Source organism: Stomoxys calcitrans, chromosome 5 (genome assembly GCF_963082655.1).
Source record: "Stomoxys calcitrans chromosome 5, idStoCalc2.1, whole genome shotgun sequence".
In the NCBI taxonomy this organism is placed as follows: domain Eukaryota; kingdom Metazoa; phylum Arthropoda; class Insecta; order Diptera; family Muscidae; genus Stomoxys; species Stomoxys calcitrans.
In genome coordinates, this window is record NC_081556.1 from 112,007,269 (window position 1) to 112,079,357 (window position 72,089).

Below are 72,089 nucleotides of genomic sequence, written 5' to 3' on the forward strand. Positions count from 1 at the left end.
AGAAAAAAACCTTTTTGTAACCGACAGACACGTCCTAATTCACAGATGAAGCGATGATGACTCTTTTCACAGCCGTGGTCATAAATATTTCACCTGTGCTGGCTGATTGTCTGTTGCTTGTTGTTCGGTATAGAGATGAAGGCAAGTTTGGCAGCAGCGGCAGCAAAATACGAAGACGAGACCCTCATTGCCTTTAGTCATCAACAGCAATGCCGCACCTTCGGCTACTAGCCCCCACCATCCTCTTGTTCACGCACTCGCCATAACAGTTCCAGCCGTTGATACAAATTTTGAATTTCGCACATGTTTTGGATAACATTTCTCGATTTATGCCGCAACAACAAAACAGAACCTAGAGTAAATGAAGTGTCTAGAGGCGGTTGATTGTTAAGGCAAACTTTGGTAACTCTGTGCTATCTAGCGCGCCCATCATGTGTCTTCCCTTGGATGAATGAGACAGAGAGATGGACAGACAGGCGAGGGCGGGTGGTTGAAGTTGTTGGCCAATATAGAGGAACAAGTGTAAACTGAGTACCTACTCAGCACATGGAGACGTTCGTAGGTACGTACATACAGCTAGACGGACATACACCTGTGTCTTGCCACTACCTGGTGTTGTTGTTGTGGTGATGGTTGCTTTTGCTTCTATTTAACGATCATAAGCACAAATCTGTGCTTTTTCCTCATATTTTGCCAGTTGTCGTTTATCTTTTTCTTCTGCTTCAACTCATTTTTTGTAGCTTGGTGTGTGGCGTTTTGAATTTGAGGTTCTTCATTTGCTTGAGTATCAGTTGGATTTGTTTTTGGGCCCCATTGGAGTGCGTTCAGTATAAAATGTGAAATCCGCCAACAGAATGGCATCAGTACCACATTGTCAACTCGCATTTCAAGTGCAATTAAATAAATCGCCTTTTTGCCATTACGTTACATCGAAGCTAACCTAGACCCCGAACCCCGAAAAAATAAGAGCAGATTAAACGGATTATACGGATTTGTGTGTGTTTCTATAGCATAAAACCAAAAGGATATAAACAATTTATTAATTTCGAAAATAAATTGAGTTTTTATACAAAAAAAAAATCTAAACAAAATGTTCAGAATCACCATCGTTGCTTTGGCTGCCCTATTGTTTGCCTTTGTCTTGGCCCGTCCAGCTCAAGATCAACAGGCCGAAATTGCAACCACCTCTACCACACCTGCCACTATCATCAAACAAGTCGATGTTAATAATCCTGATGGCAGTTTCAACAGCAGGTATGTAAATATGAGGGATCTTAAAAAAAAAGTTAGTGTTCGATTGGAATAAAATAAAGAATTCTCGAAAACGAAAAGACTGAAATTTATAATTTTTTAAAATTCGGAAAACAACGCCATTAAATTAAAATTATAGGCATTTACCCGTTTAGTAACCCGGGTTTTCGGTTTTCAATCTCAGTGTAATTTTTTTAAATAATTTTTTTTATGGATTAATTACCCTGTTTGAAAATTTATATAAATTTATATAAATATTAAAAAATTGCAAGTGCAAATTTGCCCACAAATATTCCATTAAGGAACATGAAGGATACTTCTCTCATATCAATAAGTGCAGCAGGATTCAAGTTTTTACCTCAATGTTAATCAACCTCCGTTAGGACTGGAATTTATTTTCTGAATTCTCGCCAGGATTTCAGCCGAGGCTTCATAGGCGGATATCCTTTCCGATCCAACTTTTGGATAAATGATAACAGACTCCCTGTTTAGTGCTACAGGAACTTTCAATTATACAGTTTAAATCGAAAACTGTTTTGTTTTCGTGGCGAAATAGGCAAAATATCATAAATTCATTGATCTAAAATGTTACTCCGAAAATGCCATAACTCACCCAAATCTTCGAATTTCGAAAATGTAAAGGCATTCCGCATTTAGGGAGATCACGAGGAATCTGTTTCTATAGAAAATTTCTTAAAAATCGAACTTTTTATTTTTTGCGAAAATTTTTCGCAAGGTTATAGCCCATTGAAAATTTCGATTTTCGAAAATCCAAAAATTTTTCGGATTTGCATTCCGCAATGCAGTTCATGCCTCAATTATACAGTTTAAATCGAAAACTGTTTTGTTTTCGTGGCGAAATAGGCAAAATATCATAAATTTATTGATCTAAAATTTTACTCCGAAAATGCCATAACTCGCCCAAATCTTCGAATTTCGAAAATGTAAAGGCATTCCGCATTTAGGGAGATCACGAGGAATCTGTTTCAATTGAAAATTTCTTAAAAATCTAACTTTTTATTTTTTGCGAAAAATTTTCGCAAGGGTATAGCCCATTGAAAATTTCGATTTTCGAAAATCCAAAAATTTTTCGGATTTGCTTTCCGCAATGCAGTTCATGCCTCAATTATACAGTTTAAATCGAAAACTGTTTTGTTTTCATGGCGAAATAGGCAAAATATCATAAATTCATTGATCTAAAATTTTACTCCGAAAATGCCATAACTCGCCCAAATCTTCGAATTTCGAAAATGTAAAGGCATTCCGCATTTAGGGAGATCACGAAGAATCTGTTTCAATTGAAAATTTCTTAAAAATCAAACTTTTTATTTTTTGCGAAAAATTGTCGCAAGGGTATAGCCCATTGAAAATTTCGATTTTCGAAAATCCAAAAATTTTTCGGATTTGCATTCCGCAATGCAGTTCATGCCACAATTATACAGTTTAAATCGAAAACTGTTTTTTTTTTCGTGGTGAAATAGGCAAAATATCATAAATTCATTGATCTAAAATTTTACTCCGAAAATGCCATAACTCGCCCAAATCTTCGAATTTCGAAAATGTAAAGGCATTCCGCATTTAGGGAGGTCACGAGGAATCTGTTTCTATTAAAAATTTCTAAACAATCGAACTTTTTATTTTTTGCGAAAGTTTTTCGCAAGGGTATAGCCCATTGAAAATTTCGATTTTCGAAAATCCAAAAATTTTTCGGATTTGCATTCCGTAATGCACCTCATGCCTCAATTGTACAGTTTAAATCGAAAACTGTTTTGTTTTCGTGGCGAAATAGGAAAAATATCATCAATTCATTGATCTAAAATTTTACTCCGAAAATGCCATATTTCGCCCAAATATTCAAATTTCGAAAATGTAAAGGCATTCCGCATTTAGGGAGATCACGAGGAATCTGTTTCTATTGAAAGTTTCTTAAAAGTCGAACTTTTTTTCGAAAAATTTTCGCAAGGGTATAGCCCATTGAAAATTTCGATTTTCGAAAATCCAAAAATTTTTCGGATTTGCATTCCGCAATGCAGTTCATGTCTCAATTATACAGTTTAAATCGAAAACTGTTTTGTTTTCATGGCAAAATAGGCAAAATATCATAAATTCATCGATCCAAAATTTTACTCCGAAAATACCACAACTTGCGAAAAACTTCGAATTTCGAAAATGAAAAGGCATTCCGCATTAAGGGAGATCACGAGGAATCTGTTTCTATTGAAAATTTCTTAAAAATCGAACTTCTTATTTTTTGCGAAAATTTTTCGCAAGGGTATAGCCCATTGAAAATTTCGATTTTCGAAAATCCAAAAATATTTCGGATTTGCATTCCGCAAGCACTTCATGCCTGAATTATTCCGTTTAAATCGAAAACTGTTTTGTTTTCGTGGCGAAATAGGCAAAATATCATAAATTCATTGGTCTAAAATTTTACTCCGAAAATGCCATAACTCGCCCAAATGTTCGAATTTCGAAAATGTAAAGGAATTCCGCATTTAGGGAGATCACGAGGAATCTGTTTCTATTAAAAATTTCTAAAAAATCTAACTTTTTATTTTTTGCGAAAAATTGTCGCAAGGGTATAGCCCATTGAAAATTTCGATTTTCGAAAATCCAAAAATTTTTCGGATTTGCATTCCGCAAGCACTTCATGCCTGAATTATTCCGTTTAAATCGAAAACTGTTTTGTTTTCGTGGCGAAATAGGCAAAATATCATCAATTCATCGACCCAAAATTTTACTCCGAAAATACCACAACTTTCGAATAACTTCGAATTTCGAAAATGAAAAGGCATTCCGCATTTAGGGAGATCACGAGGAATCTGTTTCTATTAAAAATTTCTTAGAAATCGAACTTTTTATTTTTTGCGAAAAATTTTCGCAAGGGTATAGCCCATTGAAAATTTCGATTTTCGAAAATCCAAAAATTTTTCGGATTTGCTTTCCGCAATGCAGTTCATGCCTCAATTATACAGTTTAAATCGAAAACTGTTTTGTGTTCTCGGCGAAATAGGCAAAATATCATAAATTCATTGATCTAAAATTTTACTCCGAAAATGCCATAACTCGCCCAAATCTTCGAATTTCGAAAATGTAAAGGCATTCCGCATTTAGGGAGATCACGAGGAATCTGTTTCTATAGAAAATTTCTTAAAAATCGAACTTTTTATTTTTTGCGAAAAATTTTCACAAGGGTATAGCCCATTGAAAATTTCGATTTTCGAAAATCCAAAAATTTTTCGGATTTGCTTTCCGCAATGCAGTTCATGCCTCAATTATACAGTTTAAATCGGAAACTGTTTTGTTTTCGTGGCGAAATAGGCAAAATATCATAAATTCATTGATCTAAAATTTTACTCCGAAAATGCCATAACTCGCCCAAATCTTCGAATTTCGAAAATATAAAGGCATTCCGCATTTAGGGAGATCACGAGGAATCTGTTTCAATTGAAAATTTCTTAAAAATCGAACTTTTTATTTTTTGCGAAAAATTTTCGCAAGGGTATAGCCCACTGAAAATTTCGATTTTCGAAAATCCAAAAATTTTTCGGATTTGCTTTCCGCAATGCAGTTCATGCCTCAATTATACAGTTTAAATCGAAAACTGTTTTGTTTTCGTGGCGAAATAGGCAAAATATCATAAATTCATTGATCTAAAATTTTACTCCGAAAATGCCATAACTCGCCCAAATCTTCGAATTTCGAAAATGTAAAGGCATTCCGCATTTAGGGAGATCACGAGGAATCTGTTTCAATTGAAAATTTCTTAAAAATCGAACTTTTTATTTTTTGCGAAAAATTTTCGCAAGGGTATAGCCCATTGAAAATTTCGATTTTCGAAAATCCAAAAATTTTTCGGATTTGCTTTCCGCAATGCAGTTCATGCCTCAATTATACAGTTTAAATCGAAAACTGTTTTGTTTTCGTGGCGAAATAGGCAAAATATCATAAATTCATTGATCTAAAATTTTACTCCGAAAATGCCATAACTCGCCCAAATCTTCGAATTTCGAAAATGTAAAGGCATTCCGCATTTAGGGAGATCACGAGGAATCTGTTTCAATTGAAAATTTCTTAAAAATCGAACTTTTTATTTTTTGCGAAAAATTTTCGCAAGGGTATAGCCCATTGAAAATTTCGATTTTCGAAAATCCAAAAATTTTTCGGATTTGCTTTCCGCAATGCAGTTCATGCCTCAATTATACAGTTTAAATCGAAAACTGTTTTGTTTTCGTGGCGAAATAGGCAAAATATCATAAATTCATTGATCAAAAATTTTACTCCGAAAATGCCATAACTCGCCCAAATCTTCGAATTTCGAAAATGTAAAGGCATTCCGCATTTAGGGAGATCACGAGGAATCTGTTTCAATTGAAAATTTCTTAAAAATCGAACTTTTTATTTTTTGCGAAAAATTTTCGCAAGGGTATAGCCCATTGAAAATTTCGATTTTCGAAAATCCAAAAATTTTTCGGATTTGCTTTCCGCAATGCAGTTCATGCCTCAATTATACAGTTTAAATCGAAAACTGTTTTGTTTTCGTGGCGAAATAGGCAAAATATCATAAATTCATTGATCTAAAATTTTACTCCGAAAATGCCATAACTCGCCCAAATCTTCGAATTTCGAAAATGTAAAGGCATTCCGCATTTAGGGAGATCACGAGGAATCTGTTTCAATTGAAAATTTCTTAAAAATCTAACTTTTTATTTTTTGCGAAAAAATTTCGCAAGGGTATAGCCCATTGAAAATTTCGATTTTCGAAAATCCAAAAAATTTTCGGATTTGCTTTCCGCAATGCAGTTTATGGCTCAATCATACAGTTTAAATCGAAGACTGTTTTATTTTCGTGGCGAAATAGGCAAAATATCATAAATTCATTGATCTAAAATTTTACTCCGAAAATGCCATAACTCGCCCAAATCTTCGAATTTCGAAAATGTAAAGGCATTCCGCATTTAGGGAGATCACGAGGAATCTGTTTCTATAGAAAATTTCTTAAAAATCGAACTTTTTATTTTTTGCGAAAATTTTTCGCAAGGGTATAGCCCATTGAAAATTTCGATTTTCGAAAATCCAAAAATTTTTCGGATTTGCTTTCCGCAATGCAGTTCATGCCTCAATTATACAGTTTAAATCGAAAACTGTTTTGTTTTCGTGGCGAAATAGGCAAAATATCATAAATTCATTGATCTAAAATTTTACTCCGAAAATGCCATAACTCGCCCAAATCTTCGAATTTCGAAAATGTAAAGGCATTCCGCATTTAGGGAGATCACGAGGAATCTGTTTCAATTGAAAATTTCTTAAAAATCGAACTTTTTATTTTTTGCGAAAAATTTTCGCAAGGGTATAGCCCATTGAAAATTTCGATTTTCGAAAATCCAAAAATTTTTCGGATTTGCTTTCCGCAATGCAGTTCATGCCTCAATTATACAGTTTAAATCGAAAACTGTTTTGTTTTCGTGGCGAAATAGGCAAAATATCATAAATTCATTGATCTAAAATTTTACTCCGAAAATGCCATAACTCGCCCAAATCTTCGAATTTCGAAAATGTAAAGGCATTCCGCATTTAGGGAGATCACGAGGAATCTGTTTCAATTGAAAATTTCTTAAAAATCGAACTTTTTATTTTTTGCGAAAAATTTTCGCAAGGGTATAGCCCATTGAAAATTTCGATTTTCGAAAATCCAAAAATTTTTCGGATTTGCTTTCCGCAATGCAGTTTATGGCTCAATTATACAGTTTAAATCGAAGACTGTTTTGTTTTCGTGGCGAAATAGGCAAAATATCATAAATTCATTGATCTAAAATTTTACTCCGAAAATGCCATAACTCGCCCAAATCTTCGAATTTCGAAAATGTAAAGGCATTCCGCATTTAGGGAGATCACGAGGAATCTGTTTCAATTGAAAATTTCTTAAAAATCGAACTTTTTATTTTTTGCGAAAAATTTTCGCAAGGGTATAGCCCATTGAAAATTTCGATTTTCGAAAATCCAAAAATTTTTCGGATTTGCTTTCCGCAATGCAGTTCATGCCTCAATTATACAGTTTAAATCGAAAACTGTTTTGTTTTCGTGGCGAAATAGGCAAAATATCATAAATTCATTGATCAAAAATTTTACTCCGAAAATGCCATAACTCGCCCAAATCTTCGAATTTCGAAAATGTAAAGGCATTCCGCATTTAGGGAGATCACGAGGAATCTGTTTCAATTGAAAATTTCTTAAAAATCGAACTTTTTATTTTTTGCGAAAAATTTTCGCAAGGGTATAGCCCATTGAAAATTTCGATTTTCGAAAATCCAAAAATTTTTCGGATTTGCTTTCCGCAATGCAGTTCATGCCTCAATTATACAGTTTAAATCGAAAACTGTTTTGTTTTCGTGGCGAAATAGGCAAAATATCATAAATTCATTGATCTAAAATTTTACTCCGAAAATGCCATAACTCGCCCAAATCTTCGAATTTCGAAAATGTAAAGGCATTCCGCATTTAGGGAGATCACGAGGAATCTGTTTCAATTGAAAATTTCTTAAAAATCTAACTTTTTATTTTTTGCGAAAAAATTTCGCAAGGGTATAGCCCATTGAAAATTTCGATTTTCGAAAATCCAAAAAATTTTCGGATTTGCTTTCCGCAATGCAGTTTATGGCTCAATCATACAGTTTAAATCGAAGACTGTTTTATTTTCGTGGCGAAATAGGCAAAATATCATAAATTCATTGATCTAAAATTTTACTCCGAAAATGCCATAACTCGCCCAAATCTTCGAATTTCGAAAATGTAAAGGCATTCCGCATTTAGGGAGATCACGAGGAATCTGTTTCTATAGAAAATTTCTTAAAAATCGAACTTTTTATTTTTTGCGAAAATTTTTCGCAAGGGTATAGCCCATTGAAAATTTCGATTTTCGAAAATCCAAAAATTTTTCGGATTTGCTTTCCGCAATGCAGTTCATGCCTCAATTATACAGTTTAAATCGAAAACTGTTTTGTTTTCGTGGCGAAATAGGCAAAATATCATAAATTCATTGATCTAAAATTTTACTCCGAAAATGCCATAACTCGCCCAAATCTTCGAATTTCGAAAATGTAAAGGCATTCCGCATTTAGGGAGATCACGAGGAATCTGTTTCAATTGAAAATTTCTTAAAAATCGAACTTTTTATTTTTTGCGAAAAATTTTCGCAAGGGTATAGCCCATTGAAAATTTCGATTTTCGAAAATCCAAAAATTTTTCGGATTTGCTTTCCGCAATGCAGTTCATGCCTCAATTATACAGTTTAAATCGAAAACTGTTTTGTTTTCGTGGCGAAATAGGCAAAATATCATAAATTCATTGATCTAAAATTTTACTCCGAAAATGCCATAACTCGCCCAAATCTTCGAATTTCGAAAATGTAAAGGCATTCCGCATTTAGGGAGATCACGAGGAATCTGTTTCAATTGAAAATTTCTTAAAAATCGAACTTTTTATTTTTTGCGAAAAATTTTCGCAAGGGTATAGCCCATTGAAAATTTCGATTTTCGAAAATCCAAAAATTTTTCGGATTTGCTTTCCGCAATGCAGTTCATGCCTCAATTATACAGTTTAAATCGAAAACTGTTTTGTTTTCGTGGCGAAATAGGCAAAATATCATAAATTCATTGATCTAAAATTTTACTCCGAAAATGCCATAACTCGCCCAAATCTTCGAATTTCGAAAATGTAAAGGCATTCCGCATTTAGGGAGATCACGAGGAATCTGTTTCTATAGAAAATTTCTTAAAAATCGAACTTTTTATTTTTTGCGAAAAATTTTCACAAGGGTATAGCCCATTGAAAATTTCGATTTTCGAAAATCCAAAAATTTTTCGGATTTGCTTTCCGCAATGCAGTTCATGCCTCAATTATACAGTTTAAATCGAAAACTGTTTTGTGTTCTCGGCGAAATAGGCAAAATATCATAAATTCATTGATCTAAAATTTTACTCCGAAAATGCCATAACTCGCCCAAATCTTCGAATTTCGAAAATGTAAAGGCATTCCGCATTTAGGGAGATCACGAGGAATCTGTTTCTATAGAAAATTTCTTAAAAATCGAACTTTTTATTTTTTGCGAAAATTTTTCGCAAGGGTATAGCCCATTGAAAATTTCGATTTTCGAAAATCCAAAAATTTTTCGGATTTGCTTTCCGCAATGCAGTTCATGCCTCAATTATACAGTTTAAATCGGAAACTGTTTTGTTTTCGTGGCGAAATAGGCAAAATATCATAAATTCATTGATCTAAAATTTTACTCCGAAAATGCCATAACTCGCCCAAATCTTCGAATTTCGAAAATGTAAAGGCATTCCGCATTTAGGGAGATCACGAGGAATCTGTTTCAATTGAAAATTTCTTAAAAATCGAACTTTTTATTTTTTGCGAAAAATTTTCGCAAGGGTATAGCCCACTGAAAATTTCGATTTTCGAAAATCCAAAAATTTTTCGGATTTGCTTTCCGCAATGCAGTTCATGCCTCAATTATACAGTTTAAATCGAAAACTGTTTTGTGTTCTCGGCGAAATAGGCAAAATATCATAAATTCATTGATCTAAAATTTTACTCCGAAAATGCCATAACTCGCCCAAATCTTCGAATTTCGAAAATGTAAAGGCATTCCGCATTTAGGGAGATCACGAGGAATCTGTTTCAATTGAAAATTTCTTAAAAATCGAACTTTTTATTTTTTGCGAAAAATTTTCGCAAGGGTATAGCCCATTGAAAATTTCGATTTTCGAAAATCCAAAAATTTTTCGGATTTGCTTTCCGCAATGCAGTTCATGCCTCAATTATACAGTTTAAATCGAAAACTGTTTTGTTTTCGTGGCGAAATAGGCAAAATATCATAAATTCATTGATCTAAAATTTTACTCCGAAAATGCCATAACTCGCCCAAATCTTCGAATTTCGAAAATGTAAAGGCATTCCGCATTTAGGGAGATCACGAGGAATCTGTTTCAATTGAAAATTTCTTAAAAATCGAACTTTTTATTTTTTGCGAAAAATTTTCGCAAGGGTATAGCCCATTGAAAATTTCGATTTTCGAAAATCCAAAAATTTTTCGGATTTGCTTTCCGCAATGCAGTTCATGCCTCAATTATACAGTTTAAATCGAAAACTGTTTTGTTTTCGTGGCGAAATAGGCAAAATATCATAAATTCATTGATCTAAAATTTTACTCCGAAAATGCCATAACTCGCCCAAATCTTCGAATTTCGAAAATGTAAAGGCATTCCGCATTTAGGGTGATCACGATGAATCTGTTTCAATTGAAAATTTCTTAAAAGTCGAACTTTTTATTTTTTGCTAAAATTTTCGCAAGGGTATAGCCCATTGAAAATTTCGATTTTCGAAAATCCAAAAATTTTTCGGATTTGCTTTCCGCAATGCAGTTCATGCCTCAATTATACAGTTTAAATCGAAAACTGTTTTGTTTTCGTGGCGAAATAGGCAAAATATCATAAATTCATTGATCTAAAATTTTACTCCGAAAATGCCATAACTCGCCCAAATCTTCGAATTTCGAAAATGTAAAGGCATTCCGCATTTAGGGAGATCACGAGGAATCTGTTTCAATTGAAAATTTCTTAAAAATCAAACTTTTTATTTTTTGCGAAAAAATTTCGCAAGGGTATAGCCCATTGAAAATTTCGATTTTCGAAAATCCAAAAATTTTTCGGATTTGCATTCCGCAATGCAGTTTATGGCTCAATCATACAGTTAAAATCGAAAACTGGTTTGTTTTCGTGGCGAAATAGGCAAAATATCATAAATTCATTGATCTAAAATTTTACTCCGAAAATGCCATAACTCGCCCAAATCTTCGAATTTCGAAAATGTAAAGGCATTCCGCATTTAGGGAGATCACGAGGAATCTGTTTCTATAGAAAATTTCTTAAAAATCTAACTTTTTATTTTTTGCGAAAATTTTTCGCAAGGGTATAGCCCATTGAAAATTTCGATTTTCGAAAATCCAAAAATTTTTCGGATTTGCATTCCGCAATGCAGTTTATGGCTCAATCATACAGTTTAAATCGAAAACTGTTTTATTTTCGTGGCGAAATAGGCAAAATATCATAAATTCATTGATCTAAAATGTTACTCCGAAAATGCCATAACTCGCCCAAATCTTCGAATTTCGAAAATGTAAAGGCATTCCGCATTTAGGGAGATCACGAGGAATCTGTTTCAATTGAAAATTTCTTAAAAATCGAACTTTTTATTTTGTGCGAAAAATTTTCGCAAGGGTATAGCCCATTGAAAATTTCGATTTTCGAAAATCCAAAAATTTTTCGGATTTGCTTTCCGCAATGCAGTTCATGCCTCAATTATACAGTTTAAATCGAAAACTGTTTTGTTTTCGTGGCGAAATAGGCAAAATATCATAAATTCATTGATCTAAAATTTTACTCCGAAAATGCCATAACTCGCCCAAATCTTCGAATTTCGAAAATGTAAAGGCATTCCGCAATTAGGGAGATCACGAGGAATCTGTTTCAATTGAAAATTTCTTAAAAATCAAACTTTTTATTTTTTGCGAAAAATTTTCGCAAGGGTATAGCCCATTGAAAATTTCGATTTTCGAAAATCCAAAAATTTTTCGGATTTGCATTCCGCAATGCAGTTTATGGCTCAATCATACAGTTTAAATCGAAAACTGTTTTATTTTCGTGGCGAAATAGGCAAAATATCATAAATTCATTGATCTAAAATGTTACTCCGAAAATGCCATAACTCGCCCAAATCTTCGAATTTCGAAAATGTAAAGGCATTCCGCATTTAGGGAGATCACGAGGAATCTGTTTCAATTGAAAATTTCTTAAAAATCGAACTTTTTATTTTTTGCGAAAAATTTTCGCAAGGGTATAGCCCATTGAAAATTTCGATTTTCGAAAATCCAAAAATTTTTCGGATTTACTTTCCGCAATGCAGTTCATGCCTCAATTATACAGTTTAAATCGAAAACTGTTTTGTTTTCGTGGCGAAATAGGCAAAATATCATAAATTCATTGATCTAAAATTTTACTCTGAAAATGCCATAACTCGCCCAAATCTTCGAATTTCGAAAATGTAAAGGCATTCCGCATTTAGGGAGATCACGAGGAATCTGTTTCTATAGAAAATTTCTTAAAAATCGAACTTTTTATTTTTTGCGAAAATTTTTCGCAAGGGTATAGCCCATTGAAAATTTCGATTTTCGAAAATCCAAAAATTTTTCGGATTTGCTTTCCGCAATGCAGTTCATGCCTCAATTATACAGTTTAAATCGAAAACTGTTTTGTTTTCGTGGCGAAATAGGCAAAATATCATAAATTCATTGATCTAAAATTTTACTCCGAAAATGCCATAACTCGCCCAAATCTTCGAATTTCGAAAATGTAAAGGCATTCCGCATTTAGGGAGATCACGAGGAATCTGTTTCAATTGAAAATTTCTTAAAAATCGAACTTTTTATTTTTTGCGAAAAATTTTCGCAAGGGTATAGCCCATTGAAAATTTCGATTTTCGAAAATCCAAAAATTTTTCGGAATTGCTTTCCGCAATGCAGTTCATGCCTCAATTATACAGTTTAAATCGAAAACTGTTTTGTTTTCGTGGCGAAATAGGCAAAATATCATAAATTCATTGATCTAAAATTTTACTCTGAAAATGCCATAACTCGCCCAAATCTTCGAATTTCGAAAATGTAAAGGCATTCCGCATTTAGGGAGATCACGAGGAATCTGTTTCTATAGAAAATTTCTTAAAAATCTAACTTTTTATTTTTTGCGAAAATTTTTCGCAAGGGTATAGCCCATTGAAAATTTCGATTTTCGAAAATCCAAAAATTTTTCGGATTTGCTTTCCGCAATGCAGTTCATGCCTCAATTATACAGTTTAAATCGAAAACTGTTTTGTTTTCGTGGCGAAATAGGCAAAATATCATAAATTCATTGATCTAAAATTTTACTCCGAAAATGCCATAACTCGCCCAAATCTTCGAATTTCGAAAATGTAAAGGCATTCCGCATTTAGGGAGATCACGAGGAATCTGTTTCTATAGAAAATTTCTTAAAAATCTAACTTTTTATTTTTTGCGAAAAATTTTCGCAAGGGTTGAAAATTTCGATTTTCGAAAATCCAAAAATTTTTCGGATTTGCTTTCCGCAATGCAGTTCATGCCTCAATTATACAGTTAAAATCGAAAACTGGTTTGTTTTCGTGGCGAAATAGGCAAAATATCATAAATTCATTGATCTAAAATTTTACTCTGAAAATGCCATAACTCGCCCAAATCTTCGAATTTCGAAAATGTAAAGGCATTCCGCATTTAGGGAGATCACGAGGAATCTGTTTCAATTGAAAATTTCTTAAAAATCAAACTTTTTATTTTTTGCGAAAAAATTTCGCAAGGGTATAGCCCATTGAAAATTTCGATTTTCGAAAATCCAAAAATTTTTCGGATTTGCATTCCGCAATGCAGTTTATGGCTCAATCATACAGTTAAAATCGAAAACTGGTTTGTTTTCGTGGCGAAATAGGCAAAATATCATAAATTCATTGATCTAAAATTTTACTCCGAAAATGCCATAACTCGCCCAAATCTTCGAATTTCGAAAATGTAAAGGCATTCCGCATTTAGGGAGATCACGAGGAATCTGTTTCTATAGAAAATTTCTTAAAAATCTAACTTTTTATTTTTTGCGAAAATTTTTCGCAAGGGTATAGCCCATTGAAAATTTCGATTTTCGAAAATCCAAAAATTTTTCGGATTTGCATTCCGCAATGCAGTTTATGGCTCAATCATACAGTTTAAATCGAAAACTGTTTTATTTTCGTGGCGAAATAGGCAAAATATCATAAATTCATTGATCTAAAATGTTACTCCGAAAATGCCATAACTCGCCCAAATCTTCGAATTTCGAAAATGTAAAGGCATTCCGCATTTAGGGAGATCACGAGGAATCTGTTTCAATTGAAAATTTCTTAAAAATCGAACTTTTTATTTTGTGCGAAAAATTTTCGCAAGGGTATAGCCCATTGAAAATTTCGATTTTCGAAAATCCAAAAATTTTTCGGATTTGCTTTCCGCAATGCAGTTCATGCCTCAATTATACAGTTTAAATCGAAAACTGTTTTGTTTTCGTGGCGAAATAGGCAAAATATCATAAATTCATTGATCTAAAATTTTACTCCGAAAATGCCATAACTCGCCCAAATCTTCGAATTTCGAAAATGTAAAGGCATTCCGCAATTAGGGAGATCACGAGGAATCTGTTTCAATTGAAAATTTCTTAAAAATCAAACTTTTTATTTTTTGCGAAAAATTTTCGCAAGGGTATAGCCCATTGAAAATTTCGATTTTCGAAAATCCAAAAATTTTTCGGATTTGCATTCCGCAATGCAGTTTATGGCTCAATCATACAGTTTAAATCGAAAACTGTTTTATTTTCGTGGCGAAATAGGCAAAATATCATAAATTCATTGATCTAAAATGTTACTCCGAAAATGCCATAACTCGCCCAAATCTTCGAATTTCGAAAATGTAAAGGCATTCCGCATTTAGGGAGATCACGAGGAATCTGTTTCAATTGAAAATTTCTTAAAAATCGAACTTTTTATTTTTTGCGAAAAATTTTCGCAAGGGTATAGCCCATTGAAAATTTCGATTTTCGAAAATCCAAAAATTTTTCGGATTTACTTTCCGCAATGCAGTTCATGCCTCAATTATACAGTTTAAATCGAAAACTGTTTTGTTTTCGTGGCGAAATAGGCAAAATATCATAAATTCATTGATCTAAAATTTTACTCTGAAAATGCCATAACTCGCCCAAATCTTCGAATTTCGAAAATGTAAAGGCATTCCGCATTTAGGGAGATCACGAGGAATCTGTTTCTATAGAAAATTTCTTAAAAATCGAACTTTTTATTTTTTGCGAAAATTTTTCGCAAGGGTATAGCCCATTGAAAATTTCGATTTTCGAAAATCCAAAAATTTTTCGGATTTGCTTTCCGCAATGCAGTTCATGCCTCAATTATACAGTTTAAATCGAAAACTGTTTTGTTTTCGTGGCGAAATAGGCAAAATATCATAAATTCATTGATCTAAAATTTTACTCCGAAAATGCCATAACTCGCCCAAATCTTCGAATTTCGAAAATGTAAAGGCATTCCGCATTTAGGGAGATCACGAGGAATCTGTTTCAATTGAAAATTTCTTAAAAATCGAACTTTTTATTTTTTGCGAAAAATTTTCGCAAGGGTATAGCCCATTGAAAATTTCGATTTTCGAAAATCCAAAAATTTTTCGGAATTGCTTTCCGCAATGCAGTTCATGCCTCAATTATACAGTTTAAATCGAAAACTGTTTTGTTTTCGTGGCGAAATAGGCAAAATATCATAAATTCATTGATCTAAAATTTTACTCTGAAAATGCCATAACTCGCCCAAATCTTCGAATTTCGAAAATGTAAAGGCATTCCGCATTTAGGGAGATCACGAGGAATCTGTTTCTATAGAAAATTTCTTAAAAATCGAACTTTTTATTTTTTGCGAAAATTTTTCGCAAGGGTATAGCCCATTGAAAATTTCGATTTTCGAAAATCCAAAAATTTTTCGGATTTGCTTTCCGCAATGCAGTTCATGCCTCAATTATACAGTTTAAATCGAAAACTGTTTTGTTTTCGTGGCGAAATAGGCAAAATATCATAAATTCATTGATCTAAAATTTTACTCCGAAAATGCCATAACTCGCCCAAATCTTCGAATTTCGAAAATGTAAAGGCATTCCGCATTTAGGGAGATCACGAGGAATCTGTTTCTATAGAAAATTTCTTAAAAATCTAACTTTTTATTTTTTGCGAAAAATTTTCGCAAGGGTTGAAAATTTCGATTTTCGAAAATCCAAAAATTTTTCGGATTTGCTTTCCGCAATGCAGTTCATGCCTCAATTATACAGTTAAAATCGAAAACTGGTTTGTTTTCGTGGCGAAATAGGCAAAATATCATAAATTCATTGATCTAAAATTTTACTCTGAAAATGCCATAACTCGCCCAAATCTTCGAATTTCGAAAATGTAAAGGCATTCCGCATTTAGGGAGATCACGAGGAATCTGTTTCTATAGAAAATTTCTTAAAAATCTAACTTTTTATTTTTTGCGAAAATTTTTCGCAAGGGTATAGCCCATTGAAAATTTCGATTTTCGAAAATCCAAAAATTTTTCGGATTTGCTTTCCGCAATGCAGTTCATGCCTCAATTATACAGTTTAAATCGAAAACTGTTTTGTTTTCGTGGCGAAATAGGCCACATATCATAAATTCATTGATCTAAAATTTTACTCCGAAAATGCCATAACTCGGCCAAATCTTCGAATTTCGAAAGTGTAAAGACATTCCGCATTTAGAGAGTTCACGAGGAATCTGTTTCTATTAAAAATTTCTTAAAAATCGAACTTTTTATTTTGTGCGAAAAATTTTCGCAAGGTTATAGCCCATTGAAAATTTCGATTTTCGAAAATCCAAAAATTTTTCGGATTTGCATTCCGCAATGCAGTTCATGCCTCAATTATACAGTTTAAATCGAAAACTATTTTGTTTTCGTGGCGAAATAGGCGAAATAGGCAAAATATCATAAATTGATTGATATAAAATTTTACTCCGAAAATGCCATAACTCGCCCAAATCTTCGAATTTCAAAAATGTAAAGGCATTCCGCATTTAAGGAGTTCACGAAGAATCTGTTTCTATAGAAAATTTCTTAAAAATCGAACTTTTTATTTTTTACGAAAAATTTTCGAAAAAATTTTGATTTTCGAAAATCCAAAAAGTTTTCGGATTTGCTTTCCGCAATGCAGTTCATGCCTCAATTATACAGTTTAAATCGAAAACTGTTTTGTTTTCGTGGCGAAATAGGCAAAATATCATAAATTCATTGATCTAAAATTTTACTCCGAAAATGCCATAACTCGCCCAAATCTTCGAATTTCGAAAATGTAAAGGCATTCCGCATTTAGGGAGATCACGAGGAATCTGTTTCAATTGAAAATTTCTTAAAAATCGAACTTTTAATTTTTTGCGAAAATTTTTCGCAAGGTTATAGCCCATTGAAAATTTCGATTTTCGAAAATCCAAAAATTTTTCGGATTTGCTTTCCGCAATGCAGTTCATGCCTCAAATATAAAGTTTAAATCGAAAACTGTTTTGTTTTCGTGGCGAAAAAGGCAAAATATCATAAATTCATTGATCTAAAATTTTACTCCGAAAATGCCATAACTCGCCCAAATCTTCGAATTTCGGAAATATAAAGGCATTCCGCATTTAGGGAGATCACGAGGAATCTGTTTCAATTGAAATTTCTTAAAAATCTAACTTTTTATTTTTGCGAAAAATTTTCGCAAGGGTATAGCCCATTGAAAATTTCGATTTTCGAAAATCCAAAAATTTTTCGGATTTGCTTTCCGCAATGCAGTTCATGCCTCAATTATACAGTTTAAATCGAAAACTGTTTTGTGTTCTCGGCGAAATAGGCAAAATATCATAAATTCATTGATCTAAAATTTTACTCCGAAAATGCCATAACTCGCCCAAATCTTCGAATTTCGAAAATGTAAAGGCATTCCGCATTTAGGGAGATCACGAGGAATCTGTTTCAATTGAAAATTTCTTAAAAATCTAACTTTTTATTTTTTGCGAAAAATTTTCGCAAGGGTATAGCCCATTGAAAATTTCGATTTTCGAAAATCCAAAAATTTTTCGGATTTGCTTTCCGCAATGCAGTTCATGCCTCAATTATACAGTTTAAATCGAAAACTGTTTTGTTTTCGTGGCGAAATAGGCAAAATATCATAAATTCATTGATCTAAAATGTTACTCCGAAAATGCCATAACTCGCTCAAATCTTCGAATTTCGAAAATGTAAAGGCATTCCGCATTTAGGGAGATCACGAGGAATCTGTTTCAATTGAAAATTTCTTAAAAATCGAACTTTTAATTTTTTGCGAAAATTTTTCGCAAGGTTATAGCCCATTGAAAATTTCGATTTTCGAAAATCCAAAAATTTTTCGGATTTGCTTTCCGCAATGCAGTTCATGCCTCAATTATACAGTTTAAATCGAAAACTGTTTTGTTTTCGTGGCGAAAAAGGCAAAATATCATAAATTCATTGATCTAAAATTTTACTCCGAAAATGCCATAACTCGCCCAAATCTTCGAATTTCGGAAATATAAAGGCATTCCGCATTTAGGGAGATCACGAGGAATCTGTTTCAATTGAAAATTTCTTAAAAATCGAACTTTTTATTTTTTGCGAAAATTTTTCGCAAGGGTATAGCCCATTGAAAATTTCGATTTTCGAAAATCCAAAAATTTTTCGGATTTGCTTTCCGCAATGCAGTTCATGCCTCAATTATACAGTTTAAATCGAAAACTGTTTTGTGTTCTCGGCGAAATAGGCAAAATATCATAAATTCATTGATCTAAAATTTTACTCCGAAAATGCCATAACTCGCCCAAATCTTCGAATTTCGAAAATGTAAAGGCATTCCGCATTTAGGGAGATCACGAGGAATCTGTTTCAATTGAAAATTTCTTAAAAGTCGAACTTTTTATTTTTTGCGAAAATTTTCGCAAGGGTATAGCCCATTGAAAATTTCGATTTTCGAAAATCCAAAAATTTTTCGGATTTGCTTTCCGCAATGCAGTTCATGCCTCAATTATACAGTTTAAATCGAAAACTGTTTTGTTTTCGTGGCGAAATAGGCAAAATATCATAAATTCATTGATCTAAAATTTTACTCCGAAAATGCCATAACTCGCCCAAATCTTCGAATTTCGAAAATGTAAAGGCATTCCGCATTTAGAGAGATCACGAGAAATCTGTTTCAATTGAAAATTTCTTAAAAATCGAACTTTTAATTTTTTGCGAAAAATTTTCGCAAGGGTATAGCCCATTGAAAATTTCGATTTTCGAATATCCAAAAATTTTTCGGATTTGCTTTCCGCAATGCAGTTCATGCCTCAATTATACAGTTTAAATCGAAAACTGTTTTGTTTTAGTGGCGAAATAGGCAAAATATCATAAATTCATTGATCTAAAATTTTACTCTGAAAATGCCATAACTCGCCCAAATCTTCGAATTTCGAAAATGTAAAGGCATTCCGCATTTAGGGAGATCACGAGAAATCTGTTTCAATTGAAAATTTCTTAAAAATCTAACTTTTTATTTTTTGCGAAAAATTTTCGCAAGGGTATAGCCCATTGAAAATTTCGATTTTCGAAAATCCAAAAATTTTTCGGATTTGCTTTCCGCAATGCAGTTCATGCCTCAATTATACAGTTTAAATCGAAAACTGTTTTGTTTTCGTGGCGAAATAGGCAAAATATCATAAATTCATTGATCTAAAATTTTACTCCGAAAATGCCATAACTCGCCCAAATCTTCGAATTTCGAAAATGTAAAGGCATTCCGCATTTAGGGAGATCACGAGAAATCTGTTTCAATTGAAAATTTCTTAAAAATCGAACATTTTATTTTTTGCGAAAAATGTTCGTAAGGTAGCCCATTGAAAATTTCGATTTTCGAAAATCCAAAAATTTTTCGGATTTGCATTCCGCAATGCAGTTCATGCCTCAATTATACAGTTTAAATCGAAAACTGTTTTATTTTCGTGGCGAAATAGGCAAAATATCATAAATTCATTGATCTAAAATGTTACTCCGAAAATGCCATAACTCGCCCAAATCTTCGAATTTCGAAAATGTAAAGGCATTCCGCATTTAGGGAGATCACGAGGAATCTGTTTCAATTGAAAATTTCTTAAAAATCGAACTTTTTATTTTTTGCGAAAAATTTTCGCAAGGGTATAGCCCATTGAAAATTTCGATTTTCGAAAATCCAAAAATTTTTCGGATTTGCTTTCCGCAATGCAGTTCATGCCTCAATTATACAGTTTAAATCGAAAACTGTTTTGTTTTCGTGGCGAAATAGCCAAAATATCATAAATTCATTGATCTAAAATTTTACTCCGAAAATGCCATAACTCGCCCAAATCTTCGAATTTCGAAAATGTAAAGGCATTCCGCATTTAGGGAGATCACGAGGAATCTGTTTCAATTGAAAATTTTTTAAAAATCGAACTTTTTATTTTTTGCGAAAAATTTTCACAAGGGTATAGCCCATTGAAAATTTCGATTTTCGAAAATCCAAAAATTTTTCGGATTTACATTCCGCAATGCACTCCATGCCTCAATTATACAGTTTAAATCGAAAACTGTTTTGTTTTCGTGGCGAAATAGGCAAAATATCATAAATTCATTGATCTAAAATTTTACTCCGAAAATGCCATAACTCGCCTAAATCTTTGAATTTTGAAAATGTAAAGGCATTCCGCATTTAGGGAGATCACGAGGAATCTGTTTCAATTGAAAATTTCTTAAAAATCGAACTTTTTATTTTTTGCGAAAATTTTTCGCAAGGGTATAGCCCATTGAAAATTTCGATTTTCGAAAATCCAAAAATTTTTCGGATTTGCTTTCCGCAATGCAGTTTATGCCTCAATTATACAGTTTAAATCGAAAACTGTTTTGTTTTCGTGGCGAAATAGGTAAAATATAAATTTATTGATTCAAAATTTAACTCCGAAAATGCCACAACTTGCCCAAACCTTCGAATTTCGAAAATGTAAGGTCCTTCCGCATTTAGAGAGATCACGAGGAATCTGTTTCTATTGAAAATTTCTTAAAAATCGAACTTTTTATTTGTTGCGAAAAATTTTCGCAAGGGTATAGCCCATTGAAAATTTCGATTTTCGAAAATCCAAAAATTTTTCGGATTTGCATTCCGCAATGCAGTTCATGCCTCATTTTTACAGTTTAAATCGAAAATTGCTTTGTTTTTTTCCGTATTTTTTTTAGCTTCCTGTCGTTCATGTGAACTTTTATCTTTATACGATGGATTTTTATACAAAATATTTCTTGACAAAAAATATATCTGTCTTTATCTTAAAAATTTTGTTAAAAATTTTGAAACTGTTTTAATAATCCTGCCATTTTTTCATACCAAATACCTTTCTCCCTTCTCATTTCAGTTATGAAACCTCAAATGGCATCAAAGTGGAAAATATTGGCTACATGAAGAAAATTCTTGTTCCCCGCACTGAAACCGAAGATGGCCAAGTCATCGATGAGCATGAGGAAATGATTTTGGTGCAAACCGGCTCATACAGTTACATGGATCCCGAGGGCAATATCATCACCCTGCGCTATGTGGCCGATGAGAATGGTTTCCAACCACAAGGCGATCATTTGCCTCTGGCCCCACAATAGAAAAGTTCAACTAGCCAAGAGTCATTATCTTAAGTTTAGTAATTAAGTCTTAAGATTTAGTTTTTAGACTTTATTTTAAGATGGCAGCACACACTCGAATGCTATTCGGATCTTGTATAATGTTTTAAATTCCTTCTAAGTGTCATGTACTCATAAATACGTAAATAAATATTAAAATTAAGAGAAAAATAAATAAAACGAAACCAGAAAAAATATGAACCCTCAAAGCGTTTCTCATTTATTCAATGGCTGGCCTATTGATAATAAGCACTTGTGTGACTAAGGTCATTGGGCAAACATGATCTGATGAGTGTGCACTGCAATGCCTGATTTGCACGCATGCGTATGAAATCGCAACACAGGCAGACGTCACCCATCCCAACTTATCTCATCACGCGTATATTTTTTTCTTTTATTGTTGCCGTTGTTATTGCCTTTGAATTCAAGTATGAGCTGCTTATCAAGTGCAGACAGCTCCAGTGGTAGTCGGGTTTCGGCATGTGTCATTGATACAAGTGTCGTATTTAGCAACAACACAATAGTCCAGTCAGTTGTACAACTACAAGATGAATTATGGTTGTGCAGCAACAAAACGGTGCTTTGAGCAGTATAAGTGTCCAATATGTCGAGAACAAAACAATTCTGCCAGTACTTAATTATAGCAGAGTTAATTTTTCGCAAAGAAATTATGAAATTTTTTACAAAAATGGTATCTCTTATTATACCCGCCATCATAGGATAGGGGGTATATTCATTTAGTCATTCCGTTTACAATACATCGAAATATTCATTTCCGACCCTACAAAGTATAGATATTTCGGATTGTCGTAAAATTCTAAGGCGCCCGTCTGTTATAATCACTCAAAAAATGAGATATTGAGTTGAAATTTGTAGAGATGGGTTTCTACCGGGTAAATGCTCAACGCTTGGGTATTTATTGGGTAAATACCCAATAAATACCTTTTTTGGGTATTTATAATTTTGTCGATATCTTGGACATACAAATATTTTCCAAAGAATTTTTGATAATTTCACATTCTTTGTATATAAACCTGATCTTGTGATCTCATAAAATCGAATTTTAGTTATACATAGCCGCTATATAGACCGATCTCCAGACTCAAAGTCTTAAGGGAATAAATTGGTAATTTTCATCCGATTTCGATGAAATTTGGAACAGTGAGTTCTGGTAAACCCCCAGTCATTCCTGTTGAATGTGGTCCAGATCGGACCATATTTGGATATAGCTGCCATATAAACCGATCTCCCGATATGAAGTATTGAGTATTGAGCATATAAATGGAGCATGTTTGATCCGATTTTGATGAAATTTGAAACAGTGCGTTTTGGTAACCCTCTTAACCTTTTAGTTGAATATCAAAACTCGCTGTTTCAAATTTCATCAAAATCGAATGAAAAATGCTCCATTTATTAGCTCAATACTCCATATCGGGAGATCGGTTTATATGGCAGCTTTATCCAAATATGGTCCGATCTGGACGATATGCAACAAAAAGGTTAAGGGGGGTATCAGAACTCGCTGTGCCAAATTTTATTGAAATAGGACGAAAAATGCTCCTTTTATAGGCTCATTACTCTATATCGGGAGATCTGAATCACACTTCACAGAAATGGGTAGGGGTCTACCAGAACTAACTGTGTCAAATTTCATCGAAATCGGATGAAAAATGACCAATTTATTGCCTTAAGACTTTAAGTCTGGAGATCGGTCTATATAGCGGCTATAAATAACTAAAATCCGATTTTGAGATCAGAAGATCAAGTTTATATACAAAGAATACGAAATCATCAAAAATTGTTTGGGAAATATTTATATACCCAAGATATTTGCAAAATCATAAATACCCAGCTTTTGGGTATTAATGGGTAAATACCCAGGTATTTACCCAATTTACTGGGTAACCGGGTAAATTGCAAATTGCAAATTTTGCCCATGAACATTCCACTAAGGAACAGGGGCAAACTTCTCACATATCAATGAGTGCAGTCCGATTTAAGTTTAAACTCAATGATAAGGGGCCTCCTTTTTATAGCCGAGTCCGAACGGCGTGCCGCAGTGCGACACCTCTTTGGAGAGAAGTTTTACATGGCATAGTACCTCACAAACGCATTAAAGGGGAAAACCACCGCTGGAAATTTTTTCCGATGGTCTCGCCAAGATTCGAACCCAGGCGTTCAGCGTCATAGACGGACAGCTAACCCCTGCACTACGGCGGCCTCCGGGTAAATACCTTTTGGGTATTTACCCATCGCCCATCTCTAGAAATTTGGCACAGATACGTCTTTTTTCTGTAAGCAGATTTTGAACGGGCCAAATCGGACCATATTTGGATATAGCTGCTATGTAGACCGATCTGCTGATAAATGGTCTAAAGGATATAAATGATACAATTATTACCCGATTTTAATGAAATTTTAAGCTTGATCCCGACATCCGATCCAAATATGGTTCAGATTGGACTATATTTAGATATAGCTGCCATATAGACCTATCTGCCAACTAAGGGTCTGAAGTCCATAAAAGTTTAGTTATTACCCGATTTCGCTGAAACTTGAAACAGAGAATTATTTTAAGCCTTCCAACATCTATCTCAAATATGGTTCAGATCGAGCTATATTTAGATATAGCTGCCATATAGACCGATCTGCCGAAATATTATTTAAAACATTTTAAAATTTATTTTTTTATTATCGAATAGAACCTTATACGATTTTCTTATGATGGTACGAAAATTGTGGCTTCTACAGCCTTAAAAGTCGAAACGCATAAAAGATACATATGGGAGCTTTATCTAAATCTACTTTGATGAAATTTTGCACACGTATTGGGATGTCAATTAAACCATCTCATGAAAAATTTTGTAGAGATCGGACCAAAATTGTGGCTTCTAAAGCCTTAAAAGGCCATATCGGATGAAAAGCATATATGGAAGCTATATCTAAATCCGGACCGATTTTTATGAAACTTTACACACATATGAGGACGTTGAATAAAACGGCCCATGCCAACTTTTGTAAAGATCAGACCAAAATTTTGGCTTCTACAGCCTTAAAAGGCCATATCGGGTGAAAAATATATATGAAAGCTATATGTAAATCTGAACCGATTTTTATGGAAATTTGCACGCATATTAGAACGTTGAAAAAAAAACGGCCCATGCCAAATTTTGTAAAGATCGGACCAAAATGTTGGCTTCTCCGCCTTAGAAGGCCGTATCGAATGATATACAATGTGGTGGTCGGGTAACCTTTTCGATATGACCAGTTCTAGATCTTTAAAGTACAAAAGCGGTTCAGGTAGGGTATAACCCACACCGCCTAGAACATCGGACATTGTATCAAGGATAACACAGATTTGAGACTCTAGTCATCCGGAAAATATCAGGATATATTGCGAATAATTCGCTGCTAACACATTTTTCATCTGGTTTCCGCCCAAAGCACAGCTGCACAACTGCGCTTTTGAAAGTAGTTGAAGATGTAAGGAGTGATATTGACAGCGATAAAGTTACCTTTCTTGTTCCTTTAGATCATTCGAAGGCATTTGATTCCGTTGATCCCAATATACTTTGCCTTAAACTGAAACATTTATTTAAATTTTCTGAAAGAACATTTCTGATCTTTCGAATGAAAGCCAATCGGTTTGTGTTGATAGCCGGTGTTCTAGTTATCTTCCAGCATCAAGAGGTGTTCCACAGGGGTCTGTATTGGCTCACTCCTTTTTTCCTCATATAGCAATGACCTTCCTGGACAGTTGCGCAACTGTGGTATTCATATGTATGCCGACGACGTACAGCTGTATATGAGCTCCTCGCCGGAGAGGCTGATCGATGGCGTACTTCGTCCTAATACTGACTTGGATAGGATAAACACATGGGCAAACGCCAACGGACTACTTTTAAATCCAACAAAGTCAAAGTGGCTTGTAATTTGGTAGGAATCGGGTGACAATGCCGCCCAATCTTGATGTGGCAATTGCTGGAGCCCCAATTGCGATTGTTTCATCTGCAAGAAACCTTGGGTAGGAGTTTGATCTTAGACTTGAATGGAAGAATCATGTCAGTACGACATTGGACAATACCGCGTTTTACGAAACTTATATATGAGTCGCCAGTATACCCCTTTGTCAATAAGAATGCTTCGTCTAGGACATATATTCTGCCGAAACTAAGATACCGGAAGCCTCCTCCAAAAAACCCATGGTACGACCAAGGGTGTCGAGATGCTACTGAAGCCAAGAATGCGGCATATAGAGCAACCCTGCAATCAGTAACAACGCGCCAGATGAAGGAGAGGTGTCGGGAGAAAAGGAGAGAGGAGAGACGTCTATTCCGCAGAAAGAAAAAGGGAATGGAAAGACGTGAGTGCGAGCGAATTGAGATGTACAGGAGTCAGAATGAAGTCCGGAAATTCTACCAATAAATTAAACATCAAACCGATGGCTTTGGAGCAGGCACATCCACCTGCAGAGACAAAGAAGGAAATCTGGTAACTGACACAGATAACATGCTGAAAATATGGAAAGAATATTTTACCCAACTGCTAGTGTCCGACGTTGGCGGCAAAGAGGATACCGCAGAACCAATCCCTGATTCTACCAAAGAATTAAACACCAAACCGATGGCTTTGGTCCAGGCACATCCACCTGCAGAGACAAAGAAGGAAATCTGGTAACTGACACAGATAACATGCTGAAAATATGGAAAGAATATTTTACCCAACTGCTAGTGTCCGACGTTGGCGGAGAAGAGGATACCGCAGTACCAATCAATGCATATGGTATAGAATGTTTACCTCCTAGTCAGAATGAGGTCCAAATAGCAGTGACCCGACTAAAGAACAACAAGGCAGCAGGAGCCGACAGGTTACCTGCTGAACTATTTAAAACTGGAGGCGACACGCTGATAAGGCGTATGCATCAGCTTATCTGCGCCATCTGGGTAGAAGAACGCATACCCGATGATTGGAACCTCAGCATACTATGTCACGTACACAAAAAAGTAGACAAGACGGAATGTGCCAACTACAGAGGAATAAGTCTCCCCTCTCTTTGAATGGGTGAAAGATTAAAACCTAAAGTCAATGAGATAATTGGGCGCAATCATTGCGGCTTTAGACCTGGTAAATCCACCCTAGGCCAGATATTCACACTGCGCCAAATCCTGAAAAAGACCCGAGAATGACAAATCAACACCATCTCTTTGTTGACTACAAAGCCACCTTCGGTACTCCTTTACGTTCAAAGATATTTGGTATCCCTGCAAAATTAATAAAACTCTGCAGGATGACACTTTGCTGATACGCGTTCCTCAGTAAGAATAGGAAAGAACCTCTCCGAACCTATTGTGTGATCTCTCGGTCACCGGAAGTATTGGGTTGCCCAAAAAGTAATTGCAGATTTTTCGTTCGGCCAAATGATGTTGATGATGACCAAATCAAAGCATTAATCGAATTGGATCGTCATGTATCTGAGCGTGAGATAGGAGAGAATTAAAATTAACCGTTCATTATCACATAAAAAGTCTTGGACTGATGAAAAAGCTTAATATTTGGGTACCACATGTATTGAAAGAAATTCATTTAACAAACCGAATCAACGCTTGTGATATGCACCTTAAACCCAATGAATTCAATCCGTTTTTAAAACGAATCATAACTGGAGATGAAAAATGGATTGTTTACAACAACGTTAGTCGAAAACGATCATGGTCCAAGCATGGTGAACCAGCTCAAACCACTTCAAAGGCTGATATCCACCAAAAGAAGGTTATGCTGTCTGTTTGGTGGGATTGGAAGGGTGTGGTATATTTTGAGCTGCTTCCAAGGAACCAAACGATTAATTCGGATGTTTACTGTCAACAATTGGACAAATTGAATACAGCCATCAAGGAGAAGCGACCAGAATTGGTCAATCGTAAAGGTGTCATATTCCACCAGGACAACGCTAGACCGCACACATCTTTGGTCACTCGCCAAAAACTGAGTGAGCTTGGCTGGGAACTTTTGATGCATCCACCATATAGCCCTGACCTTGCACCTTCAGATTACCATTTATTTCGATCTTTGCAGAACTCCTTAAGTGGTAAAACTTTCGGCAATGATGAGGCTATAAAATCGCGCTTGGTTCAGTTTTTTGCAGATAAAGGCCAGAAGTTCTATGAGCGTGGAATGGAAATTTGGCAGGAAGATGGCAAAAGGTTATCGAACAAAATGGCAATTATATTTTTGATTAAAGTTCATTCCAAGTTTTATTAAAAATGCATTTACTTTCTTTTAAAAAATCCGCAATTACTTTTTGAGCGACCCAATATTAATTGCTATCTTTGAGAGAATCGCATGAGAGTCAGTGAAAATGGATCTGCCAGTAAATGGAGATAAGACGAAATGGATGGTCTCAACTCCCAAAAAGCCTTGCACAACCGAGCAGATAAAGAACATGGAGAAAGTCGGGAACCACAACTTTAAGACAGACAGTAACTTTATTTACCTCGCCACCGCCATAACCGAAACGAATGACACCAGTTTTGAGATTAAGCGAAGAATAATACTGGCAAACAGATGCTACTTTGGACTAAATAAGCTGTTTAGAAGCAAGTCCACCTCTCGATAGACGAAGATTACACACTAAAAGACACTGATACTACCGGTGCTGTTATATGGTTCTGAAGCATGGGTACTTGCGAAAGCAGATGATGCAGTGCTTGGAGTATTTGAGAGAGAGGTTCTTCGTAAAATATATGAACCAATTTGCGTTAATGGAGAATATAGGCGACGTATGAACCACGAGCTGTATGAGCAGTATGACGACGCTAGCATAGTTACATGCATCAAAATACAACGGCTGGGTTGGCTAGGTCATGTTATCAGAATAGATGAAGAAGCTCCAGCAAAGAAGTCTTTTGAAGGCAAACACGATGATACACGCAAACCGGGAAGACCAAAAGCTCGATGGAAAGATCAAGTTGTGGGAGACACCTCGAAACTTGGCTTCAGAGATTTGAGAATGAGCGCAGAAGATGGAGGCGCTTGGAACGCTTTTCTACGTTCGGCTAGTGGAACAAATATTCTGTCATGGCCAATTAAAATAAAGTAAAGTATAAGAAAGTTTAAATCTATAAAACTTAAGTCCATTGTCCCCGAATAAGTACAACGTCTACTCTTTCTGTTCTTAAAAGTTTTTACAACTTAAGGATAATATCAACTAACTCTAAATCTAAATTCAGAATTTTTAAGTACCATTCAGTTGTAGTCAATATTTTTATTGACACACTCTTATGTTCCTATGAACTTTCTTGACTCTATAAAATAAACAAAACATCTTCAAAAGTAAAGAGTTCATGGTTTCACTCACTTAAAATAGCGATTAATTCAGATTGATTGTGAAGTGATGATACCATTTAACCACATTCTATGGATTATGATGTGGATCTTAACAGATTATTTGTATGTACATTGCCAAAAGCATAATTGTCATGAACTGATAGATAACATCCTCAGCACCATAAGCAGCCTATTGCACAGCCATCAATTGTATGGTTTCTTTTGCTAAAACTCATGCTGATCATTAATACAAGATTATTGAAGGTTTATTAGCTTTAATGCTACTTAAGAATTTTTTGTAGCCAAAAAAAAAAATTAAATTCAAAACAATTAATTCAAGATCATATTTTTGACGATCATAATACCTTATTTTAATTCACTTTTCAGAGCAATGAAGAGTGGTTATTGATACGTGATTTAATTGACATTGGACTCAAAAGGCACTTGAGTTTAAAAGTATCTCTTACCTCTTAATAATTACTTCCAAGAATAATTGAAGTAAAATAATAATTTGTTCTCACCGCAGAAAAACAGGTAAGTGACAAATTTGATTTAAAAACAAACATTTCAACGGAAATACTGATGCTTAAGGCCAAATTACGTTGAAGAAGAAATAATTTTTATAAAATCGCTCTGTAGAAATCTTTCTGTTAAAAAAGATAATGGGAAGTCATTACAAAAAATCCCCATGGATCGTACAAAATTCCACAAGATCGTAGAAAATCTCTCCGCCCTATATAGGCCCGAGAAGTAAAATCTAAAGATCATTTCAAAAGGAAGCTTTTGTGGATTGATTCAAACTAAATTTGGTATAGCTGTGGGAGGTCGCAGGAGAAGTCACCGCGCAAAATTTCAGCCCAATTTAATAAGAATTGCGCCTCCTAGAGGCTTAAGAATTAGATTCAGGAGATCGTTTGTTATGGGAGCTCTATATAAATATGGATCGATTTTGCTCATTTAGAATCCTAACCAAATTTCTGCAAATTTAAGAGCGACTAGAAGTGCGAAAGTTAGCCTTTCACAGTCGGGCTGACAGACAGATCGGTTAAAAAAGTAGTGACGATCAAGAATATACTTTAGGGGGTCTTTGACTAATATTTCGAGAATTCACGGGCGGAGTGACGAACTAATTATACTCCCATCCTATGGCGGAGGTTATAAAAAACATGGCTTGGTTAGTAACACGCCTTATAGAAACTGCCAAATTCTTTAAACAAGAGAAGAAAGAGAAAAATAAGAAACAAAATTTTGACAATCCCCGGAAATGGACGAAGAACCATGATTTGCGAATCTGTACATGTAATATCCGAACCCTCTACAAAAAAGGTGCAGTTTTCACACTGGCAAAAGTAAAAGCAAGTACAAAGTTGACATTACCACCTTATTGGATGTTCGATGGCTTGAGAGTGGTGTCACAAGAATAAAAAAATCTCTGAATTTATATTTCATGACACGAGGTATAGATTTGTGGTGCAGCAGAGTATAGGATGAGCCAAGGAGCCAGTCTATCTTACACAACTTGTATTTTATCCGGCGATTCATCATCAGGACCCATCAATTTCGACTTAAAGAAGTCGAAACTTTGTATAGCCCAGGGGACTTTCGACATAGACACAATTTCCCCAATTACCTCCAACGAATGCATACCAGTGACAACCTCTTTTGTCGCTACGTTGTCCATTGGAGAGTTTCCTGGGAAATGTGTTTCAGTGAGTAGTTCCAATGTTTCCTCACTAGACAATGTCCATAAATTTTCTGATGTCGAAACCTATTACGAAACCACCGTAATAGGTTTCGACGATAGAATCTTCCTTAGCCTAGAGGCCTCCATGAAGTTGCAGAATTTCACTCAGGATTTGTTTTAAGCCTTTCTCAGCTCGTCCTTGTATTTTCTTTGCTCAGCCTTACAGACGTCTCAATCGTGTAATTTTCGCCCTGTTGAAGAGTTTTCTGCAACTTTTCCTCAGACCAACCAGTTCTGGAGTCCGCTATGGTGGTCCTGTTTGCACCTTGGCTTGGCTCTATGGTCTAGAAGGGATAGACGTGCAGGATCTGTGCCGAAATCTATACTAATCCACATTTCATCTGTTTAGCTTAAGGACATGCTGATACAAGCGAGTCATTCAGGGCCTTCCTTTTCTGGTCTAGAAGGGATAATCGTGCAGGATCTGTGGCGAAATTTATCCCAATCGGCATTTCTTCTACTTAGCTCAAGGATATGCTGTCAAAATCGAGTCATTCAGGGCCTACCTTCTTGATCCGCTTGAATATTATGTCTACGTCCTACGCAGTTTCCACTTCCTTTTTTGGTCTAGAAGGGATAGTCGTGCAGGATCTGTGCCGAAATTTATCCCAATCAGCATTTCTTCTGGTTAGCTTAAGGACATGCTGACTCAAGCAAGTCATTCAGGGCCTTCCTTCTTGATCCGCTTTACTATTATGTCTACGACCTTCGCAGTTTTCACTTCCTTTTCTGGTCTAGAAGAGATAGTCGTGCGGGATCTGTGCCGAAATTGGTCCCATTCCGCATTTCTTCTGCTTAGCTCAAGGACATGCTGACAAAAGCGAGTCATTCAGGGCCTTCCTCCGTGATCCGCTTGACCATTATATCTATGTCCTCCAAAGTTTTCACTTCCCTTTCTGGTTTAGAAGGGATAGTCGTGCAGAATTTGTGCTAAAATGTATCCCAATCCTCATTTCTTCTGTTTAGCCGAGGGACCACTTATGCAGCATCCTCTCCAAGGCTGAAACTAAGATAACGATGATCAGAGAAACTGTGGTCATCCAATACTGCTCAATCGCATTTACTTTCGCTTATATCTTCCGATACATAGGTAACATCTAGAACCTCCAGCTTGTTCCTGGTAATAAAGGTCGGTGTATTCCCTTTATTACAAATCGCCAAATTGCAACTTATAATGTATTCGATAAGCAAGTCACACCTATAGTTTATATCCGGTTTTCCCCATAATTGCTGATATGCACTAGAGTCGCTTCCCACAATTAGGCACTTTTTCCCTCCAAAACCGGCTTTATCTCGGCTATCATCTCTAAATCGTGTGCCATATATAGAGAAGCCAGCCGGTAATGAGATTTTTTAATTTCAAGGCTGGCTACTACTGAATCTTCAGCGCTTGGCACATTTATTAACCAATCTTGCCAAAAATTTGCAACATTTTTTCCCCGACGACTACCACAATATCTGAGAAGTTTGTTCGAAATCGGCTAAGATTTACATATAGATATAGTACCCATATAAATTTTCGTCAGATTTTGGGTAATTTTCAATAATGTTGTCATTTGTCAGCCAATGTTATTACAGTTTGAAAATATTGGCTCGAAATTTGACAGGGATTGTTTAATAACCCATCTGAAAACATTCGCCGAGGTCTATCAAAATTAGTTCCGAGTTGGATGTAGCTCCCACATTGTACTTAAAGGGTAGGTGCAGGGCATTATACAGTCGACACCGCCCGACTTTTGGCCTTCCTTACTGGTTTTATATGGAGTTTGTCAGATTTCCGCACGAAAAAAGGAACATAATACCAACCCTAATATACAAACTAGCAAGCAAACAATAAAAACGTACCCCAGCATATTAATAATTGTTTCCGCATCTGCATCCCTACTAGCATAGCATACAATTTATGATGGTTATTTACTCATGCGCCTAAAGGTAAACTTCACATATTAATAGTAATCAGTTAACTCAAACACTCACACAACCAAACATTTAAAGTATGTGAAAAACAACAATAATTCGCACATTGATCACTCAACAATCACTTCTAAGGTGAACTCTACTAAAAAAATAAAATTCAAAACATCTTTCCAAATTGAACATTCCTAACATGTCCAAAAAATAACAAGATATGAACAACATCATTAACAATTGGACATTTGTAGAGCAATAATTTAAAGTACATACTCAAATTGATCGCAACGGTATACATGTTTGCGAAGGTATGTTCTTGGGATGTGATAACAAACGAATCATGAATACATAACAAGCATCGACTTGTTGCTGCTGTCAGAACCATCCGTTGTCTGGAGGCAATTGACATTTCCCTACGAACACGTCTGCAAATTCGCCAAACCACTGAGTCTGATATCTTTGTTCTGCGAAGACGTGTGATGTGAGGCGAATATAAAAGCAGGTTTCAAGAATGCAAATTTAGATGTTCTTTGCAGAAAAAAGATAATTGTGGGAATGAATTTTGCTATGAATGAATTTTAAGTTGAGACAACAACATATGAGATTGGCTTAATATATACCATAAGCGGGAAGATTTACGGGCATCTTACATGTCATAGACATAGTTTTGAAATTTATCATCGACGCTGCTTAACCTTCAAGAGTGTTCTCATCAGATAATGGATATAAGAATTCTAAGCCCGGATTTCATCTTAAGATTTTCATACGAATGCCCTTTAAACAGAAGAGGAATTTTTAAGCCTCACATTTAAAAAAAATTAATCAAAAACAAAAATCGAGCGAATCTCATGTACGGGTACTATATAGGCTTTCCAGATGGTCGGGAGTGGCTTATGCCGCATTTTTGTGGCTGTCGGGACTCCCTTTTATTGGGGGAAAATATGGGAAAATCCCGACTTTTGGAGTATACCCAAATATTGTACGAATCTGCAGTATGAATATGATTGCGCTTTGTCAAAGTTAATGCTACAAAGTGCATTTTTGTGCAACCAACTTTGAAAGTCAATGCAGTCTAAAAGAAACAGACGGTGAGACCATCACCTACACCCAAGATGCCCAGGACCTGTGATTGAGGTCATCCAGATATATCTCCACCTGAGCGAGACTGCTACATACGCTCTGATGGAGAAATTCAGCAAGGGCAAGTTTCATATTGCCTTAATTCAGGAGCCATGTACGTACCGGAACAAAGTTTCTGAACTGAACCATATAAACAACCAATTATTCTACACTGCGCTACGCTGGAGGCCACCGTAGCATGTCCGCCTATGACGCTGAACGCCTGGGTTCCATTTACAATATTTAATGACCTACATCAATAAGAAGTATATATGCAAAGTTTTAAGTGGCTAGCTTTATTCGCTTGATCTCGATCGTGATTTCAGTAGACAGACGGACAGACGGAAGGACATAACTAGATCGTTTTGGAATATCAAGACGATCAAGAATTTAAACACCGTAGCGCAGAGGATAGCATGTCCTCCTTTGACGCTGAACGCATGTATTTAAATTCCGGCGAGACCATTAGAAAAAAATTTTCAGCGATAGTTTTCCCCTCCTAATGCTGGCAACATTTGTGAGGTATTATGCCAAGTAAAAACTTCTCTCCAAAGAGGTGTCGCACTGCGGCACGCCGTTCGAATACGGCTATAAAATCATTGAGCATAAACTTAAATCGGACTGCACGTGAGAAGTTTGCCCCAGTTTCTTAGTGGAATGTTCATGGGAAAAACTTGCATTTGCATTTGCAACACTGATAGTCGGCCGAGGACCTGCGTTATTTGTCATTACAGTACTGAGACATGGATACGGTGGAGCATACATGGCATCACTTTATCTGTCTTTCGACTCTCCGACACTAATCAGAAGAAGACTTGGTCAAGATAATTTAGATTGTCCAAGCATAGAAGACATTGAAGACAATGTCAAAAGGTTTACAACTGCACTACTGAAATCTTTCGAAGATAGTTGTCCTCTTCGGGAAAGGAAATCAGCTCAAGAAAAACCCTGGATGACCGGGAAGATTCGCAATATTGGCAAAGAGGTCCGAAGACTGTACAACAGAGCACGTCGTAAACAAGCGGAGGTTTATTGGGTTGTGTATTACACACGGCTCAAGGAATACAATAAGATTACCAGAGCGACAAAACATGCCTCCTGGAAGCTTATCTGCGAACAGATCGATAGCGTTAATGACGCCGCCAAGATAAAAAATCTCTCTCAAAAACCCATGTCCAAACAGAAACTTTAGTAGACGACATGGGAGTGAGAGCAGAGACAATGGAGGACATGTTGAGGCTTTTGATGAAAACCCATTTTCCACAGGATACGACGGAATCGCGAAGACACTGGAATCTTAGAATAATGACGTTGATCGAAGATTTATAATAACGGAATTTCTGGTGAAGGAATCCTTGAGGAGCTTCAATTCATTTAAGTCATCCGGACCTGATGGAATATTTCCGGCCTTGTCTGGCCAACATTTTCATAGCGTGCCTAGGACTTTCATATACTTTGAAAGCCTGGCAGGAGGCAAGGGTAGTGTTTATACCCAAGCCCGGCAAGGCAAGTTATGCGACACCAAAGTCCTACAGACCCACGTCCTTTCTACTCAACTAATGAGGCCGATCGAAGGCTTATAATTACTGAATTTATGGTGAAGGAATTCTTGAGGAGCTTCAAACCATTTAAGTCACCCGGAACTGATGGAATATTTCCGGTGTTACTACATAAAGAGGCAGACTATCTGGCGCCTCGTCTGGCCAACATTTTCACAGCGTGCATACACTCCGAAAGCCTGGAAAGAGGCAAGGTTGCTATTTATACCCAAGCCCGGCAAGGCAAGTTATGCGACACCAAAGGCCTACAGACCCATAAGCCTTTCGTCATTTCTACTCAAAACCATGGAACCTATTGTGGACACCAAGATAAAGAGTAGGACATCCAGCGAACTACTCACAGTCAAACAGCATGTCTATGTCAAAGGAAGGTCGGTGGAGACTGCCCTGCCCGAAGTTGTACATGAAATAAAGAAATCCTTCAATGCCAAGACGTACACATAGGCGCTATGCATTGACATCGAGGGGGCTTTTAACAATATGCGGACCGACACACTGATCCACAGTACCGGGTGGACCCGGTCCTTAGAGACTAAATAAAAGATTTGCTAAGGAAAAGATGGATAAATTGTGTGTCCCATGGCATAAATATAAGGGAGAAAGTGGCACAGGGCTCGCCACAGGGGTGCAATTTATCGCCACTCCTATGGGTGACCATCATAAATAACCTATTATGGATGCTGACTGAGGAGGGATTTTAGCCCGTCTGCTACGAAGACGATGTTATAATATTTCTAAGAACCGAACCAGCACTGCAGATTGGGCGAAAGTGTCTTACAAATGGCATACGACTGGGCTAAACCGAGGGGTCCCAACCTTAACCCAGAGAAAACTGACATTTGCCTGTTCACCAGAAAGACGAAGGTGGGCCAATTTGAAGCACCACGTTTCCTCAATAGAACTATTTAGATATATGACAAGGACGAATACAAAAGAGTGATCTTGGACTGGAAACTTGGAAACTGAATTTGAAGTGTCACATTCAAAAGCGTATTGAGAAGGCGCACAGATGTTGGCCACAATATAGACGACCCATATGCTCGAAATGGGGCTTGAATCCGAGGATAGTCCACTGGTTATACAGGAACGTGATTAGACCAATACTTATTTACGCCTCAGTAGTTTGGGGGACTGCGATGTATAGAAATACATAGAAAAAGTGCAACGTTAGAATAATATAAAAGGGTCAGAGGACATTTGACTTGGCATAGGCCATTGCTGCTACGAGACTTAGGGCGATGGCAGAATGGATAGAGGATAGGAACAGCTCATACCATCGAGGCGCAGATAGGAAACCTGAAAGGAATGGAAAAGGTTTCCGATCGGAAACCTTAGACTACACTTGAGGTCGAGTGCTGGGCAATGCTGCCAGCGGCACAGTCTTGGATTGACGGAACATTGGTATTGCCATCTGGAAGATCATGTTAGAGAACAGAGTGTGACTGGGGGTCTACGTTGAGAACTCACGAACTGAGATTTGTTTTAGAGTGCCTGACAACAATACGGTCCTGCGGGCGAAGATCCGAAACATCACGGAATGTGTGAGGTGGTGTGGTGCTAACGCGGGGACATCGAGTGTGAACATCTTTACGGACAGTAAACTGGCTATAAGGGCAATAGCAACCAGGACGGTAAAGTCACGTACAGTCTTGGAGTGTAAGAAGGTGATTAACGCCTTCTCTGAGAATGGCACGATCCGCGTCGTTTGGGTGTGAAGGAATGAAAAAGCGGACGATTTAGCAATGAACGCCCGAAGACTGTTGTCAACGAGCTCACTTATGCAAAATAGGTGCGGCAAGTGATAGCATGTGTAGGGCATGTGGGGAGGATGATGAGATGTTGGAGAATTTCATATGTCATTGCCCGGCTTTTGCGGTATCAGACATTTGCACTTAGATAGGGACACAATTCGGGGCGTGGTCTGGAAAATAGTTAAAGATTTTGTAAGTTGCACGGAATTCTTAACATAGATTTTCTTTTTCGAGGTTACTTTTTAGTATTTAGGGCGCGCAATAAGCCGATTACTGGCTTAGGTGTATGTCCATAGTGGCATGGCGCGGATTAATATCCGCACCCTCTTTTCAACCTAACCTATAGTGACCTAAAAACAAAAAATGAGCATCCAAATTCCTGGTGAACCACGAATTTGGAAATCCCCTGACCTACCTGTGGGGACCTCCCCATCTAATTATACGGGCAAAAGAAAATTTTGATCAATCATTACACTATGGGACTCAAGTGAGAGGTATTTGATAGTAGAGTTTGGGGCCCCTACACCCAATAAATGGAAATGTTCCCATAAAGGAATGAGGTAAACTTCTCACATATGAATGAGTGCTGTCTTATACAAGTCAACCTCAATCAAGCTAAATGATCAAGGGCCTTCTTTTTCTCTAAAGACAAAATTTCCATGAAAATTTCTCTAAAGATAAAATATCCATGAAAATTTCTCTAAAGACAAAATTTTCTCTAAAGAAAACATTTTCATAAAATTTCCATGAAATTTTCTCTAAAAACAAAATTTCCATGAAAATTTCCTCTTAAGACAAAATTTCAATGAAATTTTCTTGAAATTTTCTATGAAATTTTCTCTTAAGACAAAATTTCGATGAAATTTTCTCCAAAGACAAAATTTCCATGAAATTTTCTCCAAAGACAAAATTTCCTAAAATTTTCTCCAAAGACAAAATTTCATGGAAATTTTCTTTTAGGACTAAATTTCCTTGAAATTTTCATGAAAAATTTCTCTAAAGACAAAATTTCCATGATAAATTTCTCTAAAGACAAAATTTTCATGAAATTTTCTCTAAAGACAAAATTTTCATGAAATTTTCTCTAAAGACAAAATTTCCTAAAATTTTCTCTAAAGACAAAATTTCCACGAAATTTTCTCTAAAGACAAAATTTCCATGAAATTTTCTCTAAAGACAAAATTTCCATGAAATTTTCTCTAAAGACAAAATTTCCATGAAATTTTCTCTAAAGACAAAATTTCCATTAAATTTTCTCTAAAGACAAAATTTCCATGAAATTTTCTCTAAAGACAAAATTTTCATGAAATTTTCTCTAAAGACAAAATTTTCATGAAATTTTCTCTAAAGACAAAATTACCTGAAATTTTCTGTATAGACAAAATTACCTGAAATTTTCTGTAAAGACAAAATTTCCATTAAATTTTCTCTAAAGACAAAATTTCCATGAAATTTTCTCTAAAGACAAAATTTGCATGAAATTTTCTCTGAAAGCAAAATTTCCATGAAATTTTCTCTGAAGACAAAATATCCATGAAATTTTCTCTAAAGACAAAATTTCCATGAGATTTTCTCTTAGGACTAAATTTCCTTGAAATTTTCTCTACAGATAAAATTTCAATAAAATTTCCTCCTTAGACAAAATTTCCATGAAATTTTCTGTAAAGACAAAATTTCCATGAAATTTTCTCTACAGACAAAATTTCCATGAAACTTTCTCTAAAGACGAAATTTCCATGAAATTTCTCTAAAGACAAAATTTACATGAAATTTCCTCTAAAGACAAAATTTTCATAAAATTTTCTCTTAAGACAAAATTTCCATGAAATTTTCTCTAAAGACAAAATTTCCATGAAATTTTCTTTAAGGACAAAATTTCTATGAAATTTTCTTTAAAGAAAAAATTTCTATGAAATTTTCTCTAAAGGCAAACTTTCCATAGAATTTTCTCTAAAGACAAAATTTTCATGAAATTTTCTCTAAAGACAAAATTTCCATGAAATTTTCTCTAAAGACAAAATTTCCATGAAATTTTCTCTAAAGACAAAATTTCCATGAAATTTTATGAATTTTTGTGACCTTTTTCAATACCTTGCGCTACGGTAAAGTGCAAATTAAAGCTAACCTCCTTCTTGCCACATACTTTTTTTTATGCTCTATCCTTTTCATTTACTCTTATTTGCTAAGCCAAAAGCTAAACTCGCAACAACAACAAAAAGTCAGAAATTTTATCGGCCATTGACATCTTGGTCTTATTTACATAGTGACCTACTTGGGTGGATCGCCAATGGGTGAATGACTGACTGGCCATCATTGTTTAAGTGTATGATGCGAAAACCTCCTCCCAAAACTTGTTTGCCTTCTTACTCGAAACGAAATGAAAAGTGAATTCATGAAATATAAACAACAATTCGATGTCGAAAGAACATTGCGTTTTGACTTTTTAAGTGTTTTTCGGGGGGTTCATCGTCGCCAGAGTATTGAGTTTGATTCACCAATGGTGTTCCTCTTTTTGGTCCATAACAGAAGTCTTGTGCAAAGACCTTGGGTATTGGCAGTTTCAAAAAGGCTCTTTTTGGCAATTCATGTTCACATCATTTTGGTCTATCTGTATTTGGTTTGGCCATAATTAATGATCTGGTTAACATTTAAGATAAACCTGTGATCGAATGCCTCTCACATTTCCGCTTAAAGAACATTCAATGTGCAACGGAATGGAGTTAAACGATTGGCTTTTAACAGTTTTTTTTATAGAAAAGGATAGATCGATCAAACTCGTTTTAACAAAATGTCGATAATTTGTTGCAGTTGAACTCTTAAGAATCGATGGTGGGTTAAGTTAGAGAAGTAATAAGAAACCACCTTAGTTTGGATAGGAAAATTACTTTTAATACCTGTCATCAAAGTATGGGGGATATACTTTACAGAGAGTTATATGTAATACATTTTAAAGATGTCTTTAAAACAGAATTTCATTGCCATTTTGTATCTCTAGAAAATTTAATTGATTTTTTTCTTTTTGCTGGGGGATACTATACCTTCCGTTCTTGCAATATTCGTCCATATAATCTGGACTGCTTCTCTTATAATCCTGATTTGTAATTATGACTGTCCAATCGGGTCGCCGGTAGAGTGGCCGGAAGTAATTTTTTATCGATTTTGACAGATTTTCAAATGTTACGAATCAAAAGACTTTGAACAGTTGTTTAATATACTGATCGGCTTAAAATCACTTCCTAAATTAAGTTTACCATGTCCGACTATCTGTCCGTCTGCTAATAAAAATGATCATTCTCAAAAACACACTTTTAAATCCTATAAGAATATTTGTACAAACTGCATTAACATAACAAAGTCTTTAAATACCTCCAAGTTAAGCCTAATTGAACTAGATTTTCGTGGGTGCGGAAGATGCCACCCCAAAAAAAAAGAATCAAACAACTATGACCAAATTGTAAAACAAAAACTGGTTTTTAACAGATCTCCTATAAGAGTCATATTGCATCAACAAGTATTTTATGCGCATGGGCAACAAGCAGCCATAATGCTCACAGTATTATATGACTTACAACAGTAACAATTGACTCTCGTGCAGCGTCAAAAAACGGCATGGTACGCGAAAATGATCGTTGACAGAGAAATAGGCAGCAGCAAAAAAAAAAAAAAATCAACAAAAAATTGTGAACGAAAAAAAAAACTGCCGGCTAAGCGGTTATTCAACTTTTTTCTGCCGTATTTGTTTATTGTTAAATTTCAAAGAAAACGAATACGACATTTTACATGAATACATGTATGTGTCATTGCACACAAAATTGGGCTGGTTATATCCTTTATTAGGTCAGAGTTTGATGGTAGTAAATAGTGACTAATTTCAATATAAATATTTTTATTGGCGAGAATGACTTGCTCTAGTTGAAGTTCGTGTCTTAAGTCTTTTGTTTTCAGAAAAAAGAGGGTGTAGTTCTTATCCGATTTGGCCTCTCTCTCTCTCACTTTCACTCTCTCTCTCTCTATCTCACCACATATCGTAGTGCCAACATATATAAGCGGGGCCAAGCGGGGCTAAGCGGGGCCAAGCGGCGCCAAAGGGGGCCAAACAGTGCAGAATTCTTGAATACTAACGACCTTAATTTTGGTAACATTGCTACCTTTGTTAATAGAATTGCTCCAGTTGAAGTTCGTGTCTTAAGTCTTTTGTTTTTAGAAAAAAGAGGGTGTAGTTCTTATCCGATTTGGCCTCTCTATCTCTCCCTCTCTCTCTCTCTCTCTCACCACATTTCGTAGTACCAACATATATAAGCGGGGCTAAGCGGGGCCAAGCGCCGCCAAAGGGGGCCAAACAGTGCAGAATTCTTGAATACTAACGACCTTAATATTGGTAACACTGCTACCTTTGTTAATATAATTGCTCCAGTTGAAGTTCGTGTCTTAAGTCTTTTGTTTTTAGAAAAAAGAGGGTGTAGTTCTTTCACTCTCTATCTCACCACATTTCGTAGTACCAACATATATAAGCGGGGCTAAGCGGGGCCAAGCGGCGCCAAAGGGGGCCAAACAGTGCAGAATTCTTGAATACTAACGACCTTAATATTGGTAACACTGCTACCTTTGTTAATAGAATTGCTCCAGTTGAAGTTCGTGTCTTAAGTCTTTTGTTTTTAGAAAAAAGAGGGTGTAATTCTTATCCGATTTGGCCTCTCTCTCTCTCTCTCTCACCACATTTCGTAGTACCAACATACATAAGCGAGGCTAAGCGGTGCCAAGCGGGACTAAGCGGGGCCAAGCGGGGCCAAGCGGGGCCAAGCGGCGCCAAGCGGCGCCAAACGGGGCTAAGCGGGGCTAAGCGGGACTAAGCGGGGCCAAGCGGCGCCAAGCGGGGCCAAATAGTGCAGAATTCTTGAATACTAACGACCTTAATAATGGTAACACCGCAATGTTAATAAGATAAGGAAGGAGGTTTTAGATGTGACAATATGTTCGAAAAATCTAATCGATTCAAATCCGATAAGCTTCTTTAATAAGTTGAAACCCAACTGAACAAAATTCGGTAGACTAACCAGATGAAGACTTGAGCAAGATAATGTAGATTGTGCAAGCATAGAAGACATTGTCGCAAATGCAAAGAAGACTACGACTGCGACAGTGGGGTCTTTCGATTATCGTTGTCCTCTTCTGGAAAGGAAATCAGTCCACGAAAAACCCTAGATGACCGAGGAGATGCACAACATTGGGAATGAGGACCGCAGGCGTTACAACAGAGCACGCCGTACATCCAATAAGATTTTCCAAGCGGCGAAACGTGCCTCTTGAAAGCTTTTCTGCGAAAAGGTCGATAGCACCAATGACTCCGCCAAGATGAAAAAGTTTCTCTCATAAACCCATGTCCAAACTGAAACATAAGTATACGACATGGGAGTGAGAGCGGAGACAACGGAGGATATGTTGAGGCTTTTGATGAAAACGCATTTTCCACCGGATACGACGGGACTCACGGACTCACGGAGACACAGGTATCTTGGAATAATGAGCTTGATCGAAGGCTTATCTTTACAGAATCTGTGGTAAAGGAAGCCTGAAGGAGCTTCCAAACACTTAAGTCACCCGGACATGATGGCATATTTTCGGCGTTACTACAGAAAGAGGCAGACTCTCTGGCGCCTCATCTGGCTAATATTTTCACAGCGTGCCAAGGACTTGCATATACTCCGAAAGCCTGGCAGGGTGGTAAGGGTGCTATTTATACCCATGCCCGGCAAGGCAAGTTATGCGAAGGCCCACAAACCTTCAAGCGTTACGTCCTTTCTACTCAAAACCATGAAACGTACTATGGATGCCATGATAAAGAGTAGAACATTCAGTGAACTGCTGCCTATGTCAAGGGAAGGTTGGTGGAGACTGTCAGGAGACTGCAGGAAGTTGTGCATAAAATAGAAAAATCGTTCGATGAAAAGACTTTCACAATTTGCGGCCCACACACTGACTCAATACTTAGACCAGTACCAAGTGGACTAGTTTAGGTTAAATGGGTTATCAGCCAAAGGAGAGTTCACACGAAGGCCAGTTTAGCCCATTGTGGTACCCTAGAAGGAGAAAGGGAAGAGATAGCAAGGGTGAGACCTCGGACAAGAGGTTATTCACGATAAAAGAAAAGACAGGAGGAGGTGAGAACCCGAGGGGGGGGGGGAAGATCCGCCCGTCCCTACGCAAACACATATCTACCTACGCCGGAGCTTATGGCACCCCCCGTCGGAACCATCTTGTTCCCTCAACAAACCTCAGGAGACATACCAGAGGTACGTTCACAAGTTTACTCCGGTCACGGAAGAAACGGCTCCCCAGAAAGGAGAGCCTACGTCTCTACAGACCCGGACAGGAACACAGCAAGTGCTCAATAGTCTCCTCCTCATCCTAATAGAGGCAACTCCTACAGAAGTCATTGTGCGGTATCCCCATGCGCGCCGCAATGCCGCTTATGCCGCAGTGTACGGTTATGACCCCTGTCAAGGTACTCATCGACCTCTTATCGTCCTCCTCTGGTCGATGACTGGCCATAGCGCCTTCGCTGTCTGGCAATCATCCACCGAGTCTCACCTCACCACCGACGCCGCCCTGGCCATCCCATTTACTGCGTTTAGTAGCTCGACAAATGGCACGTAGGCAAGACCGATGACTGGTGCTCCCGGCGCAGACGAACCCCACCTGGAGCACTCGTCCGAGAGGGCGGACCATATGTTAGATGACATAAATATAAGGAAGAAAGTGGCATAGGGCTCGCCGGGCATAACCTATTACGGATGCTAACTGAGGAGGGATTTGAACCCGCCTGCAATGCTGACGACGTTATAATACTTCAGGGGTAGGGATGCGAGTCAGCTATGCAGAAAGACGAAAGGGTCATGCAGATGGCATATGACTGGGCTAGACCCAGGGGTCTCAATGTTAATCCAGGGAAGATTGAAATATGCCTATTCAAGAGGAAGACCAATTTGAGTCAATTTTATGCATCATGTTTCCTTAATAAAACGATTTCGATATCAAATAAGGTCAAATTCTTAGGTGTGATCTTGGACAGGAAACTGAAATGGAAGTGTCAGAACCAGAGTCATACTGAGAAGGTTCATAGATGTTGGCCACTATGTAGACTGGCCGGGCCGTAGTATCGAAATGGGGCCTGAATCCGAGGATAGTCCACGGACTCTACAGGAGCCTGATCAGACCAATACTTACTTACGCCTCATTAGTTTGGTAGACTTCGATGGATAAAAAGTGCAACGTAAGGGTAATACAACAGCTTTGAACATGTTGTCTTGGCATTAGCGAAGCGAGGACCACGTCCACTATGGCACTGGAGACTATTCTAGATATCTGACCCATTGACATACAGATTAAATGTGAGGCAGCCACTGCGGCTATGAGATTTAAGGCGATGGGCAAATGGATTGAGGATGGGAGGAGCTCATACCATTGTGGTGTAATCGAGGCAACGAGAGGAAACCTGGAAGGAAGGGAAGAGGTTTCCGATCGGATGCCTGAGACGACACTTGAGTTCGAGTGCGAGGCAATGCTGCCGGCAGCACAGTCTTGGATTGACGGAACATTGACGGAGCATTGCAATCTGGAAGGTCATGGTTCATGGATGGATCAAAGCTGGGGGAAAGAGTGAGCCTGGGAGTCTACATTGGGAACCCAGGGATTGAGATCGATTTTAGACTGCCAGACAATAATACCGTCCTGTAGGCAGAGATCCGTGCGATCACGGAATGCGTGAGGTGATGTGGAACTAAAGCGAGGACGTCGAGTGTGAACATCTTTACGGACAGTAGAATGGCCATAAGGGCAATAACAACCAGAACGGTAAGGTCACGATCAATCGTGCTGTGTAAGAAGGAGATTAACACCTTCTCTGAGGATGGCACAATCCTCATCGTTTGGGTGCCGAGCCATAACGGAGTAAGGGCAGACGATTTGGTAGTGAAGGGCAGAGAACTGCCGTCGATAAACTTGGTTAACCCGAAGCCTTTCGGGTCGATGCAGTCCGATTTAAGGGCATGGGCGACAAACGCGCATGTAACACTGTAGAACAGCGAAATAGTCGGTAGAACGGCGAAAATCCTATGGGTCGATCCGAATCGTGAGGGAACGAGGCTATTACTGAAAGGAAGTAGGAAGGAGGTCAATAAAGCTTTTGCTATCATAACGGGACACATAGGACTACGTGCTGACTTATGCAAAATCGGCGCAGCAAATAATAGCATGTGGGGAAGTTGATGAGACGTTGGAGCATTTCCTATGCATTGCCCGGCTTTCGCGGCTAACAGTCACCGGTACTTAGGTGGGGACATGATACCAGACATGAACCAACTTTTGGGAGTGGTATGGAAAACTTCGAAGCCTTTCTGGTCGACGCAGTCCGAGCTTAAAGCGTGCGCTATGAAAGCACATGTAAAACTGTGAATCAAATTGTGAGAAGACGGGGCTATTACTGAAAGGAAACAAGCAGGAGGTTAGTAAAGCATTCGGTATCATAACAGGACACATAGGACTACGAGCTCACTTATGCAAAATCGGTGCGACAAGTAATAGCTGTGGGAAAGATAATGAGACGTTGAAGCATTTCCTATATCATTGCTCGGCTTTCGCAGCTAGCAGACACAGGCACTTAACTGGGGACACAAAACCAAACATGAACCAACTTAGGACGTGGTATGCAAAACAATGAGCGATTTTGAAATAACTCGAATTTTCTGAATTAGATTTTCTTTTTCGAGTATTTTGAGCTCACAGCAAGCCGATTACTGGCTTCAGCCCCATCCAAGTGTCAGATTTGGCTGAAATTTTTAAACAGACCCATGAGGCTCTCTTTGACAATTTTATCTCTCTCGTGTAACATACAATAGGGCGAGTTTGGGGGAGTCATACGGACCAACCTCCCTTCTCTCACTAATAGCAAATACGCTTGAGCATTACTCCCCCCAAACTTCGTAGGAGAATTTCCATTCGCCGAGCATCAACATGGATTTCCAAGACAGCATAGCACAACAACAGCTTTGCATGCCATCACCGCACACAATTGCCGTGGCTTCAATCAGCCCAGGCCATGTGATAGGACGGTCCTCGTGGCACTGGATCTATCGAAGGCATTCGACACGGTCAGCCATGCCAAATTATTTGAGGACAACACCAACACGTCCCTCCAGCCAGGCCTGAAACGATGGGATCCGAATTTTTTCTGTGGTCGCCAGTCATTTGTGGAATTTAGGGATAAGAAGTCGAAGCACCGTAGAGTGAAACAGGGAGTTTCCCAAGGTGGGGTGATATCTCCGGCATTGTTTAACCTCAACCTATCCTCTATTCCACCCCCTCCAGACGGCATAGAGATCGTATCATATGCGGACGATTGGACGATCACGGCATCAGGCCCCCACCCAATGTTGATATAAGCGATAGGCTGAACGTTTACCTCCACGAACTTTGCTGCAAGAAATCTGAAGAAATCTGCCACCAAATCTTCAGTCACATTACAAATACGCGTGAGATGAATACTGAGCTGACTGTGATGGTCGATGGAGAAATGATTCCCACCATCAAGTGTTCCAAAATAATTGGCGTCACATTTGGAAGCTCTTACACATTCTCCCCACATGCCACAGCAATTTTCGATAAAGTCAAAAGTAGAAACAAGGTCCTCAAGTCACTTGCTGGCAACACTTGGGGTGCATACAAAGAAACCTTGTTGACCACGTACAAAGCAATTGCCCGGTCTTTGCTAAGTTATGCAGCGCCAGTGTGGTCTCGTCAGCTTTGTGACGCTCAGTGGTATAATTTTCAGATCTGTCAGAATGCCAACCTCCGAACTGCAACGGTCCGCCTCCTCAGATCTCTCTCACCTCCATCAGGAGACAAAGATCCTACCAGTGCGAAGACATAACTACATGCTGTTTAAGCAATACCTTTTGAGCTGTTATCGCAGAGACCATCCAAATCATCATCCTTTGGATAGGTATCCATCGCCCAGAAGCCTTAAAGTAGATCTACATGATCTAGAGCGTGACAAGAGAGAACCTCTAGATCTAGCGGCATATCAAGCGGTTCAAGACAACCTTCATGCAGACACGGTAGCAAATGCAGTAAATAGCTACCGGGTGAATATAGTCCTTGGAGAACGACCGCCTCCCATTGCATCTGAATAAATTGACCTCCCCCGGCAAACCAGAGTAGTTTTGGCTCAATTACGTTCCGCCAGATGCAGCCGCCTCAATTCCTACAGAGCAAGGATTGTTGCCGACGTGCAAGATGTATGTCCCGATTGTAACCAGGGACCGCACGATACATGTCACCTGTTTAACCGCCCAATCAGACCCACTCGATTCAGACCCAAATCCCTGTGGACGGACATCTTAGTCGCAGAGTTCCTGGATCTTGGCATAGAATCAAACAGATGAAAGATAGAACACAACAAACTGCTACAACAATAACAATGGGTTTATATATATTTTTCCGATGAACATTCCATTTAAAAACAGTTTTCTCTTTTAAGAGAAAATTAGTCACCGTATGTTAGGATTGTGGAAAACAATTTCAAGATTAATGTTTTTGTTAGTAAGTCTTCAGTTTGGAATTTTCAGTTTGCAGTTTTCAAGTTCGTGTCTTAAGTCTTTTGTTTTACAGAGAACCTCTATGATGAAAATTGCATATGAGGGCATGACGAATTGGAAATCGCGATCTGAGTAGGCAGTCAAAGGCTTTAACAACATCAAAAATTTGCCTAGCTTTTAAAAATTGCTTCGTTATGCTATTCTTGACAATATCCTGCATGGAAACCCAAATAGATTATAACAAAAAAAAAAAATAAAAAACAAGTAAAAAGGCGTTAAGTTCGGCCGGGCCGAACTTTGGATACCCACAACCTCGGGTATGTACGTAAACCACCTTTTGTCATAATCCGGTAAAAAATGCAGAACTTATACCCCCATAGCAGTTTTATCGAAATATGGTCCGATTTGGACCAAATTCTACACGGATATTGAGTAATCTAATAAGTACAAGTCATTGTTCATTTGTGTAGAACAAAATAATGGTCTTTTTGGTAGCCATATCCAAATATAGACTGATCTAAACCATATTCACGGATGTCGAAAAGCCTAACATAAGTCACTGTGTCAAATTTCTGCGAAATCAGATTATAAATGTGCCTTTTATGGGGCCAAGACTTTAAATAGAAAGATCGTTCTATATGACAGCTATATCCAAATCTGTACCGATCTGTGTCAAATTGAAGAGGAATTTCGGAGGGCCTAACACAACTCACTGTCCCAAATTTCGGCAAAATCGGACAATAAATGCGTCTTTTATGGGACCAAGACTTTAAATCGAGAGATCGGTCTATATGTCAGCTAAATCCAAATCTGGAGCGATGGGCCAAATAGAAGAGAGATATCGAAGGGCCTAACACAACTCGCTTTCCCAAATTTCTGCGAATTCGGACAATAATGCGTCTTTATGGGCCCAAAACCTTATATCGAGAGATCGGTCTATACGGCAGCTATATTCAAATCTGGAGCGATCAGGGCCAAATTGCAGAAAGTTGTCGAAGAGCCTAACGTAACTTACTGTCCGAAATTTCGGAGAATTCAGACAATAAATTCACTTTTTATGGGCCCATAACCTTATATCGACAGATCGGTCTAAAGAGCAGCAATATCTAAATCTGAACAGATGTGATCCAAATTGAAGAAGAATGTTGAAGAGCCTAACACAACTCACTGTCCCAAAATTCGGCGACATCGAACAATAAATGCGCCTTTTATGGGCGCAAGAACTTAAATCGAGAGATCGGTCTATATGGCAGCTATATCCAAATCCGGACTGATCTATGCCATATTGCAGAAAGATGTCGAGGGTTTTAACTTAACTCAATGTCCCAAATTTCGGCGACATCGAACATTAAATGCGCCTTTTATGGGCCCAAAACCTTAAATCGAGAGATCGGTCTATATGGCAGCTATATCCAAATCTGGACCGATCTGGGCCAAATTGAAGAAGGATGTCGACTGGCCTAACACCACTCACTGTCCCAAATTTGAGCAAAATCGTATAATAAATGTGGCTTCTATGGGCCTAGGACCCCTAATCGGCGGATCAATCTATTTGGGGGCTATATCAAGATATAGTCCGATATAGCCCCTCTTCGAACTTAACCTGCTTATGGACAAAAAAAAAGAATCTGTGCAAAGTTTCAGCTCAATATTTCTATTTTTGAAGACTGTAGCGTGATTTCAACAGACAGACGGACGGACACGGCTAGATCGTCTTAGATTTTTACGCTGATCAAGAATATATCTACTTTATAGGGTCGGAAATGGATATTTCGATGTGTTGCAAACTGAATGACAAAATGAATATACCCCCATTCTTCGATGGTGGGTATAAAAATTAATACCTGGTTTTTTGGTTATCATCTGTGTATGCAGCCATGTCGTCTTAATCAACCTATTCGGCCGGGCATTAAATATTTGGGTACTAACCCTTATCATATCTCCTCATTTTATTGGGTGCCCAAAAAGTAATTGCGGATTTTTCAGGTCGGCCAAATGAAGTTGATGATGACCAAATCAAAGTATTACTCGAATTGGATCGTCATGTAACTGAGCGTAAGATAGGAGAGAAGTTAAATATACCAAAATCAACCATTCATTATCACATAAAAAGTCTTGGACTGGTGAAAAAGCTTGATATTTGGGTACCACATGTATTGAAAGAAATTCATTTAACAAACCGAATCAACCCTTGTGATATGCACCTTAAACGCAATGAATTCGATCCGTTTTTAAAACGAATCATAACTGGAGATGAAAAATGGATTGTTTACAACAACGATCATGGTCCAAGCATGGTGAACCAGCTCAAACCACTTCAAAGGCTGATATCTGTTTGGTGGGATTGGAAGTGTGTGGTATATTTTGAGCTGCTTCCAAGGAACCAAACGATTAATTCGGATGTTTACTGTCAACAATTGGACAAATTGAATACAGCCATCAAGGAGAAGCGACCAGAATTGGTCAATCGTAAAGGTGTCATATTCCACCAGGACAACGCTAGACCGCACACATCTTTGGTCACTCGCCAAAAACTGAGTGAGCTTGGCTGGGAACATTTGATACATCCACCATATTGCCCTGACCTTGCACCATCAGATTACCATTTATTTCGATCTTTGCAGAACTCCTTAAATGGTAAAACTTTCCGCAATGATGAGGCTATAAAATCGCACTTGGTTCAGTTTTTTGCAGATAAAGGCCAGAAGTTCTATGAAGCCAGAAAGATGGCAAAAGGTTATGGAACAAAATGGCAATTATATATTTGATTAAAGTTCATTCTAAGTTTTATTAAAAATGCATTTACTTTCGTTTAAAAAATCCGCAATTACTTTTTGGGCAACCCAATACGTGTCCAGGCTTAGCTAGGTAGACCTATACAATATAATTTATAATTTAGTTAGTTCATACTAACAATATAATTTAGTTAGTTCATACTAACTAACAAACTGCAAAAATTATGGAGTTGGAATTCTATCCAATATTAGAGATTCTTCTTTCCTTTTTGATTCCCCTAATTTGCTCTGATTATGATATCAGAATCTCCGAGTGACTACCGGTGGGCTACCGATTAGCTACCAGTGGGCTACCGACTAGCTACCAGTGGGCTACGTTTGGGCTCCCATTCAACCTACTCCCATACAATAGCAAATTGCTCATATGCCATATTCATGCAGGTCATAAATATGTTTATACACTTTCAAAACGCTTAAGATTTCTTAATATCGAAAACGTCAAAATACGACACAAAAGCTAAGCGAGGAAATACAAATTTAATTTGTTTTTCCATTTTACTTTTAATGTCTACAATACTCCGCAATGTCTGGCAGAACGTACAAGTACCTGCAGAGTTTTTCTTCAACAAATTCAAACGAAAAAGCCTAGAAATGTGCTTAACCTTTTGACTTTTAAGTTTCCTTGTGTGTGCAACAACAAAAGAAAAAACCCCAAGAGTCCAAACCATTATGCTGCCATAAAAGATTATTACCTTTTGAAGGGGATTAAGTTAGGAAATTACTCCAAAAAAAGAAGTTGTCAGTGGCAGTAACAACTTCCATTTCTTTAAAACTACAATTTAGTTTCAATTATTGGGAACAACACGATTGTGACTATTATTGTTACGAGGGTTAACTTAAGATGACATTTCAATTGAATTCAACTCTTTGCCAGCAATTGCAAAATCTTCCCGCCCCCGCACACTCAAACGTTTAGGAACTATGATCTTAAAGGCATTCACCGAGATGAAGATTACTTTGAAATGAAATGAATTGGTTTAGATTGGATTGGGATGGTATGGAATGGAATTCGAATGAATGCGAGTGTAGTATAAATGGATGCACAAGCATTTCTGCTATGCGAAATCTTTTATAGAAAAAAAAACAAAATTAATGACTTTTTAACAATAATGGCATTACCATATAAATGTACAAAAATATGTACTTGGTACCCGGCATACCCACATATATTGATGTACATACATTTCTGCATTTTCATGCTCAATTTCTGCATGGGTATTGTGCCTGTTTGTGTGTGTGTGCGTGTATGTGTGTGTGTGTGTGTTTTTAAACATTAAAGTTAAATCAAGTTTTGTATAATTCACTAAACATTTTTGTTGTGGCATCTGTTACTGAACAACGGCATGGCTTACCACGATGCGCGACATTTGGAGATGTGCAAAGAGGGTCAAGCAATAGATACTGGTTGAGAAAAATTAATTTCAAGATGCATATCTTTGTTAGCAAGACTTCAGTGAAGGGCTGTAGATGAAGTTCGTGTCTTAAGTCTTTCGTTTGGCAGAAAACACCTTGAAGAGAACAATTATTTTCCGTTATGGGAAATGTAATTTTTTTTTTTATTTTTTTTGTATGGAAAAGCATATACCATACTTTTATTTAAGATGTATCAATGACTATACGGTCAGGGGCTTGCTGTAGTTGAAGTTCGTGTCTTAAGTCTTTCGTTTGACAGAAAACACCTTTAAGAAAAAAATTATTTTCCGTTATGGGAAATGTAATTTTTTTAATTTTTTTGTATGGAAAAGCATTTACCCTGATTTTATTTAAGGTGTATCAATGGCTATACGGTCAGGGCGAATAATCGTTTTTTAAAAAAAGTCAACGAAAGCACGAAAAAAATGTGGTTTTTATATCTAAAAAAATCAAACCGGTTAATATATCTGAATAGGACCCACTTGAATTAACTTCGGAGTGATTACTGCAACTCAAAACAACAAATCCACACTCGTAAATGTATAAAGATAGGTTTGGACGATCTTTGGAAGATAAGTGTTACTAAGAAAAGTAGTTGAAATCAGAAAAGAAGGCCAAAAGTCGGGCGGTGCCAACTGTATAATGCCCTATAAGTACAATGTGGGGGCTATATCCAATTCTGAACCAATTTTGACGTACTTCAGTGGATGCTTTCAGATGGGTTATTAACAACCTCTATCAAATTTCGAGCAATTATGTACAAACTGTAATAACTACCGTTGACAAATGACAACATTATATCAAATAACCCAAAATCTGAAGAACATATATATGGAAACTATGTCTAAATCTGAATCGATTTCTATAAAATTGACCAGTAATATCGAGAATAATAAAAAAATCCTTTTTGTCAAATTTTGAGCGAATCGGTTAACAAATGACCACTTTATTGCATTATTACTGCAAATCGGACGAACATATATATGGGAGCTATATACAAATCTGAACCGATTTTTTCCAATTTCAATAGGCTTCGTCTTTAGGCCGAAAAACACACCTGTACGACATTCGGAGACGATCGGATGAAAATTGCGACCTGTAGTCTGTATACAAATTTACATGGACAGACAGACGGACCTAGCTAAATTGAATCAGAAAGTGATTCTAAGTCGATCGGTATACTTATCAATGAGTCTATCTCTCTTTCTTCTGGGTTTTACAAACAAGTGCACTAAATTATATTACCCCGTACTACAGTAGTGGTTTAGGGTATAAAAATCAAATATATCATATGAAAGCCACAGTCACTCTTTTCTGCCATAGGAACATAAAAGTGCAAGAACATATAAAAACTTTTTTTAATAAAATTTTCCACCAAATTTTTTCTCATATTTTGGTAACAATACCTTAACAAAGATATATTGAAATATTGCTCTTAATTTTTAAGCGCAACTCGTTTCATTAAACGTATACAACAATTACCGTAGCATTGTAGTAAAAATGTGAAGCTGCAGAAGCAAAAATAGCAGACAGCCAGTCGATTATTTACTCGAACTTTATAATGGTATAGTAACATGCCCGCTTGCCTAGCTGTATTAGTTGCCGGCATGACTAATACAAAAACAAATTGATGGGGCTCTCACTAATCTCAAATACGCCAAAACAAAAAAAACTGCATTTCGACTGCAACTCTCAGGCAGGCCAATTGAAGTGGCCATATTTTTATACTCCTAGCCTCTTTAAACCTCAACTTGTGTGGGATCAGGCTGAAATTAGGTATTTATGGTCTCCAATACTTTTTAGCGGCCAATAAAAATATATAAGATCAGAACCCACAGAAGCCTACTTTTTATACCCACCACCGAAGGATGAGGGTACATTCATTTTGTCGTTCCATTTGCAACACATCGAAATATCCATTTGCCACCCTATAAAGTATATATTGGGTTGCCCAAAAAGTAATTGCGGATTTTTCATATAGTCGGCGTTGACAAATTTTCTCACAGCTTGTGACTTTTAGCTTGCTTTAGAAAAATTGTAAAAAAAGTATATTTGATTAAAGTTCATTCTAAGTTTTATTAAAAATGCATTTACTTTCTTTTAAAAAACCGCAATTACTTTTTGGGCAACCCAATATATTCTTGATCGCCGACCTAGCCATGTCCTGTCTGTTGAATTCACGCTACAGTCTTTAAAAATAGAAATGTTTATCTGAAACTTTGCACAGATTCTTTTTTGTCCATAAGAAGGTTAAGTTCGAAGTTGAGCTATATCGGACTATATATTGAAATAGCCCCCCATATAGACCGATCTGCGATTTGAGGCTTTAGGCCCATTTAAGCTACTTTTATTATCCGATTACGCTGAAATTTGGAACAGTGGGCTGTGTTCGGCCTCTCAACATCCTTGTTCAATGCGGCCCAGATCGGCCCAGATTTAGATAAAGCTGCCATATAGACCGATCTCTCGTTTAAGTTCTTGGGCCCATGAAAGGTGCATTTATTAGCCGACTTCGCTAAAATTTGGGACAGTTAATTACGTCTGATGCATTTATTGTCCGATTTCTCTGAAATATGATATAGCGAGTTGTGTTAGGCTACTCGATATCCCAATACGGCGCAGATCAATCCAGATTCGGATATTCATAGCCGATTTAAGGTTTTGGACCCATAAAAGGTGAATTTATTAACCGATTTTACTGAAATTAGGCACAGTGAGTTGTGTTAGGCCCCTCGAGATTCGTACCGGTTATGGTTAAGATTGGTCTATATTTCGATATAACTGCCATATAGACCGATCTCTCAATTTAAGGTCTTGAGGTCATAACAGGCATATTTGTTGTACGATTTCGTATAAAATTTGATAGAGCGATTTGTGTTAGGCTCTCTGTTCAATACGGCCCAGATAGGTTGGATGGTAGCTGCCATATACACCTACAGGGTGGCTGATGAATATTGCTACAATGATGAATATTGCTACATTTTTTTTTCGGTGTATGGAATACATTTTTCTTTTATTCATGTTAAATTAAATTATTAAATTAATTATTAAATTATTATTAATTAAATTAATTAATTAATTAATTAAATTAATTATTAAATTATTATTATTAAATAGAAAAAAAGTTATTACATTTTTTTTTGGTAGCGGCTTTCATCAGCCACCCTGTATCTCCCGATTTAGGGTTTTAGGCCCCTTAAAGGTGAATTTTTTAATCTCTTTCGCTAAAATTTAGGGCAATGACTCCTATTAGGCCCTTCGACATTCGCACCGAGTATGGTCAAAATCGGGTTATAATTGGATTTACGGCAACTATATCCAAATTTGACAATACCGATCTCCCGATTAAAGTTCTAGGAACAATAAAAGCACGTTTATTACTCGATTTCGCTGAAATTTTAAACAGTGAGCCGTGTTTGGCTTGTCGACATTCGTGTTCAAAAATGTTTAGATCGGTCTATATTTGTATATAGCTGTCATATACATATACCGATCTCCCGATTCAAGTTCTTAGGTGAGTTGTGTTAGAACCTTACATAGCCTTCCTTAATATGGGTTCATAAATGGGCAATTTTTCACCGTATTATGACAAAAGGTGGTTCATATATACGAGTACGAGGCCACCATGGGGCAGAGGTTAGCATGTCCGCCTATGACGCCGAACGTCTGGGTTCACATCCCGGCGTGAACATCAGAAAAAATGTTCAGCAGTGGTTATTCCCTTACTAATGCTGGCTACATTTGTGAGGTATCCTCCCATGTTAAGACTTCTTCTGCAAGGTACAGTCCCCATCCCCTCGGTTACTAGCCCCTTCACTCGAAGATCTAAGGTTAGGCATACTTTTCATAGGTCTAGCTCTCCTTCTTCTTAACGTTGCAAGCAAATGAATAAAGTTGTGATACCCTATGCCATAGTGGTGGTATGGATATGGTGGGCAGTTAAACAGATGACGTGTGCCGTGTAGTCCCTGGTGACAATCCGGACATCCATCCTCGTTCGCATCAATCGTAATTGAGCCAGAAATACTCTGATTTGCCGGGGGAGGTAAATTTCTTCAGGTGCAATGGGAGGCGGTCGTTCTATTGTACAAGGACCATATTCACCCGGTTCTGCTACCGTGCATCTGCTACCGTGTCTGCATGAATGTTGTCTAGACCCGCTTGATATGCCGCTTGATCTAGAGGTTATCCCTTGTAGCGCTGGACCTCACGCTCTAGATCATATAGATCTTCCTTAAGGTTTCTGGGCGGTGGAGGATAGGTAGAGGTTAAACAGTGCGGGAGATATCACCTCGCCCTGGGGAAACCCCTGTTTCACTCTACGGTGTTTCGACTTCTCATCCCCAAATTTCACAAATGACTGGCGACCACACAGATGATTCACGACCCAGCGTTTCAGACCTGGCTGGAGGGACGTGTTGGCGATATCCTCGAATAAGCTGGCGTTGCTGAACGTGTCGAATTAGTCCAGTGCCACGAGGACCGTCCTATCAAATGGCCTGGGATGATTAAAGCCAGTTGTTGTGCTATGCAGTCGAAATCCATCCTGATACCCGGCGAATGGAAATTCTCCAACGAGGCTCAAGAAGAGTAATCCCTTAAGCGTTTTGGCTACTGGTGAGAGAAGGGAGATCGGTATGTACGACTCCCCCTTATTTGGGTCCTTTCCAGGCTTAAGTTGCGGAATTACTTTGCCTATCTTCCAGTCATCGGGTACTACAAGAGTTTTCAAATACAGGTTGCGGACAGTTCTAATGTTCGTAGTTCGTTCGTTGATTACCCTGTTAATTTCCCTGATTCTAGGGTTAGTGCAACGAATCCCATCTCGGTCGTCTGCGAGTCCAACTGTCTGAGCCGCGAAATTGGGCCGCACTTGGGGTATTCGACCGGCTGTTATAAAAAGAGTGGATGCTGCGTTAATGATGTCTTGGTATTTCCTCTCGACAACTAGCACATTTGAGGGGGTGTCAGTTCACTGAAGCGGCCTAATCGATCTTTCTCTGATAAACGCCCGGCGCTCAGAGGTAAAGAAGTCGGGTGATCGGTAAATGGTGAGAAGTGTGGGAAGGTTGTCTGATCCCAAAGAAATAATGGCTTACCAGGTTACATCCTCAGGAGATGGGGGGATACAATAGAAATGTCTGGAACTGGGGGGGCATCCTCATTCACCGTGAAAAACGTGGAGCCTTTAATATGTACTGCCAAAGCTATGCCCCGCAGGTCGTTACCTAGGGGTAAATGCCATGAATCGTGATGCGTCTCCAAGATCCCGACAATTGTGACCAGACAGTAGCCCACTTATGTCAGGCTTGTAAGCTTGGCCATTAACTGGATCAAAACTACCAACTGTCGGCATGTACACGTTATATAGCTCTGTTTTGGAAATACAGGACCTTACTGATATTCTCATGCACTCTATGTTGGCGTCACTAGCGCCAGGCGAAGGCGAGATGGTTCTATACTGCACGGAATTGTGTATCAGGAAGACCAATCACCGACCTTCATTCCTTAGGCGATTCTTACATAGCACATTGTATCCGTGACAAATGTGCAGGCTGCAAGTGTTGGTCAGCTTTGTCTCCTGGATCACTGCAACCAATAGTTTCTTCCGACTCACAAAATCCACTATCACGTCGATCTAGCCTCTCAGACCATTGCCTTTCAATAGCAAGAAAGGTACACTTCGGGGCACTGGCCCGACAATATTGGGGCTGCGATGCTGTTGTTGCATATATTGCCGAACGGGAGAGGTCGGAGGGGTCACATAGTCCGACGACCAGTACGCAGAAGGCGACGAAGACGTCGCTTGTAACCCACTGCTGTCTATGTTCTCACAGCACCTTGCATTAAATTCAGTGCGACAATACTCCCGTAGTAAGGCCAGAGCAAGATCGGAAATGATCCCACTCCATGCACCGGTTATATCTCACCGACACCGACCGGTGATGGAGGCGGTTCTGGCAAACCGAACAGAACCGGAGACCGGGGCTCTTTTCAATCCAGCTACGAAACATAAGCGTGCGGAGGAGGCACTCCAGGATGAGCCTCTCCCAAGACGAAAAAACGATTAACACATACACTGAGGCGAAAGCCCTTGCCAATAAAGGACTCCATCGGGTCAATCCGGTATGTACAACCGGCTGCCATAAGATTGGGCATTAATGTAATGTTAATTTGTGGTCAAGTACTGAACGTAACCTATTGAAATTTGAAGAAATCAAATTCACGTTTAAGCCCAATGATAAGAGGCCTCCTTTTTATAACCTAGTCAGAACGGCGTCCCGCTGTGCGACAACTCTTTGGGGAGTAGTTTTTACTTGGCATAGAACCTCACAAATGTCACCAGCATAAGGAGGGGATAACCACCGTTGAAAAAATGTTGTTATGATATTCTCACCAGGATTCGAAAAAAAAACTTCTCACTAAAGAGACGTAGAACAGCGGCACGCCATTCGGACTCGGCTATAAAAAGAAGGTTCCTTATTATAAATTTAAAATTTTTTCCTGGTAAAGGACCGAAAACAACCTCATCAAGTTTGCTAACAAAAAACCGACAGACCACGGAATTAGGTTACAAAAAAAAATCTGGTAACCCTAACAAACATTACTCTAAGCCCCAATATGCATCGACTGCGACATCTACGTTAATATGAACGCTAACGTCAACAGTATGTGGTAGGTTAAGAGGCATCCACAGCCGTTGAGCTATTGTGGCAATTGTGAGCCGCACAACATTTTCGGTTGGCTCACCAGGAGGCGCAGTCATGACACTATAAATAGCTTAAATAGGGCTAAATGTTGAACAGTCATTTTTCGAATTTTGCTTTCACTCCTCAAAAATCGCAAAAGCGTATGCAACGGTAACGGCTAAAAAAAATTACATTTAAGAATAGTAAAGTGCAATAATCAAAGAAAATACCAATAAGGAGACAATAACTGTAAAACATTAAAAAGAAGTTCAAGAAAAAATGAAAGTGTTTGTAAGTAGATAATGAGCCTGCGGTACAGGTTTTTAAAGTGTCCTGAAAAATATTTGTAACAATTACCTATTGGCATATTACTACACAGAACTAGTTGGACAACTAAATGGAATATAAGCAACAAAAAATTAAAATGTTAATTTTTGACATAAAATTGCCAAAAAAAATGTGCCATTTAAAATTTTGTATACGGATATCCTTAAGCGACAGCTAAAATATAAAATAACATAACACAAATTAAAACAAAAATATAAAATTGTTTACAGATTATTTTTATGCAGAATTTTTTAAAAAATTTCGCACTTACAAGTAGTTCTACATTATGTTTCTTTCAAATTGTCTCAAAACGTGTTATTTTTTTAAAATGGTCTTGAAAAATTAATTGAACAATATTTGCGATTAAAAAAATCCACTAGCCGAACGTAGAATAGCGTTCTAAGCGTCTCGTTCTTCTGCGCTCATTCTATAATCTCTGACACCAAGTTTCGAGGTATCTCCCACCATCGGGCTTTTGGTCGTCCAGGTTTGCGTGTACCTTTCTTTGCTGGAGCTTCTTCATCCATTCTGACAACATGGCCTAGCCAACGCAGCCGGTGTATTTTGATACGTGTAACTATGCTATCGTCGTCATACAGCTCATACGTCGCCTATTCTCTTCATTAACGCAATCTGGTCCATATATTTTACAAAGAATTTTTGTCTCAAATACTCCATGCACTGTCTCATCTGCTTTCACAAGTACCCATGCCTCAGAACCATATAACAACACGGGTAGTATCAGTGTCTTGTGTAGTGTGATCTTCGTCTGTCGAGAGGTGGCCTCGTTTCTAAACTGCTTAATTAATCCAAAGTAACATCTGTTTGCCACCGTAGCGCAGAGGTTAGCATGTCCGCTTATGACGCTGAACGTCTAGGTTCGAAACCTGGCGAGACCATCAGAAAAAATTTTCAGCGGTGGTTTTTCCCTCCTAATGCTGGCAACATTTGTGAGGTCCTATGCCATGTAAAACTTCTCTCCAAAGAGGTGTCTATCGGCTATAAAAAGGAGGCCCCTTATCATTGAGCTTAAACTTGAATCGGACTGCACCCATTCATATGTGAGAAGTTTGCCCCTGTTCCCTAGTGGTGTTTATGGGCAAAATTTGCATTTGCAACATCTGTTTGTCAGTATTATTATTCGCTTTATCTCAAAAATGGTGTCATTCGTTTCGATTACGGCGGTACCTAGGTAGAAGGTAGATAAAGTTGACGACTATCTCCAAGTTATGGTTCCCAACTTTCTCCATTTTCTGTATCTGCTCGTTTGTACAAGGCGTTTTGGGAGTTAAAACCATCTATTTCGTCTTATCTCCATTTACTGCCAGACCCATTTTCACCGACTTTCTTTCGATTCTTTCAAAGGCTGCAGTTACTACTTCCAGTGACAGACCTATGAATTCGATGTCGTCGGCATAGACGAGTAGCATTTGTTGTCTTGTGAATAGTGTGCCATATCTATTCACATCTGCATCTCGTATAATCTTCTCCAGCAAGATATTAAAGAGATCACAAGATAGACTGTTTCCTTGTCTGAAACCTCGTTTGGTATTAAAAGATTCGGAGAGATTCTTTCCTATTCTTACTGAGGAACGCGTGTCAGCAAGTGTCATACTGCAGAGTCTTATTAATTTTGCAGGGATACCAAACTCAGACATGGCTTAAAATAACTTTGAACGTAAAGGGGTATCGAAAGCGGCTTTGTAATCAACAAAGAGATGATAGGTGTTGATTTGTCCTTTTCAGGTGTTTTCGAGGATTTGGCGCAGTGTGAGTAGCTGGTCTAGGGTGGATTTACCAGGTCTAAAGACGCATTGATAGGGCCCAATTATCGGGACTTTAGCTTTAAATCTTTCCCACAGTACGCAAGAAAGTATCTCGTATGAGATGGGAAGGAGACTTATGTCTCTGTATTTGGCACATTCCTTCTTATCCCCTTTCTTCTGTAGCGGACATAATATGCTGAGGTTCCAATCATAGGGTATGCGTTCTTCTAGACACATTGCATGGGAAACCTGATGCATACGCCTCTGATCTTACATAGTTCAGCGGGTAAACCGTGGGCTCCCGCTGCCTTGTCGTTCTTCAGTCGGTTCACTGCACCTTGGACCTCATTCTGACTAAGAGGTGAACATTCTATACCATTATTAGGTATTGTTTCTGCGGGTTCTGCTATGGTCTGTCCGACAATGGCGGCGAAGAGGAGTTGGGTAAAACGTTCTTTCCATATCCGCAGCATGTAATCTGTGTCAGTTACCAGATTACCTTCTTTGTCTCTGCAGAAGGATCTGCCTGCAGCAAAGCAATCGGTTTGATGTTTAATTCTGTGGTAGAATTTCCGGACTTCATTCTAACTCCTGTACATCTCGATTCGCTCACACTCAGGTCTTTCCATTTCCTTTTTCTTTCTGCGGAATAGACGTTTCTCCTCTTTCCTTTTCTCCCGATACCGTTGCTACTGATTGCAGGGATACTCTATATGCCGCATTCTTGACTTCAGTAGCCTCTCGACACTCTTGGTCACACCATGGGATTCTTGGGGAAGGCTTCCGGTACACAAGCACGGATTTCGCGGCATTTGCCATGGAGTGGGCAAAAGTTTGCTATTGCGCCATTATATCATCGAAACGAGGAGTGCTTCCATCAAGCAGTTGGGTCAGTCGAGTGGAGTATGCCGCTGCCATCTGTTGTTTTTGCAGTTTTTCAATGTCCAGCTTCCGTGCAGTGTAAGATCGTACTTTCCTTGCCATGCGCAAACGCGTGCGAACCTTTGCTGCAACAAGGTAATGATCCGAATCAATATTCGCTCCATGGATCGATGGTACATCTAACACGCAGGATGAATGTCTTCCAAATTGATCACAAGGAGATCAATTTGGTTCCTCGTGTTTTGATCGGGTGACAGCCATGTGGCTTTGTGAATACTTTTATGTTGAAATCTGGTTCTACTAAATACCATGTTTTTTGCCGCGGCGAAATCATTTTCTCCCATTACCGGACGTTACCTCGTGGAGGTTAAACTTTCCGACTGTTGGATCAAAGATGTCTTCCTTCCCTATCATCACTTTAAAATATTCCAGAACGATTTTAACATCATGGGCGGAGCAGCTGTCATATTCTCTCTCTAGGCGCTCGTAGAAAATATCCTTGGTCTGCTCGTCCTTGTCTTCCGTCGGGTCATGGCGACAAATAAGGCTGATGTTGAAGAATTTGGCTTTTATGCGGATTGTGGCTAGCCTCTCATCCACCGGAGTAAAGCTGGAGACAAGGTGTTTCAGTCTCCGACTAACCACAAATCCACAGCCTAATTCATGACTCGTGTTATGGCAGCTACAGTATAGTTCGTCACCGTTTGGTGTTGTAGTGACGCCATTCCCAGTCCATCGCACTTCCTGTAAGGTGATAATATCTGCCTTGTACTTCTCTAATACATCCGCTAACGCGTATACTGCACCTTCTCTATAGAGAGTGCGGACATTCCAGGTGCAGATCCGCATATCATGGTCATTTCGGCCGATATCTCACGAATAAATGCTTCAATGGTTTCTTCCAATACGTTAATTGAAGCGGGCTTGTCTGTATAGACATAAGCTTAAAACAGTCCCACAAAAAATAGTCTAACATCGTTAAATCGCACGTTTTAGGCGACCAATTGACCGGTCCCAAATGTGAAATAATATGTTCATCGAACTCGCCTCTCAATAAGTCCACTGTTTCGCGTGTTGTGTGGCATGTGACACCGTCTTGAAACCACATGTCATGCAAATCAAGCTTTTGTATTTGGGGAAAAAAATGTTAAATATCATCCCACGAAAGCGCTCACCATTCACAATTACGTTACGATTCGCATCATCTTTGAAGAAGCACGGTCCATTGATGCCACCAGGCCATAAACCGCACCAAACTGTGACTTTTTCGGGATGCATTGGTAGCTCTTGCAATGCTTCCGGCTGATCTTCACTACAAAATCGACAATTCTTCTTATTTACGTACCCATTGAGCCAAAAATGAGCTTCATCGCTGAACACAATGAAGCGAGCGATGAACTTTCTTAACAGAGCACACATTTTGATAATAAAATTTAATAATTTGCCAGCGTTGTTTGTTTGTAAAACAATTCATAGTTAAATTATAGACCAAACTGCAGATGTTTGACAGTGAAACAAAACACGAAACGTGCGTGAGCTGTTTAAATCAGTGTTGCCAAAAAGATAATAGCTAAAAAATCATTCTTTATTCCATCCGATATTCTCCATTGTGGATGCAGTGCCACAAATTTTGGTCCAATCCTTACAAAATTGTTCAACAGTTGTATGATTTGAGGTCTCAATTTGAGCGCGAAATTTTAGCGAATTAGCCCCAGTTTTAGATAATGCCATATTTTTCATCGGATATGCACTTTAAAGCAAAATTTGTCGAACTTTACAAAGTTTAACATGGTTACTGGTAGTAGGCAACTCAAATCATTTTCAACGTAATGAAGTTATCATTTCGATTCGATAAGGTACATCTAAATAATTGGCTGTGAACATTCCCTTAAGGAACAGGGGCAAACTTCTCACATATCAATGAGTGTTGTCCGATTCAAGTTTGAAGCGCAATGATAAAGGAGAGTCTGATGGGAGTGCAGCAGTGCGGAGCATCTTCGGGGCAAAGTTTTTACATGGCTTCTGTGTAAGTGTAAGGCATAGTACCTCACAAATATCGCCAGCATTTGGAGGGGAAACTCACCGCATAAAATTTTTTTCTGATATTCTTGCCAACTAACTGCAATATATATTAACAATCACTTCTTTTCTTTCTTCGCTTACAGTTGTCAACCGTTTGCCTTTGCGCCATTCTGATATCCTGTTCGGCTAAACCCCAACATCGCAATATTAACAATTTACCCCATCCAAATGCAAATAATATACCCTTGGATGAAAAACCCGATCTGCGTCGCGAAACTTCCACCTGGATACCAATATTGAAATACAACAAGGAACAAAGCGAAGATGGCAGTTATAAGACTGAATATGAAACCGGTAATAATATCATACACGAGGAATCGGGTTTCCTAAAAGATTTCTCCGAAAATAATCCCAATGGAGTTTTGGTACAACACGGTCAATATTCCTACCAATCGCCCGAGGGTGAGACTATCAATGTTCAATACACAGCTGATGAGCGTGGTTTCCGTGCCACTGGAGATCATATACCTACACCCCCAGCCATACCTGATGAAATTCAAAAGGGTTTGGATCAGATATATGCAGGCATCAAACAACAGCAAGAGCGTTTGGAGCAAAGAGCCAAAAGCGATCCGGAGTTTGCCAAGCGATTGGAGAATATACGTCAGGCCAATCAAAATGGTCAATATGTGGGTCCTCTGGAAAATCCTTAAACTTCCAAACCACCTGTAATTGTAACAAATAATCATTTACATAATTTTTCACGAAAAAATCAAATCAATTTTTGAAAATTTATAAAACAAATTATTCACTAACCTTTGAAAAGAAAACAAATCCAACAGCAGCTAAAACCGAAACCGAAAACAAAAACAAAACTTTTTAATAAAGAACCAAGACTGTGATCTGTTTTAAGTTCGGTGTTGTATATCTACCGGAGTGCATCAAATAATATTGATGTTTCCCCACATTTGTCCTCTTGACTCAAAAACGAGCTCCAAATCAATCATACTCGCACATACGTGCCCAATTTTCGTCATTTTCCATTGTGTACATTGTGTGTATGCAAATGAAACTGTTCTGCAATCAAACTCTGTATTATTACCACACCACCATCAACTGTTCATCCAATCCAATCACTGTTTAACCACTTTCAAATCTATTTCTTATCATGTACAAAGAAAATCCCATAACACAAGAAAAATACTTAAATTAATAAAAAATAAATAACACAAAACCAAAACAAGATCTGTTTTAATCAGAAATACATTTTTATTGCTCCAAACGTTGAAATGAGGTTTGTGAAGATTGCATTGTAAATGAATTCAACCAAAGGGTCTGAATGTTAACACCAAGAAGACTGGGATCTGCCTGTTTACGAGGGCGATAAAGGCAGACCATCTTAAGGCGCCACATTAGCTCAAAAAAAGATTTCGTTACTTATGAGTGATCTTGGATAGGAAACGGCACTGGTGCCATCTCCAGGAGCGTTCTGGAAAGGGTCACAGATATAGACGTGAACGGAGCCACAATCAGCAGATAGTCCATTGGTCTCACAGGTGCATGATTAGAAAGATATTAACTTACGGCTCAGTAGGGGTGGGCGTCGATTGAGAAAAAGTGTAACATATGGACATAACAAAAGGATCAGCGAACATTTTGTCTTGGCATACGCAAGGAAAGAGGATCACGACTATTGGAGACTATTCTAAAGTTTTTCAAAAACACAAAAAATTCGGAAAAATGCTTGATATCTTTATTTGACGGTCCTTTATAGTACGGTCCATATGATTTACAGTTTGAAGATTATTTCATGCTAACGTTGACCGTGACTGCGCCTTAAATGGTCCATCCGCTTAATCCAATTTTGACATACTCTTTCCGACATTTCGGACAGTATCTCACGAATAAATGCTTCAATGTTGTCTTCCAATGCGTCAATTGAAGCGGGCTAGTCTGTTTAGACATAAGCTTTAACATAGCGTTAAAACGCACATCTAGGCGGCCAATTGACCGGTCCCGAACATAAAACTCGCATTTCAATAAGTCCATTGTTACGCATGCAAGTTGAGCTCTTGCATTTTAGACAAAAAAAAGTTGGATATCACCGCACGATAGCGCTTACCATTCACAGATTCGCATAATCATTGAAGAACTACGGCCCAATGACGCCACCAGCCCATAAACCGCACGAAACTATGACTTTTTCTAGATGCATTGGTTGCTCTTGCAATGCTTCTGGCTGAACTTTACTACAAAATCGACAATTCTGCTTATTTACGTACCTATTGAGCCAAAAATTAATTTCGTCTCTAAATGGAAGAAGCGAGCGATGAACTTTCTTAACAGAGTACATACTTTGATAAAAAAATATTAAATTAGTATACCACTAGATTGTGGTGGCGGGTGTAAAAAGTGAGAGGTCGACTATCACAATATCATCCGTTCTATTTCCTGACCAGATGTAATCCCGGCACTATTGGATTAGGATAGAGTGAATGACACGCGCCTGACAATCGCCGCTGCCCACCGCTCGCTTGGAGATCTTTGGTCCATTCGTCCTAGACAGAATTAAAAAAAAGAATAAGAAAGAGGAAAGTAGGGGAGGGATTAACCCGGCACATAGATTCGCATATGTTCCTGAGGACAAAAAGAGTGAGAGAGGGAGGGAAACGAAAAGCCGGTGTAGAGACCGAGAAAGTATCAGCAAGTAGAGATCCACCCTGTCAACCCCCTCAGGCCTTACAGAAGTTCAGTATGACAAGAGGGTCCAAGGAGTGTAGAGAGCTTAGAGAAGAAAATATGTGTTCACCAATAATTCTACGTTTTCTCCCCGCCATAGCGGGATATTGTCACAGCTGACGCTCTACTGTCTCCAATTCGTCCTGCATCCTGCTCGTCCCAAAACCAACGCGAATTTAACAACCTGGCATCGCAGTGTCCTTACTCTTGCCTAGCTCAAGGACATTCTACGTCCTCGTTGGCCTAGGCCACACGGCCTTGGCAACCCTGCAGCCCGCAGTGCCAGTTCACGCCAATGTTTCGCAATCACTGTATCATTCGCAGACCCCATCCGAGGTCCAGACCTAGTCAGCCGTTTTTCCCTGCCACCCCTTGATGGCCCGGAACCCAGCACAACCTGACTGCAGCCCCCATGTGTCCGAGATGCTCTTTGCATCTTTTGACCCGCATACTCAGGCCTTCGGCGCCACTGACTTTCTTCATATGTGACAGTGACAGGACCGCCACAGCTGACTGAGGATCACATCCATGGCCCTGAGGATCGGGCACACATTTTGATAATAAAATTCAATAATTTGCAAACGTTGTTCGTTTGTAAGACAACTCATAGTTAAATTATAGACCAAACTGAAGATGTTTGACAGTTTAAACCAGTGTTGCCAAAAAGATAATAGCTAAAAAATCACTCTTTAGGGTTGCCCAAAAAGTAATTGCGGATTTTTTAAAAGAAAGTAAATGCATTTTTAATAAAACTTAGAATGAACTTTAATCATATATACTTTTTTTACACTTTTTTTCTAAAGCAAGCTAAAAGTAACAGCTGATAACTGACAGAAGAAAGAATGCAATTACAGAGTCACAAGCTGTGAAAAAATTTGTCAACGCCGACTATATGAAAAATCCGCAATTACTTTTTGGGCAACCCAATAGATATCTGGCACTTAAATATACCGATTAAATATGAGCCAACCTATGGGGCTATGAAACTTAAGGTGATGGAAAGAATATAGGAGCAGTTTACACCACCGCTTTATAATGAAGGTGACGATAGGAAATCTGGGTGGAATTGAAAAGGTGGGATACCTGAGATGGGATACCTGAGACACCACTTCATTTCGAATGCCAATACAGCGGCACCGGTCTTGAATTGAAGGAACGCTTGTATTGCCATCTGGAAGTTCATGCAACACAGATGGATTAAAGCTGGAGGACAGAGTGGGCCTGGAATTGAGATCTGTCACCGACTGTTTGTTGTATAGTACGGTTCTGCAGGTGGTGATCGGAGCAATGACGGAATGCGTGAATCGAAGACGTCGATTGCGAGCATCTTTAAGGACAGTAAACTGGCCATGATGGGTATAACAACGAGGATGGTGAAGTCGCGGGCAGTCTTGCCTTCTCTGAAGATGACACGATATGCATCGTTTGGTTGCCGGGCCATAGCGGAAACGAAAGTAGTCCGAATAACTTGCCGCAAAGCCATTACCACTTAGTAGAGAAGTTTGCACGACTGATTACTTAAGGCAAATACCTCAATAGTGTTTTTCCAGCACTAGGAGGGGATAACCAACGCTGAAAATTGATTCTAATTTTCTCGCTGGGATTTGAATCCAGGTGTTCAGTGTCAAAAGCGGAAATGCTCTCGCATATAGCACTGTGCAACAGTGAAATGGTCGGTATGACTACGAAAGGCCTATAAGGGGAACTGGAATGTAGCTAGAAGCGACTATTGCTGAAAGGATAGGATAAGCTGATCATTACGGGTCACATAGGACCTACGAAAGGCCTATAAGCGGAACTGGAACGTAGCTAGAAACGACTATTGCTGATAGGATGGAGGCAGATGGTCAGTATGCCCTACGATATCATTACGGGTCACATAGGACTAAGTATGAGGCAACTTATGAGGTTATATCAGAAAAAACTTTCAGCAGCGGTTATCCTCTCCTAATGCTGACAACATTTACAACATGGAAAAACTTCTTCCCTTTTGGACCCGGCTATAAAAAGGAGGCCCCTTATCATTGGGCTAAAAACTTGAATCGAACAGCACTCATTTATATGTGAGAAGTTTGCCGCTGTTCCTGAATGGAATGTTATAGGTGGTCCTGTGCCTCTTGTCAGGCCCCTAATGTTGGCCCCGAAAAATTGTTCGGACTGCTTCTTAATTTTTATTTGTTAAAATGTTGGCCAAGATCGGCTTTGTATTCTGCAATTTGCAAAGGCATTTCTGGTTCGATTTTAATTTTTATGCATGGTTTGGCACAACAAGGGCCCCTTCTAATTATTCAGTTAAAAATTATACAATTTGGAAGTCAAAACATGGGAAAAAGAGAATTTTTTTGCTTTTTTGGTGAAAAAAGTCTAAGAAAAAAACGCATAAAACCAAAAATAAATTCTACCCAAATTTTTTTTACAAAAATCCCCAAAGTACGTCTTTCGGGCGAAGATGATTTCAAAATCGGGACTTTTTAGTTAATTTGCTGTGGAGGTTACAAATATTGTTAAATGTCAGCCCCAACAAATTTTCGAAATATCGAGGTGACCAACTTTAGAGGCCAGCCAAAAGGCACACGGCCAATTAGGGCCTTCGACACAATCTCACTAACACCTCAGCTCGAACCATTTAAAATTTCAAAGAGATATTTCTACCTGTTCTCATACGGCATATTTTTTCCTAGGTTTTTTTTCGATTTTCTCCCACTGTGCATCGGCCAAAAGCTGCCGCCTAAAAGCACAACGACAATAATAAATCTATAGGGCACCCTAACCCGACACACGAAATTTTTTGAAAAACCCACGCGGTGGAGTTTTTTTATGCCGGTGCCCACGGACTTCACCTCAAATTCATGTTCCGGGAGGTAAGCATCTGGGTAACAAATATAGAAATAAATTGGAATTTTCAACAAATTTCAATTATGTTTTAATTTGATCAATTAAACAATTAATTGAAATTTTCAAAAATTTCAGTTATTTTTTTATAGGATCAATTAAAAAATTAATTGAAAATTTCAAAAATTGCAATTATTTTTTTAATTTAATTGGTGATCAGTGGCTGAGATTTTCTTCGAACCATGAGAAAGGCAATCAGCCTTTGCTGGTCCCACGTCATCAAGTTGTGGCGGGGAACTAAGCGGCAGACAAGCTGGCTGGCTGGATAGTTGATTGCTGCAGATCTTGCTATGGAGTCAGTGACACCTCCACTTTGCGAGCTTCTTAGTTGAGTGGACGCCTTCTATGAAGACTGCGCGAACGAGGCATGGGCTACTGCTGCAGTTTATAGGGTGTCAAAGTCCCTGTGGCCGAGTATTTTGCGAAACAGGGCGTTGCTTGTCCTGGGCCTTAGATAGCATGATATAGTACTGCTGATAGGAATCCTGACTGATCATTTCAAACCCGGATCTTTGATGTTGCGCTGGTTGCAGGGTGAGGCAGATCTACATGATCTAAAGCGTGAGGTTTAATGCTACAAGGGAGAAACCATAGATCAAACGGCATATAAACCGCATAGCAGATTCAGTAAATAGCTAACGGGTGAATGTAGTCCTTGCAGAACGATCGCCTCCCGTTGCACCTCAAGAAAATGACCTCCCCCCGACGAACCAGAGTAGTTCTGGCTCAATTACGAGACGGCAGATGCAGCCGCCTCAACTGCTACAGTGCAAGGATTGATGCCGACGTGCAGGTTGTATGTCAAGATTGTGACCAGGGACCACACGACACACATCACCTGTTTAACTGCCCAACCAGACCCTAGATTCCTCTGGACGTTCCTGTTTCTGGATACTCAAAAGTATCAGGCAGACAATAGATAGAATACAACAAACTGTTACAACAAAAACAACGGTTGAGAGATTACTCCTCCCGAACGCCGTTAGAGAATTTCCATTCGCCGAGCATTATCATGAATTTCGAAGACTGCACAACACAACAACAGCTTTGCATACCATCAGCGCATAGATTTGCTGTGGCCTCAGTCAACCTAAGCCATGTTACAGGGCGGTACTCGTGGCACTGGACCTTCGAAAAGGCATTTGACACGGTCAGTCATGCCAAACTATTGGGTTGCCCAAAAAGTAATTGCGGATTTTTCATATAGTCGGCGTTGACAAATTTTTTCACAGCTTGTGACTCTGTAATTGCATTCTTTCTTCTGTCAGTTATCAGCTGTTACTTTTAGCTTGCTTTAGAAAAAAAGTGTAAAAAAAAGTATATTTGATTAAAGTTCACTCCAAGTTTTATTAAAAATGCATTTACTTTCTTTTAAATATATTTTGGAGACATCACCAACACGTCCCTCCTGCCAGGCCTGAAACGCTGAGTAGCAAATTATCTGTGTGGTCGTCAGTCATTTGTGGAATAAGAAATCGAAACAGGGATTTCCCCCCAAGGTGGGGTGATATCTCCGGAAAGTTTAGTCTCTACCCATCCAGAAGGCATAGAGATCGTATCATATGCGGAAGATTGTATGATCATGACATTAGTTCGACTGAGCTGAGTCTTATATTCGTATACCCTCCAACATCGATCGCATTTGTCGGGATCTTGCACGGTTGCTCTTTATAGGCAGCAACTAAAAACGGATGTGAGACTTACAGCGGAAGGATGGGGGTATATTCATTTTTTCATTCCGTTTGCAAAACTTCGAAATATCCATTTGCGATACTCCTGAACGTCATAAAAATCTAAGACAATCTATTTAGCTATGTCTGTCCTCCGTCTGTCTGTTGAATTCACGTTACAGTTTTTAAAAATAGAGATTTTAAGTTGAAACTTTGCACAGATTTTTGTTTTTGTTTTGTTCATTGGCAGGTTAAGTTCGAAGATGGGCTATATCGGACTATATCTTGATATAGCCCCATACAGACCTATCTGCCGATTTAAGATATTAGACCCATTAAAGCCACATTTGTTATCTGATTTCGCTGAAATTTGGGACAGCGAGCTGTGATAGGCCTCTCGACATGCTTGTTCAATACGACCCAGATCGATCCAAATTTGGATATTGCTGTCATATAAACCCATCTCCCAATCTAAGGTCTTGGCTCCATAAAAGACACATCTATTGTCCGACTTCGATGTTAGGTCCCTTGATATTCTTATTTGATTTGGCTCAGATCGGTCTAGATGTGGTATAACTGCCATATTGACCAATCTCTCGATTTAAGTTCTTGAGCCCAGAATAGGCGCATTTATTGTCCGATTTCGCTGAAATTTGGGATAGCGATTTGTGCTAGGCTCCTGGTCATCCCTGTTCAATACAGGGATACACAATACAGGGCCAAGAATATATATACCTAGATAAATCTGCGACACGCCATTCAAACTGGTATTCTGGGTATCCGTATCACTTGAACTGAACATTAATCGGACAGCAGTCACTGATAAGTTTTTTGTGAGAAACTCTAAAAATTGTATTGTATTATACCCTTTTGCTGAGCGCCCCGGTTGATGAGTTGGACACTCGGATCACCAGTGCTGGGGTTTTTGGTTCGAATCCTACCAAACGCTTTGGCCTGTCGCTACATTGGTATCACAATGGTCTCAAATTGCCTTAGTGAGCCTGTTTAAAGACTGCCACTTAAACCAAACCTTACATTATGCCGTTTTACTCCTCTCTGTAAAAATGAATAAAAAAAAAAAAATATTTATTATTTGTTTGTATTATTGCATAAATGTGTTTTGTTTAACCTGAGTTCAAATTTACAATAAATAAATTAAAAATTTTCAATAAATAATTTTTTCTTAAATTTTTCTTATAATAATCGATTAAACGATTTCTGATCTGTTATTTGTAATGAGATTTTTGAAATAACTTTAGAACAAATGCCAACAGATAACATAAAATGTGAAT

General features: G+C 38.1%; 3 protein-coding genes across 3 annotated transcripts in view; 2 read left to right on the forward strand and 1 right to left on the reverse strand.

Moving 5' to 3' along the window:
- Positions 1–916: 916 nt before the first annotated feature.
- LOC106086361 (endocuticle structural glycoprotein SgAbd-4) lies at positions 917–21,678 on the forward strand. Its single transcript, XM_013251000.2, has 2 exons — positions 917–1,254; positions 21,348–21,678. Exons 1-2 carry the CDS (start codon positions 1,091–1,093, stop codon positions 21,583–21,585), a joined length of 402 nt encoding a protein of 133 aa, XP_013106454.1. The 5' UTR covers positions 917–1,090; the 3' UTR covers positions 21,586–21,678.
- A 36,937-nt stretch (positions 21,679–58,615) lies between these two features.
- LOC106086356 (endocuticle structural glycoprotein ABD-4) lies at positions 58,616–64,694 on the forward strand. Its single transcript, XM_013250994.2, has 2 exons — positions 58,616–58,790; positions 63,640–64,694. The coding sequence occupies exons 1-2, from the start codon at positions 58,779–58,781 to the stop codon at positions 64,207–64,209; spliced, it is 582 nt and encodes a 193-aa protein (XP_013106448.1). The 5' UTR covers positions 58,616–58,778; the 3' UTR covers positions 64,210–64,694.
- Positions 64,695–72,023: 7,329 nt separating this feature from the next.
- LOC106086344 (putative mediator of RNA polymerase II transcription subunit 24) overlaps positions 72,024–72,089 on the reverse strand; it is an 8,315-nt gene continuing 8,249 nt past the window's right edge. The window contains exon 2 of the mRNA XM_013250980.2: positions 72,024–72,089. This exon is cut by the window's right edge and continues 1,133 nt beyond it. Coding sequence (XP_013106434.2) covers positions 72,024–72,089 — 66 coding nt within the window.

What these genes read in the sequence shown, in the direction of transcription:
- LOC106086361 (XM_013251000.2), top strand. Translation starts at nt 1,091, where the DNA reads ATGTTCAGAATCACCATCGTTGCTTTGGCTGCCCTATTGTTTGCCTTT. An exon ending in GATGGCAGTTTCAACAGCAG is followed by an intron (nt 1,255 to 21,347) that starts GTATGTAAATAT and finishes TTCTCATTTCAG; the next exon opens with TTATGAAACCTCAAATGGCA.